This window comes from Anser cygnoides, chromosome 5 (assembly GCF_040182565.1).
Source record: "Anser cygnoides isolate HZ-2024a breed goose chromosome 5, Taihu_goose_T2T_genome, whole genome shotgun sequence".
Taxonomy (NCBI): domain Eukaryota; kingdom Metazoa; phylum Chordata; class Aves; order Anseriformes; family Anatidae; genus Anser; species Anser cygnoides.
In genome coordinates, this window is record NC_089877.1 from 54723672 (window position 1) to 54783954 (window position 60283).

Below are 60283 nucleotides of genomic sequence, written 5' to 3' on the forward strand. Positions count from 1 at the left end.
TAAATTAGATCAAAGGAGATTTAGGATAGACATTAAGGAAAACTCTCTAACAGTGGTGATAATTAACCACTGAAATAGCTTATCTTGAGAGAACATGGACTCCCCATGGTTACAGCTTTTTAAGGACAGATTGAAAAAGCATCTATGAGGAGTGGATTAGGTTTCCTCTTTCCAAGCTTATTGCAGGATAATAGATTAAATGACTTCCTGAGATCCTGCCTGGATCTGTACCAACCATTGGTCTGTGAACTCTGAATGAGATTATAAATTGATCAATGTGATTTTATAATGAATTAGATAAAGTATTAGTGATTCAGATACATTTATATACTGCAAATGATTTTACCAAATGGGTTTTTGAGCAAGGCTTGTATTGCTTATGTATCTGCTTAGGGCATATTGCATAGAAACAAATGCACATGCTGTTCTTCATTAAGACAGAACTTCTGTATTTTCAGGGGCACTAATAATCTAAAATAATAGGTGGGAAGGCTGAAAGCATATGTTTAGTCACCGACAATGAAAAAAAAAATAAAATCTCTTTTACAGAGATGTATCTAAGTGTTTGGACAGAAGTATTGAGTGTGGTCTAGTCAGTTATATTGAGGAATATTCAGACCGGTCATTAGCTTCCACACAAAAAGCTTAGTAAGTTGTTTTAACTGCCAGAGTACTCTGGGATTTGGCTAAAGTAGATTGGCTCTTTCATAGATATTACGACATTTTTTCCTGTTTATCTTTATAATTCTGTGGGGGATCTGTTGCACCTGCTCCCACTCACAAATAAAGCTTTTAACATTTTGCTGGTAAAATTACATATTTGTTGAATGGGAAAAAGAGCTTTTATTACAGAAAAATGTTAACTTCTGCAGAGGACAATGTATTTTCTGCCAGTAGGGCCTTTATGGCTTTGCAAAAGCAAAATGAAGTCAGAAATAGAATGAGCTACTTTGGGGATCAGCAGTTATTATACAAGGTATGCGAGTGTGCGTGTCTAAATAATTCATTTGCAAAAAGATTGTTTAAGAGCTTTATGGAGCTGTACTTTCAAAACAAAAAAATAAAAATAAAAAAACTCAGCTGGAGTGCAGGAGAAAGGATCCTCAGGGGTGTGTAAAACTTCAAAGGAAAAGTGAAGACAAGTGGGCAGGCAGAGGAGGGAACAGTTGGCAGAAGGAAGTAGAAGGAAGAGAGTAGATGTATGTGAAAGTAGAAATGTAAGTGAAAAGCAGCTCCTAAGAATTCTTGAATGAACAGATGCTCAAATTTGATGCCAAGGGTGAATGCAAGTCAGGAAAAAGTAATCCAGTAAGAATCAAGTGATTCTAAGACACAAAAACACAAAGCTAAATAGCTTCAAGAGCCAAGCCTTGAGAATGCCATTCTTTCTGGATATTTTTACAGTAGTTCTAGAAACCCTCTCCATTCAACATGTTTAACTCCAACAGGGCCATGACTTGGGTCACTTGCAAGTGCACGATGATAATTGCCTATAGCCATGAGAATGATTCCGTTATGGTGAACTCAACTCAAGGGAATTCCTGGCCATAGTAAGGTGTTTTTCTAGCAAGCTTTGTGAGGAAACTATTTTATTTTAAGGCAGCTAGAGAGTCCAATACTGAAGTCTAAGAGCTGTTTGTTGATCCTAGATATATCATTTCTATCCAAAGGCTGCATAAAATGTTAATGAGAATGTCTCTTATTTTCTCTGTAGACTAGGAAGCAGGGATTTAGGCAGCTAATTTATTATTGCTTACTGCAGCATGCAAATGATTCCATCATTGTAAAAGCCTAAATTAAGAAATATCCATTAGAACAAAAAGGAGAATCAGAAAGAGACATGAAATAAACCATTCCTATTTATTTCTCTGATTTCCCTCCAGGGAGTTTTTTAATTTTAAAAGATGTTTTGTGCACATAGTTTCAGGCATGTTGATGTGTTTCCTTCTTTCTGTCCCTCTGGCTGGGAAAGGTGTGAGCAGGAGAAGGCAAATGTAAGGATCAGGAAGAGTTGTTGGTGCTGGGCCAGAAAGGAGTATCACAGGCTGTGTTATCTGCCATAACTATAGTGTGCGTACTGAAAAATCTAACACAGAAGTAGTGTCAAACACAGTGACTGTCTGAGACCAAATAAGGGATCCAAAGTGATGTAAATACGAGGTCTCTTTGAATTATGATTTATATTGTAAAAAACCTGCTCTTAAAAATAGTCAAGCACATGAGCATCAAACCCAGTAAATCTCTTGAATTGTTCTGCATCTTTTATCACTGCTCTTTTGGCCCACTGTGGCCTAGGTTTTGTAAATCCCACGTCAGAATGGACTCTCAAGCAGGCTAATGGGAGAGAAAGGGAAGGAGATACTTGTATCAGTGGATTTTTGAAGAGGCTATGATACGTCCTAAACTACAATTAAAACATTATGTTGCCTCATCTGTCTTACAGATGCCTGGTCTTTATCTAATCCAAGTTGTAGGAGTTGACTCTGGGGAAATTTTGTGTGAACAGTAATGATGTTCAAGGTTATCCAGGCCTTGCATAAACTATGGCACAGGTTTCTCTTTTTTCATAACCCAGCCAAACAATTACGGATGTTCTTTCTTCACTTAACTGTATGTTAGGTCATAGGCTAAAGAAGGAATGAAATGTGTCCATCGGGTACTTCTGTTCCCTCCCTTCCTGCCATTAGTTGTCCCCACTAGGACTCTTTTCCTCCCTTAGTCTTTGTATAGCTCAAAGAAGCTCCAGGTCATAGGGGAGGGCAACAGGAAATCCTGAAATAAGTTGCATACATGCATAACCCTATGCCTGCATTAAACACAAGACTATAGGGAGATATAGTAGGAAGTCTTCTAATTTTCTGTGTGGACCTGATTTTAAGACATCTGTTTTTCTGCAAAGCAAATAAATTGTTAAGCATAAAGTAATTCAACTTTTCCACCCTCAATATCCCCCACTAAGAATGTGTGGAATTAATAGTTCAGTTGTTAACTATCAAATGTATTTACAGTGTTTTCTAGTTTAGGACCATCAACAGGATATACAGTTTCATGACTTGTGTGTGGTGATGTAGTATTAATTTCTTTTGGCTCTCCAAAACACTTTTACAAAACTAGTTTGTAGCCAGGTTCATTATTCCTATCTTTATATTTACTTAGAATCATAGAATATCCCGAGTTGGAAAGGACCCATAAGGATCATCAAGTCCAGCTCCTGGAACTGCACAGGTCTGCCCAAACGTTTAGACCATGTGACTAAGTGCACAGTCCAATCTCTTAAATTCAGACAGGCTTGGTGCAGTGACTACGTCCCTGGGGAGCCTGTTCCAGTGTGCGACCACCCTTTCGGTGAAGAACCTCTTCCTGATGTCTAGCCTAAACTTCCTGTGCCTCAGCTTCACACCGTTCCCACGGGTCCTGTCACTGGTGATAATGGAGAATAGGTCACCTACCTCTCTACTCCCCCTCGCGAGGAAGTTGTAGACCACGATGAGGTCCCCCCTCAGCCTCCTCTTCTCTAGGCTGAACAGGCTAAGCGACCTCAGCTGCTCCTCGTATGTCTTCCCCTCTAGGCCCTTCACCATCTTTGTCGCCCTCCTCTGGACACTCTCCAACAGTTTAATGTCCTTTTTGTACTGTGGTGCCCAGAACTGCACGCAGTACTCAACGTGAGGCCGCACCAGCACAAAGTAGAGCGGAACAATCACTTCCCTCGACCGACTAGCAATGCCGTGCTTGGTGCACCCCAGGATACGGTTGGCCCTCCTGGCTGCCAGGGCACACTGCTGGCTCATATTCAACTTGCTGTCAACCACAACCCCCAGTTCCCTCTCTGCAGGGCTGCTCTCCAGCGTCTCGTCGCCCAGTCTGTACGTATAGCCAGGGTTGCCCTATCCCAGGTGCAGGACCTGGCACTTGCTTTTGTTAAACTTCATGCAGAAGGTGATTGCCCAGCTCTCCAATCTGTCCAGATCTCTCTGCAAGGCCTTTCCACCCTCATCCGAGTCCACAACTCCTCCAAGTTTGGTGTCATCAGCAAATTTGCTCAAAACACCTTCTAGTCCTACATCCAAATAATTTATAAAAACATTGAAGAGAACTGGCCCTAAAATGGAGCCTTGAGGCAACCTACTAGTGACCATCCGCCAGCCAGATGTGGCCCCATTTACCACAACCCTTTGAGCCCTGCCTGTCAGCCAATTGCTCACCATCATATGATGTTTTTGTTTAGTTGTATGCTGGACATTTTGTCCAGTAAGATCCTATGGGAAACTGTGTCAAAAGCTTTGCTGAAGTCCAAAAAGATCACATCAGCTGGTTTCCCTTGATCGACTGCATGGGTGATCTTATCATAAAGGGAAATCAAATTTGTTAGGCAGGACCTACCCCTCATGAACCCATGTTGGCTGGGACCAATGACTGCATTGTCCCCCAGGTGCGCTTCAATAACTTCAAGGATCATCCTCTCCATAATTTTACCAGGCACTGACGTGAGACTGACAGGCCTGTAATTGCTAGGGTCTTCTTTCTTACCCTTCTTGAAAATTGGTACATTTGCCAGCTTCCAGTCTACCGGGACCTCTCCAGATTCCCAAGATCGTTGAAAAATAATTGAGAGAGGTCCCGCGATGATGTCAGCCAGCTCTTTAAGCACCCTGGGATGAATCCCATCCATACCCATGGACTTGTATGGATCCAGGTGGAGCAGCAATTCCCACACACGTTCAGGGTTGGTTGGGAGTTTGTCATTCCCACTGTCATGGTCCTCCAGCTCAGGGTACCCTGGGTCCCGAAGCCCATCATCAGTGTTGAAGACAGAGGCGAAGAAGGCGTTAAACGTCTCTGCTTTGCCTATGTCATTGTCTGTGAGGAGACCCTCCCCATCTAGTAGCGGACCTGTGTTTTCTTTGGTTCTCCTTTTTCTGTTCACTTTTATTTCTTTATCCTAGATAGATAGCTGAAAGTTAAATAACTGAGGGTTATATTTTAGAGAAAAGATGGTAATGAGGTCAGAAACGTTTGCCTTTGCTAACTCTTCAACAAATCTTTCAGTCAGTGCTCAGCCCAAAAACTAGCATTTTAAGTGTTCTGTTCTTGGACAAGATAATGGACTAGCTTAGACTAAAACATAAGTCTTTTAGCAGCCTTCTCTCTGGCTTGTTTGCTCACCCCTTTTCTGGTGCTTCTGCATGGACCTCCTCAAACCAAATGCCAGTATAAATCCCTACAAGCCTTCAAGACAGACTAACAAGGATAACAGCTTAGGTACCATAGTGAATTTGCATAGAGTGACTCTTTCTGCTGTGTTATTTATCTTGTTAAACCTAGCTTCATGTATCTTTACATGCTACTGCATCTTGTATTATATACAGTAAAAGGCTTAAATTTATAGTGGAGGAAACTAGTTTTTGTAGCAGGATCTTAACATGTTTTTGAACTTACCTTAAGGGCTTGTGGTTATAACAGTCCACACAATTCAGTGAGATTTAATGAAACCTGTAACATTATTTTATGTTGTCCTGAGGGTTCTTTTTGTTTTGCCTTGTTTTGTTTTTATTCTACAATTTGTATAATTGTTTTAGAGAACAGGGTTGAATAAATCATAATAGGAAATTTTACTGAAGCTATTATCCCAGCAGTAACCCAAGCACATTGCATTTTTAAACACCAGGGAATCCCATTTAGAGCATGTGCATGTGTTAAGAAGGGTAAGAATGAATTTATAATAAGAGGTTATAATTGTCTCATACTCCTCCTAAACTCTTTTTTGTTGCAGGTGTGAGATAATAGCACCTCGGACTTGGATGCCACAAATTATTTGTTGTCATAATGAACTGAAATCATTGACTTCTATAGAATGACTGAAATTGCTTTCTTACTTTATAAGAAGTGTCTTGCTTAAAGTATTGTAAAGTTGAAAAATTGAAGAGTTATTGCAAAACACTTAGATCTTCTATTAATATAAACACATGAATACTAACAAGTATTTCAAATCTTGGAAAAAAAATAACTTTGGGCCATTTTAAGGTTTATAAAGGAAATAGAAAGTTTCTGAGAAAGCAGATATTTTTGCTTTGTAGAAACTGATCTTTTTCCACCAAAAATATTTCAACTGAAACTTTTAGCCATCCATAAGAGAGCTGGTTTCAAAGGTTACTAATTTACCCATCTATATGTATAGAGAGAAGTATATTACGTTTTTTTGGCCATGCAGTTTTGATGTCTGCCTGCCAGTGCACAGGAATTATTATTATAAGCATGATGGATTTCCTCAGGAAAGAGAGCCTATATCCTCAACAGTTTGGTGTATTTTTTGAAAGATTGTACTGAGAATTGAGTTTCTGCATCATCCAAGCTTTACTGTTGTAAAGGTTCCTCTTTTTTTTTTTTCTTTTTCAGAAGAATAAGTCATTAGCTATTTATGTTTCTGCTCTTCATTTCTGCACCTTATTGTGCTCATCTACAAATCAGCACAGAATATAGGAATGCATTGCTATATCAGTTACCTGGAGAGGAGCATACAGTTGCCCTAAATCAGTCTTTTGAAATTGTCTGTAGGTGCAAGAGAATCTTTGGGGAAAAAAATATATATATATATCTGTAAAAAAAAAAAAAAAAAAATTAAATCTGTAAAAAGTATCTGTATCTTTCCCTCCCTTCACCCCATGCCTGGATATGACATTTGGTGGTTGCTCTCACTTCCGACCCAAACTTCCACAGTCTTTCTGGTAAGATATCTCTCAGTCTTTTGTCACACCTGGGAATGAGAGGAGCAGAGCAATGGAGGGCACGAAACAGGAAATGCACACTAGTGACGCCAGTGCTCCCCCATTAGCTGATGTCATGAAGACAAATCCTTCTCCTCTCACCAAAGCACATTGTCACATAAAGAAAACCCATCCCTGCCATCCATAGTGGCCTCCCCAAGGCAGCACTGATCTTTTTTTCCTCTCTCTCCTATCTAGGTGCATGCTTCTCACAGCAGAGCCCGGTTGCTTTCTTGAGCCTTTGAAGATCCACCCTTGGGTAATGATGGGGGAACAATGGGGCTGAAAGGGATAGGTCTGGCTTACTCAGAGCTGCCTAAGGCAGTGAAATGATGCCTAGATAAGTTTTGGTAGTGGCAATGCTGTAGCCAAGCTGGCCCCTTGCTCTCCTTGCTAACAAGGAAAGCAGACATCTGGCATGGTGTTGGTCTCTGCATCCGCCTGCAGCAGCAGAGCTAAGGCAGAACTTTCTGCCAGCCAGAAAACAGCCTGCAGCACACTGCAATTATAGCTTTTCCCTTTATTTGCTCACGTTATCTGTATGCTCATCTATGTGTACCTCAGGAAAGCTGGCTGATATCAAAAGTTCACTATTTCTTCCTCCAGCCACAGTGCGTCAGTTGATCAAATTAAAGGACAAACCTGCTGTGAAATAGAAAGTGTTCCCCAACTTATGGAGATTTCTCATAAAAGTACTGTACCAATCAGTTCGATACCTGTGGTTTCCTACTAAAAGCGAATAATATTTCACAGCAGCTACCTGAGTGCACAGGCATGTATAAATTAAGCAAAAAGCTTTTTATTCACCTTTTGCTTTTAAGTGATCACTTAGTGTGCACAGAAATGCAAAGGGATTCTTTTTTTTTTTTTCCTTTTTAAAGATAGTCAATGAAAATACCTAGGTTTTAGCGCCAGTGTATGTGAATCCTTCCAGTAATAAAACAGGGTTAGTTTTGTACTTAACATTCAGTTTTCTATTTGAAATGAAATTTTGTTTTGTACCAAAATCTCTCCTTGGTAGCTAGTAAAGAAGTGTTCCCAGTGTGAAATCATAAGCCCACTAACATCACCACCAAGAGAAATATTTAGTAAAAATTATCTAAATTTCTAGAGAAAAATCGGATATTAAGTCATTTGTACTTCAAGAATTCTTATATCCTACTCTTTGAAAAATATAAATTCATGAACTGCTAAGTTAGATGGGAATTATCATTTCTGAGTCCCTCCAAGGGAATTTATTTTTACAACATGTGAAGGTATCTTTTCCACCAGGCAGCAACTGCTTGTACATTGGACTTGTCCAGGAACTTCCTTACAAATTTCATTGCATTGCAGTAGAAGTCCCAGAAAAATATCTATGCCCTTGCCTTCTCTAAAATAAAAGTCGAGCTGCTAAATGATTTGAAAAACTTTGTCTTACGTCTTGAGTTGACCTTATCATCAGAGAAGGCAAAAAACTTATATATGAGCCACACTGAGTAGTGTGCTGCTAAAATGTACTTGGATGCTACATTAGAAAGAGCTGCCTGTCTGATGTTCTGGTAAAGGTCAGGAGGCTGCTCTATTTCTGCAGACCTTTTATAGGATACATACGAACATTTTTCCTAAATTATGCTTTCCAGCTGAATGACCAGAAGTATCCTTTGTATATTTCTGTTTATAAAAAGTACATATTTATCCTTATAATTATTCTTATTGGAATATATTTCTCTCTACTTCGTTAGGGTGTCTTGTATTAGAACAGAAGTATGATAACAATTTTAGTGTACTCTTATGCTGTAATCAAGAGTGGCTGTTTACTTTTCCTGAACTTTCTTCAAGACTTTAATGAATATACCTCTGCATTTGATGAACTCCATTTCCTCCAGTATTTCCTGTAAATATCTCAAGTTCTTCATTTTTTTTTCTACATTACAGGTTAAGATTATCCTGTGTTTCTAGTTGATATATGTCTCTGGAGCAGCCCATCACCAAATTCCAAAGAACATAAGCCAAACCCTCATGTTGTATAAATTGGCTTATCTCTATCATCTCTGAAGGAGATGATTTACATTACCTTAAGACTCATCTCACACTTCTTTGAATATATAAGGTAAAAGAGAGAGAGAGAATAGAGAGAGATTTTTCACATAAATAGTGTATTAAGAAAACAGCAACAATAAAAACCTAAATGTCATAATATTTATAAACATATATAGCTTGATTTCAGCTCTGGCCAAAATATCAACAGAAGAATGTTGATAAAGTTATGTTTTACTCCAATACACCTCACCCAGTTTGTTAGCTTTTTTTCTTTTTTTGGTCTCCTAATGTCTTAAAGTCATGCCTCTAAGCTCCACACAGCAGCAATCAGGTGAAAGAGTCTTCTGTGGCATGTGGAAAACCTGGTGAACTACACCTCTGTCTTATGGTCTATACTGCACAGATATACCACTTAAGAAATCCCTCTAAGCTACTCATTGCTGAAAGATAAGAGGGGATGTGTCACCACATGATATTGCCTATCCCATTTCTTATACTATCAGATACCGTGAATCTCTAGGCTGATCCAACATAGCTATTTTTAACTTAAACTCACTACTGGATTGGGAATTCACTCATTTTTAACATTAAAACACCTGAGAACATCTACGATCACCAACAGTTTTTAGACAAAGCTAAAACTGCAAAATAAAATCTGCAAAACAATGAAAGACAGTTCTATTTTCTCCCACAGGGAAGCAAAAGAACAAACAAGTTTGAGCCCCACAATACCTGATACACTGAAGGCTCTGATGAGACTAGTGTGAATTTAAGAAATAAATTATGAAAATCAGTATGCTTTAACAATGCAGTGTATCAATGGACTGCAAGAGAATAGCTGCAAACATCTGAAGTAGGGAGATGATTAGAAAAGCTGTGCTGAGAAATGAAGGTACTATATATCAATATGGCTAGTGTCATATAAACTCAGCTAACTGTAAACTGTCAGAAAGCCAAAGTGTCTAAATGAGCCATAAAATCTGGTAGATTCCCTTTGAAGATAAAAAGTGCTGGATTCTTTGTCACTACGAGATCTGCTCCATAGGGGGAGCCCAACTGAAATTCCCAAATTCTGAAGCTGCCCAGCCTTGAATGTTAGAAAAAAACTAACAGATTCATTTATTTGTGGATGCCTAATCCCTAGAAGTGTTTAAGACTGGGTTGGCTGGGGATTTGAGCAACCTGGTCTAGTGGAAGATGTCCCTGCCTGTGGCAGGGGGTTTGGAACTAGATGATCTTCAAGGTCCCTTCCAACCCAAACCTTTCTATGATTCTGTGATAATTGAAGAACACTCTTCAGCTGCTGATCAGTGTGTCCCTCTATTGTCTCCCAGAATATATCACATTGCCTCATTCCCTGTTTTCCTAACATAACATCTGTTATGCCAAGATGTTTTATAGTAGTTTGTGGCTGTAAGCCCACTAAGAACGTTTCCATTTGAGAGGTGGCAGCAGGTGTTTCCAGACCTTTTCTGCTAATTAGGTTACTTGTCAGTGGGGATAGCTGTGATGGACACACCCATAGCTGTGACAGACATCAGCCATTGCTGTGACGGACAAGCTCTATTTTAGCTGCCTGTTTCTGTTGTATCTTATGCTCCTTGATGGAGCTAACTGGATGAGGTAGACCCTCCCAGATGTTTGCTCATGGAAATTGAGTTTGTGCAGCACAGAATGTGCACCAGAGAGTTGAGAGTTTCAGCTCAGAGCAGGGAGCCTACAGCTCATGCACAGAAATAAATAAATAAATAAATATATAAATAAATGAAATCAGAGGAGCAGAGGTGAAATCTGGGACTCTAATGTGATGAAAATATATACCCTGGGGCAAGAAAGAATTATTTTGGGTTAGCTGCAACTCAGAAGTGTGCTCTGTTGTCTGAAACCAGTCCCGGGAGCAACAGTGTACTTGCAAGGACACAGTGGGCTGGAGTTATCTTGACTACGACACAAGAACTTTAATATAGCCATATTAAGCCAAAGGTTCATTCTGCTCTGTATTTTGTCTTTGTCAGTGAGCTTTCCACGGCTTAGATCCAAAGCTGGAGTAAAAATCTTTGGTGAGAGACTGTCAAAATTATTCTGAATCTCTGAGAAAAATTTATCAATTGATCATTCTTATCCACATTTTTATTAATCTCTCAAGAGAACTGTATAAAAGATTTTTAATGAAGAGCTTCCCTTTAAAAACAACAAAAAAGACATACTAACTTCACACACCCAACACCCACACACAAAACAACAGCAACTAAACAGGTTGACTTTTGCCAGTTAAATTCATTGCACTAGATGTCTATTAGTTCCATTCTTTATTACAGTTTCTACTCATTTCCTCTATATAGTTATTAGGCTTTATATACAGGCTTGTTGATTCTCCCTAACTGCTCTGGAACCATTTTTTAAAAATTGACATCTTAATGTCCCCCCTGAGTCCTCAGGTACAAATGAAATTTAAGTGAGAGGTCATACACCATGATTAGTAATTTAGCTATTTCATCCTTGGCTTCTTTTGGATTTCATGAGTGAATACACTCAGGTCCTGATGATATGTGACTGTTCATTTCTTCAGCCTGTTCTAGCATCACTTCAGTTTTGGATGAGTCTCCCATTAAGAATGATTTTTCAATATGAATATCCCTCACTTCCTCTGCAGTGAACACTATTGCATCATAATTCTCAGCCACCTCTGGAACTGCTTTGTCATCTCTGAGTGTGCCTTCCATATCCTAATCATCAGTGGACCCTACAAATTTTCTGTCAGGCTTTTTGTTTCCAATGAGTATTAATAAATACTTCTTAGTAGTTTTGATTACTTTGCTGGTTGCTTTTCAATGTATTCTTTTTTTTTTCTTTCTTTTTCCTTTATTTTTCTTTTTTTTTTTTTCTACTTTTGTTTCTAGGCATACAAGGGTGTGTGCATGTATCTATTCCTGTTCTTTTCTACCCAATCATTTCCAGGTTTCTTTCTTTTAAAGCTAATACTTTAGTCAATGTTCTAATAAAATCTAGTTTATTAGAGTTTAAAATCATTTCAATCTTTGGAAGATTGCTCCAGAAGAAACATCCACAGAGTTCTGTCCAATTTTGGTCCCTTCTTAATGCTGTTCTTCCCATACATCCTATTAAAGGCTCTAATCTGATTTTTTACTTCTCCCAAGCAGGAGTAACCCACAGACAATCATCTGCACAGACCAGAAGGAAAGATATGTTTTAAAGGTGCTTCAGGGATGTGTTTCACTTCAGTAGTTCCTGGGCAATAGAGAACATTTCCAGAATGACTCTGACACAATTTATTTTTAGTTAGTCATTACCATTTGTTTCCAAATTTGCAAGTGAATATTTATTTAACGTTTTTAAGTACCTGTTCTTTTTCAGATACTGTATATTTCTTGTCATTGATTCTTTCACCCACCAGCTTAAATCTCAGTATAGAACACTTGTTACTCAGTTTTCTGCATGTGAGCCCTGGACTTTCAGTTGAAGAAAGTTAGAAAATTAGAAAGAAAACACAGAAATTTAGACTCTACTTTCTATGTTGATTTTCATATGTAACATTAAAAATAAATAAAATGAAAATAAGTTCTCACAGCTAAAGAAGAATACCTCAAAATTGCATCACATCTGAGACTGAAAGCTTACTTCATGGAATGGCTAAATTAGCATATGTTATTAACAGGAGACAGCACAAGTTCCAGACTCCATCCACTTCAGAGCTAGTGGATCTAATATTATAGCAGGGCAAACCCTCTGTGAGAAGAAGTCTAAAAATCAGGTGGATCATCTTTATTCCACAGTGACCTCTCATGATGGCTGTCGTATGAAACTGAAAAAGTGTAGGATCATGAGTGTGTGAGCTCAAATGAGATGATGTTTTTGAAGCAGTTCTTGGAAATAAAATTAACCGTGAGTCTTATAATTTTCACGTCCAAATGTAACACTCACTTAAATTATTTTGTTTCCTTTCAGTCATGTATTTATACATACACAATCCACCCTCTCTCACCCTATGCATGCAGACATAAACAAATTAATTAATTGTTTACTCCAACAGCTTTTAAAAGAAAGAGTGATACAGATTTTCTGTTTTTGAATATTTTGAAGCTACTACTATAGGATAATTACCAGAATGACAAGAAAGAAGTCAATCTTAAAATGGGAACAAAAAGCATCATATTTTCTTGAATCCAATTGTAGGATCTGCAATAGAAATTTAATCATTCTTCACATGACAAGGCTATCAGGAGAAAGATTTATAACTGTAAGACAAATCATATGCTAAGGATAGAGGGTAAGCACTAACAATTTTCAAAACTGTGGCTTTTTAAATGAAAACCAGTAGATGTCACTGATATCTAGATGCATTTCTGGACAAATTAAAGGTGTGTTGGTACTAATTATATTAGGGAAGTCCAGAGACCATCTAGAGGTTAAATTTAGATGGCAGTACTAGGAAAAAGAAATGTAGAAAGACTGACCTGGAAAATCAGTTCTGGGCCACTGAGTCCCACCACCTTCACAAACTGCACCACAAGATCTCATTATAAATACGTCAAGATGTGAAGATCCCCCTTCACAGTAAGTGTGCCTTTGGTACACCTTCTAAAAAGCTGTTCACTACTCCACTATAAACATTCTTCTGATTACCCAGTAAATTTAGCATTGTTTGTTTTTGTTTTTTTTTAATTTTTATTTTTATTTTTTCCTGCACATATGACTCTTTTCTGTCTTTGGTGTTGTGTTTATCAACAACAGCTGTTCTCAGCCTAGACTGAGCTTGACAGTCTCTGATCATATCGGTTACTCTCCAGGGCTCTCCATTCTCTTTCCTCTGTATCTGCTCCAGTTCAATTCCATCCCTCTAGGTGACTCACACTGCACACCACACAAATGAATCATTGGGATTAGGGGGGCATTGCAATTTAACAAGGTCTTGCAGCACCCATTCATGGATTGTTTTTGAAGCAACTGTGCCTCACAGATACCAGTAATCTGTTACAGATCCACTGTTACCCTGTGGTCAAGTCCTTCTCCTCAGTTATGTATCATTCATGAGCTCCTGACTTTTAAAAGAGTTTCTTCATCTGAGTCCTCAACTGCACAAATCTGACATTTAATTGAACTACATCTCATTTCTCTTCCTATTAATCTATTCACTTCCTGATGTTCTAACTTCTTTTAAGAAGAACTTATGAGATCCTGACCATTTGCAACATGAGGGATTTCCTCAACACATTTTTATTTTTTGTGTCAAGACCATTGCTGAAAATATTAAACAAGGTTAATCTGGGAAAATACCCAAGAGGAGCTCCAGTAATCTCCCTCCCTCTATCCAGATACTTTCCCTTTCTACTATTCCTATCACTCTCCTTTAACCAATTTCTTATCCAATTACAATTCTTGCACTTTAATTCCTGACTTTTCCACTTAACTAAATTCCCATGTGACATTGCTTTGTTGATATCAAGATAGATGGTCTCACTCTGCTTTTGGATTTCTAGAAAATCAGTTATATGAAAGAAAAATGTCCATTTTTTCTAATATCATCAATTTTTGGTAAACACCTCTTATCACTTTCCATTTACCATGATATTCAAAATAGAAAATCCCTTTAATATAGAATTCTCTTAAAAACGTGGTAAGAAGTTCTGCATTCCTGTAGAGCAAATCAAAACTGGTGAGCAAAAATGGTGATGCAGACTAGGAAGAAACCTGCATGCAAGTCTTCATCATTTCATCTCTTGTATGAGTGAATTGTTCTGAGTTGAATGTGTGCACAATAAATTTATTTGACATTGTTTTAGAGTCACTTTAGGCAGAAATCCCAAGCAGAGCCATACTTGTTCAGTTAACAGCACATACACAGAGGGAAGGGAGAGATCCACTCCAAGAGGGAAATCGCCTGTTGCTAAGAGCTGCTCTTGTCAAGGGTACAGAGATTTGAAAAGCAAATCCCTCCCTATGACAAGAACAGATACATGTCTCCACATCTCTTGAGGAATAGGAACAAATTACATCTGGTCTAGGGGGACACGTTATATACTTGCTGCTCATTGACATAAGTTCAGGAAGAAATTAGTATGGAAATATATATAAGAGCAGGCAAGTAGATACAGAACCAGGTAAGTTAAAGCAAGATTCTTGATTTTAATTCCTAAGTTCTACAGCAATACAAATTATTATTCTCATCATTAATAATAATAGCAATAATAATAGTATCATAAACTTCTATAGCAAAGCTTCTTTGTCTTGTAGCAAGCTGCAAAGACTCAATAAAGCCCTTCAAGGCATGTATCTTGGGTGATCTGAATTTGAGAAGCCAATTCTTCTTTAAAGGAATAAAGCCAACTTATCTCTGGGGATAATAAGCTAGTGATGAAGTATTTTTCTTACTGCACCAGCATAGGTAGTTCCTCACGGTAGGCAGAACAAGCACTGCCTACCCTCGTCTCTGTTAGATACAGAACAGTCTTTATCCATTTTTTTAAGTCAGATCTCAGACATATCTTTGCATGTTTCTTATGCATGCTGACAGATGCATACTTCAGCAGCTTCCACTCCAGAGAAAATGTTTTTATTTCTGCCACAATGTGAATGTAGGTCTGCCCCTATGACTATAAGACACCATTGACTTTCTGTATGCCCTGTGTTTGCATTATTACAGTAGCATCAGAATTTAAATGATCCCTCTTCTCTAATTTCTAATTTCTATTTCTATTTCTAATAAATAACTAAATACTCATCTATTTCATCCAATCTCTCTTAAAAAAAAAAAAAAAAAAGGAAAGAGAAAGGAAGGAAAGGAAGGAAGGAAAGGAAGGAAGGAAAGGAAGGAAAGGAAAGGAATGAAGGAAGGAGGGAAGGAAGGAAGGAGGGAAGGAGGGAAGGAGGGAAGGAAGGAGGGAAGGAAGGAGGGAAGGAAGGAAGGAAGGAAGGAAGGAAGGAAGGAAGGAAGGAAGGAAGGAAGGAAGGAAGGAAGGAAGGAAGGAAGGAAGGAAGGAAGGAAGGAAGGAAGGAAGGAAGGAAGGAAGGAAGGGAGGGAGGGAGGGAGGGAGGGAGGAAGGGAGGAAGGGAGGAAGGGAGGGAGGGAGGGAGGAAGGGAGGAAGGGAGTAAGGAAGGAAACTATTTTCAAAGAAACACAATGCTTGGAGCAGCAGACCTCTGTCATTTTAGATGAGTTGCCCCTTTCACCTCGCAGAGGTCAAAGTGATGCAGTGTAATGACAATGGACAACTCCCTTACATTATGTTTTTTTAGAGTACCGTCAGCCCACAGTAGCCAAGCAGCAAAGCTGCATGGAGCAATGTTCTGCAGTCGGTAACACATTGTCATGGCAACCGAACAAATGGATCATCCCACTCCTGCTCAATTTCATTGTTGCATAGTGTGTAAGAGAAATCACAGCACAAGCATGAATGTGTCTTTGAGCTTCTGCGAGACTGAGCCAAGTTCCTTTCCAGATCTGCCCTTGGGCGCGGTACCTCTCAGGGTGGCTCTTGGCCTGCATGCCTGCTTGGGGACATGCAGATGCTCAGGTCCTTGAGCTCAGAGGGTGAAGACCAGGGCTTTGGAGTGAAAACAATTTGCCAGAAGCCAGTGGTGGTCCTCTTTTCAACAAATTGTTGGGGAGTAGTGGGAAACAGTCTATTAAAACAAAGGCAACAAAGGCAACAAAGCAGGAATGGCTGAGGCAAGTACTGGTGTCAGAATAATTGGGAAATGTGGGGATGTAGTGTGATAAGTGAGTGAGCGAGTCCTTTGAGAAGTGTGGTCTGTCTGCTGAGCACTGATTCCTTCTGACTTCTTCTGTCCTGTACTTTCCTTATTGTTCCAATCTCATTCTCCTTCTTCATGGTTTTTCTCATTCACATTCTTTCCTCTTTTCCTCCTTCCCATTATGTTCTGTATTCTGTAACATTCCTTCTAGTGTTTCCACTTACTCCCATGCTCCTATTAGCCTGCATCCACCCTCCCACTCTCCAAGACTACTGGTAGGACAGTTTCATCTTCACCTATCCTTAAAATTGCAAGATACTTTCAATCAAGACGCCTTGGTTTTGGACAAACTGGAGCTTAATCTAGTTTATAGCTATTCCAGCAGGAATTTTATGTGTGAGACATCTTCATCAAAAAGGTATTTTCCTGAAATTTGTGAAATTATTGTCAGCCAAAATTCATAAACCATTTCCAAGTTTCAGGAAAGGGATGGCATGGAGCTGGGCCGAAATTACAGTAATCTTAAAAAGAAAAGAAAAAAAAATCAAACGAATTTCCCACACTTTTCCCTATCCCCATGCTACAGAGCAGGAATCTGCAGTTTAGCAAGATATGCTGAATTTTCCTTCAGGGAATTCTTCCTTTTTTCTTTATAAACATTTGCTCTTTTCCATTTGAGATATAAGCCCTTATTTTTTTTTTATTTTTTTTTAATTTGTACATGTTCAACAGAGAATTTTTGATGTTTACCAGGTAAAACCCCAACAGGTTTTGTTTTACTTGTGCATGCTACAGGCCAGGGACTGGCCAAGGGGAGGATGAGACTGAAGTCTGGAAAAGATAAGTGGGCTCTGAGATGGAATCTGGAACAACATGAAGACCAAGACTATTAGACAAGAAGATTAATTTCAGATGATGATAAGAAGATGACTTAAAAGCCAGTGATTAGTTGTATTCAAAGACCAGATCTGTGAGCAAATGAAAAGAGAGAGGAAGGGTTCTGGCTTTTATGATAATCCAAGATACTGGAGAAAACCTGGGCCTGGATGGGCAGGCAGATAGTGTAGAGGGAGCATGTAATGACTACCAGTGTATGAAAATGCACTGGGTGCAGCTTTTCAGATGAGGAACCACTGAGGCGAGGCACAGGAAGAAGCCATAGGGAGGAGACTCAGGAGATGGCTCAGCTCCTCAGAAAGAAGTGGTACAGCTAGAGGAAAAGAAGGAGGAGGAGTGATTGCATGAGGACTAGGAAAGGAGAAAATGGGACCAATTGCCAAAGGAGACTAGTGTGAGAAACCCAAGAAAGGGTAACAGAGCCTGAGACAGGACCAAATACTCTAATGAGGAAACTTGAGGCTGAAGGAATTACCGTATGGAGAAATGGTTGGAACTGCACCTGGGATGGATTTAAAAAGCTATAAATCTCAACATTCCTCTGCTGTCAGCAAATATAGCTAAAACTCCTCTACAAAAGGTCTCATTACCCCACAAAGAACTTGCCTTGGCCAGCAGTTTCTTCACTAACTCAAGCTGATGAGTTCTGTGCAGTGCCTCTAGATGTTGCTACTTCACAGGTGAACCATTGAGATGCCATAAAGATGATGCTATGTTATGGGATATTCTTCTCCTGTTTCTGATTTAAAAACAAAAAAACCACCACCACCCCCCCACACAATATATATATATATATATATATATGTAAAATATTACCCCCACACTGCTTTTAAAAGAGCATGAAACTTGCAAAGCATCAGAAATACACTTATCTGTGCAATCGTTCCATCAGTCTGCTTATATGACTTTATTATGATGTAAGGTTTACTTAGAGGTCATGTAATGTTATTGCCACTAGAACCAGGGCTAAGCTTTTATGGAACTGACCTGTTGTGAAGATGAGCTATGGCTGAGAAAGGTGCATGGTCTACAGGACCACAGGTCAGAAGGTGTGCACAGAGGCAAGCAGGAAGAGAAAGTCTGATTTCTGCATTATGCTTCTGCAGAATTATCCTCTACTTTGCCTCTCTCCATAATGTTGTTTACAATGCTAGGCAAGTCACCAGAGCCAAGCTATTCATGTGTGGTGATTAATTATGTTTTACTCATCATCTGGGTCTCTCACTTGAGCCTGAATTGAAAAGGTGTTGAGCTTTCACTATTACCTTTCACATCTATGAGAGCTGTGCTTTGAATATCTGATGTGCTAATGTGCACTGAAAAAATGTCTTCCATTGGCAACTAAAAATGAGCAGAAAATGTTTCTTTTAATTTCTTTTGTTCCCCAGTACTCCAGATATAAAATGTATATACAAGTACTGCCTTTTGTTACAGAGAATTCTGAAAATGTGTTCATTTATGTTTGTGTACTTATTGGGTGTTAATATGAACAGCATGAAAAGTCTGAGAGAAAATTCAGTAACAGTCTTTAGAAGAGGTTTTGAGAATTGCAGGAGATAAGGCAGAGGAAGTACATGAATAAACAAAATACTGAAAAGCTATTTAGAAGGTGTACTCAGTCAGGCAGATGTACCTTGAAAAAACATTATGTAATGATGAGATTGTTGGTGGAATTGGAAAGCATAATCACAAAGAGTCAAATTAAGTTTGCATACAGACCTTGATTCTTGCTTTTCAGTCTCAATAATAATATAATAATTGTGCAGGTTTTGTAGATACTCATACATTCCTCAACAACGACAACAAAACAACAAAAAATATTGAAACAATAAGAGAATGCCATTCTTCTGAGGCATGGGGATAGTGCACTTTTTCTAAATCAGTGTGATGTTGTTATTTGGATGTTGCTGTATCCTAGTCTGTTGTTCTGCCTTGATTTTTGTGTTCTTTCACATTCTGAGTAAGAGTGTACCAGTTCTGACAGCAGCTTCCAGATGTTTAATGCAACACAAATATTAAATTATCTTTGTATTGTCAAAATGACTAGGAGCCCATCAGGGAGACTGGTATTATAGAAATGCAAAGTAAAAAGGCAGTCCTTGACCTAAGGAATTTATAAATTTAAAATAAAGCACAGCTACATTAATAAGTCAAAAGCAGACTACATAATAATAAAAAGGAGTTGCCATATCTACAAAAAAAAAAAAAAAGTAGATTTACTGTTGCTTAGTTGTTTTATGCATTTATGCAAATGTAATTGAGAGCACTGTTGTATGTTTCATATTTGGCATGCTCACCGCTGCTTTCCAGAGCTGAAGTTAAAGAGACACCTAGTTATTCTCCATGTCATTAGAGGCTTTTACCTGTAGTAAGCAAGATGCAAACCAGTGATCAGCTAACAAGTAACGGATATTTTGTTTCCATTTCCCAAATCCCTGTTGTGTCCACTGTATATCAACATCAAAAAAATAAATAATTTTCTTAAGGTATCAGAAAATGAGAGAATAAAACAATATCTATATGACAGTAATGGTGTACAACTGAATCAGACAATGAAGTTATTCAGGGTTACTGCATTATGCAAGAGAGTAGGATGCAAAAGGCATGACAAATTTCTGTTTGAAGATGGGAAGACTTTAGTGGGAAAATCATACAAAATTCCTAAAGATTATTGCACTTGGAAGAGAAATAGCACATTTGTACATGTGTTCAACATTCACAAACAATATGTAGATAAAAAAAATAATTTATAAAAGTCCTGCAAGTGTGAACAATTTATAGCTAGCATAATTCATGGTAGCAGTGAAAAAAAGGATGTTGAAAGACAAACACACAAAATGACTATTTCAAGAATGTAAAAGCACCCTATAACAGAATATCCATATCTCATCTTAGTTTGGAAAACAGAAAATGTACCCACTTCTGGCACAAAGAACCAATATCTCCCATGCAAATAGCCACCAGGACAGCAAATTCAGATTGCAGGACTCTGTACTCAGTTGCAGTTTTTAACATGATCTGATGGAGCACCATCTCCTTTTTTCCTCTTTAATTTCTTTCTTCCTCTTTCCAAGGCTGTGTTTCATTCCAAAGGTGTCAATATAGTAAGAAGAAACAAGGATGAAGGAGACCTGACCATGCATACATGACTTTGCCACAAGTGTGCTGTGTGAGTTTGATCTAGTTACTTTCCTTCTCTGTGCCTCAGCTTTTCTCTCTGTGAAATGAAGTCAACAACAAACTCCTGGGCAAAAGTAGGATCTCAGTGTACTCTACAGTGAATAAAAATACTTGTTCTTGCATGTCAAGCTGTTTGTCTTTATTTGATTTGCAAAACCTCATCAGTTAGATCTGATTCAGGGAAAAACAAATCACAGCTAATTCAGTCTGGCCTCGGCCATTGTCTTAATCTTCACCAGAAAAGGAATAGAGGTGTTTCAGTCAACAATGACAACAGTGAGATTCCTGCTTAATCCATTTATAATTTAGACCTCAAACCATGCTTTATAAAACCATTCATATTAGTGTGCATTCTATATTATCTGTTAAGTAAAGAATCACTGGAAATCTATCCCTGAAAACTGTCTTTCTAAAGTTATAAAATATCTCAGGGCTGATATAGGAACTACAGGGTAAAGAATGTGCCTTTTGTTGTGTGAGAACTCAGGCTTCTTGACTGCACATTTTTTTCCAGATTTAACAATTTTAAATATATTATTGTGGTAACATTATTGAACGCTTGTCCTTCACTTGTAAATTCTTTCACTTTAAGCTGAGACTAGAAAGAAGAAAGATTTCCTGGAAAATTTAGAGCTCAGACATAAATGAAACTAAAGGAAATAGGTTGCATATCTTTGGGAGGATATTACATTTATAAAGGGTTGATATTTTGCCAATCTCTATTTCTCTTGTCCTCGGTACTAGACTGAGGAAAAGGACTTCTGACTATGGAAAATAAGACTGCTTCTGGCATATACTGGTTTATTACTCCCACTATATGTTCCTTCTGTTTTGTGTTCTTTTTATTTCTCAAATAATTATTTTATGGCACCAATTGTTACAAAACGTTAGCCTTACATTTACAACTGGAGAAATACTCTCGAGGCAGTTTCTTTATGTGTCCCTTACACAGAAGATAACAATGCGCTGATAGAGAACAGCAGAAATTTTATCAAAACTGATCATTTCTTTTGGTTATAGAATATTCTGTAACAAAGTAAAAATTAAATAAACCTAGACAAAATGCAGAGTAAATACAGTAAAGCAAATAGAACTTATATGATGTTTCATTTTATAGATAGCATTATCATTAAAAAGGGCAATGAAAAACATTATTAAAAAATTTATAAAAAAGTAGCATGAGAGAAACCAATTAGAAACAGTACAGAAAAAGAAAGAATTTTAAAACTTAGCAATGTTTATAATGCTGGAGGGGGGAACCAAACAAAGAACTGTGAATTGACACTATCTATGTATAAAACAGACAGAAATTCAGACAAATAAACATATATTAAATTTAAAAAAAAAAAAAAAGTGACCAGAGAAAGGGGTTCTGGTTTCTTTGTCAGAAGACAAACAAAGTAAAAATACCGGAAAGTTTTTGCATGTGACAGGAAACCGATAGCAGACAATAAATACCCATATGTGGATGTGTATAAATAAAAGCAACAGAACTGTTAGTTATCAGTCATATACAAGAGAAGTAAACATGATATCTTTCCATTAAAATGGCATAAAACAAGAGAAAGTACTAAGACTGAAAATAAGAGCTTGCTTCTGCAGTTAGGAAAAAAAAAATCAGCTTGCTGAGATTAAAACAAAATCAAAGATCAAACAGCAGGTAGATTTCTAACCACAGTAATGAGTCTAGAAGGCATGTGGATTGTTTTTTATTTGTTATTTTGACAACCACCAACTTCTCCCTCGGTTATTGCAAGCACCTAAAGCTTCCATCAAGACCAGTTCAAAGCTTTAAAAACAGCAGGCACCTCTAAGTATCAGAGCTCAGTCTGAAACTGTTAGTAGCAAAAGACGCTAAAAATTTTATACTATAAAGTTTTTTAGTTATCAGAGTACCTCTTTTTTTATACTGATGTATATGTTTTTGTACTGATATAAGGTTTTTATACTTGCTCATGCGTTTATTGCATGTATTTCCCTTGTATCTGTCCGTTTTCCTGTTCACTATTCATATCTAGATGCCACGTGTAGAGATATATAGATATCAAATATAGAGATCATATGTAGGTAGATTCTACACACACTCAGAAACATATGGAACTGTTTTCTCTTTCTGGATCATCCATACGTGAACAATTCTCAAAAAGACTTGGTTGGTGGTTCAATTTTGAATTCCCCAATCACAGGCATTTAATCTTCAACGTCTCACCATCATTTCAAACTCACTGTTGTTAAAAAATAAGTTGTTCATTTTGATATATATCCATCTCACAGCAAACTGTCTGTTTTTCTTAATAAATATCCCTTTCAGCCAGAAGATAGAATAATTTATTTCATCCATTCAGATAACCATAAGAACGTACTGCCTTAATACACAGGCTGTTTCTCCCTTTCTTGTTTTCTTTCCTGTATACACAGGCAGCCCCTTCCCTGAAATGAACTCTCAGATCTAGCTAGGATTCGTACAGGAAGTAAAATTACTTTACTAGCCTCAGGAAAGTCTTTAAAAATACATTTTAAAGTGTAATATCACTAACATGATAGCAAAATATTCTGTTTACTCACTGACTATTAAGAATCTATGTGCGTTTTCACTGCACCAAACGTTTCACACTGCAGTAAAAGAAAACATAATGAGGTGGTGTAAATTACCAACTGAACATTGTCTTCATGTCAAAACAGGTAAAGAATGTTGGACGTATTATGATACAAACTTCCTGGCTATATTGAAATCTGTCAGACTGTTAGGCATCTTTTAAAAATTGGAAGGATTCAGGCTTTTTTAACAGCAGTTTGAGGGGAACATTTTCTAGATTGAAAGATATTATTTCAGGACCAAAAATGATGGCTTTTGAAAGGGACATCTTGGATAATCCAATGCAAACAACTGCTTCAAGCAGTGATGGCTTTATATTGAACTTGCCACAACTGTAGTTAGCCATTCCTTAAAGACATCTAATTATTTCTCCTCTAATCTGTTTGGCAAACTGTCATGCTGTCTGATGAACCTCAGTATTAAAGAAGATGCTGGTGAAATTAATCTTTCTTCCAATTAAAGTTCTGGCCATTACATCTGCCCACTACAAATATTTGCTCCTTTCTTTGTTGATTTCACACATTATGATGGCTATATATTGTTTTGCTCTCTTTAAGCTAAAAAGGTCCTTCTACAATTCTCTCACTTCCTTTCAATGAATCTATTTACACCATGCTATACTTAAGTTACAGACAGACCAGTACAATATAAAATGACAGTGATACCTTCCTAGCTCTTTGAAAAATGCTTTTGTTTAAATTTAAGTATATATTGTATTTTTTGTAACACCATCAGATAAGATCTCAGTTTTTGTTTGCATTGAGTACAGAATCATCCTCCCTGAATATATTTTATTTTGCTGTATGCAAAATAGATTTCTCCTCCGTATTCTCACCTTTTGTGCTGTTGATAGCAGAACAGAAAACCGTCTTGTTTTGTGTTTTATGTAGTAGTTTCTCAACTCTGTATTTTAGTTGCTGGGTGTATACACCTGTCACTGGAACAACTTCAAATGTAGAGTCTTATTGAATATTTCAAATTCGTACATATGGGGCATTTTCTTTACAATATCAAAGAAGGGCTACACTATGATCTTGGGGAAGGCAAAATCTCTGACCTTCCTAACACTGGGAAAGAAAGAAATTGTATTCATTTCTTGATCAAGACTTTTACATTCAGTGGAAAGCTGTCCCAGTGATGAAAGTTTTGCCTCAATCTTCAGAGTGTCCAAGATTTCATGTAATGTATGTTCTAAAACAGCTGACAGAATTCTCTGTGCTATAGTAATTGGGTGATGGACAACACTGAGCCAGTACTTTGTCAATAGAGAGTGAGGTTATGAGGATTTTGAGCGTTAAGCAAGGGAATAGGCTTGGCTTTAACTCTTGTAAATTACTGCTGTATATTTTAGCTCTGCACACTCTGGCTACTGTTCCAATGGGAAAAAAATCACCACAGTTAAAAAATAAATATTTTGGCAGTTTCTAGCTAATTGTTGACTGCTGCTACTTCTGTGTGTAGTAAAATTTGTTCTGTGGAGAAAACCTTTCTGGTTTATGTGCCCTGGTACAGAAGGTGCTGGACAAGATGCCTGTCTCCACAGAGAAGTCTACATATGTTCACCTGCTGACTTGAAGGCAGAAATGCATACTTGAAGTGCACATGAAGAGAGTAAAAATAATTTCATCTTTTTCTTGTCAGTCTTGTGCCAGCTCAGTGTGCTATCAGCTCACTGAAGAGCAGAGGTAGCAATAGTAAAGGTGGTATGAGGGGAGAACTGCAGATAGCTGTGTAGTTGAGACACGACAACAAAACAACTAGATTAGGAGAAAAGGAGAAAAGGATTGCAATCTCAGTTCCAACAAGCTCCTAGGCTGGCTCAGCCCATCCTGTCCAGCCACACACGAGGATGGGATAGACTAACATAAAGAGTGTGAAATAGATGAAAAGCTCCATCTGCACTAATGAAGTCTGATGAGCTTATTTTTCTAAGGGATAAAGCTAACCACAGAGTACAATATGGAGTACAAACTTGTAAAACCAGCTAATATACCTTAAAACTTTGTGCCTGTGTATGTCCATGGCTGATGAGATCCTTTCGAGGGATAAAGGATGCACCTCTGCAAGGATGAAGTTAGTTTCTGATACTCTTATTCTATTGACAAAATATTTTTGCTCTGCCAAGGAGATTGCACTGCCCTGTAACTGTTTTGTTTTGTTTTATTTTGTTTTGTTTTGTTTTCTTTCTCTCTAAGATATGCATAAGGGTATCCCAAACCCCAAATTAATTATTTTTATGTCTTTCTCCCATATGAGGTCTCAGATATAGTTTCTGTGTGACTCTATTTTTTACCCTCAGATTTTAGCAACCAGGAGTTCTTAGGGAACTTGAGCTGTTATACTGTTGACTTGTTCTGTGTTTCTCATCACAGAAGCAGATTCTCCAGATTCTTTCAATATTGAATCTCTCTCTGAATAAAAGGTGTTAGATTAGTACATAAACAAGCACTTGGGAGTTATGAGTACTCCTAGCCAGGACAGAACTTCAAGAATTCCTTGCTGCTTCAAGGATTTCTAGTCTTTGCAGAGCTGCTTGCAGGCTGCTAAAGGTTGAAGCACTCTGTTTCTGTGTTCAATAGACAAAAGGGGTTTCTTACCAAGCTTAAATTCTTAATCTCAGTGTGTTTTTCCCAGTAGCCCAGTCCTTGAATGTGTTCATTATTCATGTCTCAGGATCCATGATAGTTATGTGTTTTATTGGAAAAAAAAATAATATATATATATATATCATAATATCTCAAATTCTGGAAAAGGATCTATGAAGATTATTTTCCTGATTCAGTTGTTGCAGTCACTATCTTTGACGCCCTGGTTCCTGTAATGAGTCTCAAAGAAAATCTCCCAATGTCCACAAATTTCCATGAAGCAGCATGCTTCCCGAGGATGACAAATTGTTGGGACCCACATTCCTTATTCTGTACTCACCACTAAAGAATTTTTAGATGAAACAGTGAGTACAGTTGTTAACACTTTGAATGATCTTACACAGGAAACCATATGAGATTCTTTTATTTCCAATTTCCAATGCAAATACTTAAACAAAACAAGACAAAAATAAAAAGAAGATTTAGTCTCTCAGAAGAAATCACTAAGATCTGCCAAAACCCAATTGCTGTAATTTTCAGGGACTATTGTGATGCCTGTGGAGATTTGGATCAGAGTGGTTTTGGAAGCAAACAAGCTAAGTAAAAATTATTTGCAGTTTGGTTTTCTCAGGTAGAAGAAGGAGTGAGAAGACAATGAGTCTGGATTTGCACAACGATGGGGCTTCTGTTCTGAAATTACTTTTGGAATAGCATCAGGGCAGATTCTATTCCAACAGGTTCTGGTTGGATATAATGGGTAGACTTCACTCTTACAAAAAGAATTCTGACTTCTTAAAAATAAAATTTGCATCTTGCATTTAGATGACCCTTGAAGTAAGTAGAAAAGATGGGAAAATGGAGAATCATCCTAATTTCAGCCATCCAAGATGCACCTCTGAGGCACAGAAATGTGAAAAGTAGAGTTGTTCTAATAATAGATTTCTTTTGTTTAACAGTGTATCCAGGCAAAAAATGTAAAAAGCATGAAAACAAGCAAGAAAAACAGAATGCAAATACTAAAATTTTTAATGGTGATTATAACACATATCACAGAATCACAGAATGGATGAGGTTGGAAGGAATCTCTGAAGATCACCTAGTCCAAACCTCCTGCCAAGCAGGATCACCTAGAGCACATTGTGCAGGATGGCTTCCAGGTGGGTTTTGAATATCTCCAGAGAAGGAGATACTCCGCAACCTCTCTGAGTTATATATAGAGAGAATTGTGAGGACAAGATTTTTCTAGTGATTTTTTTCATAAGAAATCAGTTTTGTACAATGAAGGTAGTTAACTCAGAAAATAGAACAATGTCACTGTATGTCAGACTTATATTTATAATGCAAATGAGATTAGATAATTTGACAGTGATTAGTGTACGGATAAAATCTATGAATTCTACAGACTCTCTACTCTTAAGGTCCAAAGAATAAAGAATATAAGGAGTCATTTCTGCCAGCTAAAGGAGAGGAAGCATCACAGAACTTTTGTAGCCATTTTAACTACCCAAGTTACCTCTTGGTGAAAAATATGCAAACCAAGATCTAACATAAAAAAGGTTTCTGCATCAAGCAAAGAAGTTATGATCTAAGGGAAGAATAAACAACCCTGGACCGATTACTACCAGAGTCTAAACAAATGACTAAGAAAGGCAGGATAAAAGTAAAGTGAACAAGACTGGTAAAGAACTGGAAAGAACTGCTGGTATCCTAGGAAAGCACAAGTTCATGGAATAGCAAAGGACTGACTAGCCATTGTTACTGCTCCACATTTTCACTTCTCTGATGTCTTTATGTCCTTCATGATTCCCTAGCTGTGGCTGGGCATGTGAACTACAGCAAAAGCTGTGGTGACAAAGTAACCTTTTTGATACAGTAGGTAGTGTTTCAGTAGTAAAAGGAAAGCAAGTGGAAAAGGCATGGAGGTATTCTGTGCCTGTAGAGCCAGATAGGCAGAGTGTATCTCAGATAGCCAAACTTCTGGAGAGACTTGAAGAAGCAGTGTCTGCCTCTCACCCCTTACACCTAAGCACTGTTTTGTAAACCACCCCTCATTCTCCTCTTCCTGTTTCTGTTCTTCAATTCCCCATAAAATTAAAAATCTGCATTATTAGAAGCAAACTTTTGCAACCTAAGTGACATCATTATCTTCAAGTACCAGTAAATGGGCTTTCTGAAGCTAATATGTGCTTTTCAGTTCGTATGTATTCAGGCAGATAATCTTGAATTAGCCCATTGTAATTCTAGAGAAAAAGCAGGTGGTTTTATAGTCTTCTTACCATATTATAGTGATCTCTACTTGCTTCACATAAATGTAGACAAATTGGTAAATGAGGTCTCATGGAAGTAAGCACTACACCAGAAGCAGAAGAAAATGGGTCCCTTAGGAATCCTTAAAAATAGGCATAACTTCTTTAAAAGAAGAAAACAAAGAACAAGAAATACCCAGTCTATTTCCATAAGGGACTGCTCAAAGGAATAATAAAAAAGATAGACAAGAGAAAGGAGCAGCCACAGAATAAAGCACAGAATTTAAATTGCCTAGTGGTGGAATAACTTTTTTTTTCTTCTTGATCTGTTCAGTGTATAAAAAAGAGATGTAGTTTTGGGGGCCTTTTTTTTTTTTTTAACTCTTTAGCCTCAAAAACAGAAGATGCTTTGCCTTCCTTGCTTTTGCTGGGGTCTTTCCTGAAAAAAACTTGGAGCTCTGATGTGCGCGACTAAGGAGAGAAGTCTTCAGAAACCCGAAGCCCCGAATTAGCTGTTTGTGAACTGCCGGAGTAAGTTTCAACGAGGTAAAAGGCGTGCTTCAAACCCCCCCGCTAGACCTCCCTCCTCCCGCAGCCTTCCCAAAAGCCTTCCCAAAAGCCTTCCCTCGCCGCGATCGCACAGGGTGCGCAAGGTGCCGGCTCCTCTTTCAGCCCTCGGAGCGCCAGCACTGAGCAAGGGGCTGCCCTGGGCAGCCTTCCTCTTCCTTCTCCTCCTTCTCCTTTCCTCCTCCTCCTCCTCCCGCCCCTGCAGCGCTGCGGGCGGGGGTGCCGACGCCTCCTCCTCCTCCTCCTCCTCTTCTTCCTCCCCGGCCATGGGGCTGCGCGCCGCCGGGCTCCTCGGCTGCTGCTGCTGCTGCTGCTGCCTGCTGCCCCTCGTCCTCCCCGCAGCCCCAGGTACCGGCCGGGGGGCGGCGGGGAGCGGGGTGGGAAACTTGGCGGAGTTTGTTGGGGCCGGGCTGAGGGCGGCGCGGGGAGCCCACCCGCGGCGAACCCGAATTCCCCCGGTGCTTCCCCTGAAGCTCGCTCCGGTTGAGGGTCCTGGCTGTCTGTAAGGAGCTCTTCCTCACCCCCCGTCTGGGGGGTATCTCCACTGCCCCTCGAGGAGGGTGTCAGTGGTGGCATCGTACCGCTGAATGCGCTTGGTGCTGGTAGTTGGAAACAAACGGCAAAAAAAAAAAAAAAAAAAAAAAGAGACCGAGACCTCTTCTTTGTAACTTCAGTTATTCGTGTACCATTTAATCAAAATGACGATTTCTTTTTTCATCCGACATAACGTTGAAATGAATTTAACACAAGTAAGTTGTTTTGCATGGATTTTTTTCTCTGATTAAAGGTATTTCTGAGGTTCAAGTAGTTCTAAAATAATGCAACTGGAGTCGCATGTTGTGAAATGGCAGCTATGGATCTGCTCTGAAGTTTCTATTTTCAAGTAGTGTATAGCAGTGTTTTACTTTACATATGCTACCGTGTTTTACTATGAATCCTTTTGCAGTCCATTCTCTACATCATTCCACTCATCCTATAGAAACACTCTGTAGCATGCTCCTGATTAGGTTCACTTAACATTTGGGAAACATCAAAAAGATATTTTAATACCCATAACAAAAACAATCAGAATACTATGCAGTCTGGTTTCTTCTTACTATACAGTGTGGTTTCTTTTAAAACACCAATAATATGTAGAGGACATAATATATATATATTTTTTTTTTCTGAGTGCTGATTTTTCTATTTTGATATTAAAAATCTCTTTTTCTAGGTGTGAACTGTAAAACTGGCTGCCACCCAGTGAATGGATTTTGTGAATTTCCCAGTGAATGCAGGTAAAAAATCTGTCAGACATGCTTGTTAGCTCAGGAACAGACTTCTACAGTAATTCATTGTCCTTGTAAAATAGACAGAAACTGAAATAATTTGTCCTCTGAAAATACGGTACTGTAATGAAGCAGCACTCTATTAGCATACAGTAACTGGAGCCATAGAGCTTGGACATCTAGATGCTTTTTTAGCCTAATTATTCCAGTAAGAAAAGACTTTACATTGGTTAACATTTATTAACTTTTTGTCACTGAATTAAACAGTTTTCTTCAGATGAACTGCTTCTAGTATCCTGGAAGCACTGATGGTATCTTTTTGTTCCAATGTGCTGTATAGTCCAATTTCGTATCTGAAAGTTTATTTATTTTGCCTTGAAAAGCAGAACATCCTTGTAATTATGTTTATTAAAAATAAACTATGCCTCTATCTTGTCTTTTATCTCTTTCAGGTGTCAGCCTGGTTGGCAGGGTGCTCTTTGTAATCAGTGTGTTCCTTTCCCTGGGTGTTTGCATGGCAGCTGTGCCAAACCCTGGCAGTGCATCTGTGAAGAGGGCTGGGTTGGCAGCCTCTGTGACATAGGTTTGCACATCTTTTCTTATCCTTGAGCAAGTGAGGTGAAACAGCCCCATCTGGTGCTGGAGACTTGCAAAAATCCTTCTGGATAAATATTTAAAAAAAATACTCTGGACAGCAGCATGTAAGCCTGGAACTTCTATAATTTAGACAAATTAATGCAGTGTCTTTGGTAACTGGGCATATGTGCAAGCAGCACATAACCTCATATTTTTTTAAATATTAACCATTGTGGACAATGCTAACAAAAAAAAAACCAAACTGCTCACTTGAAGTCATATAAGTCTTTTTGATAAAAAACACACATCTTTATATTAGATAATTTGAAATATTTACCTGACACAATATATATATATAGTAATTTCTGTACAGAAAGATATGAGCTTAATAATAATGCTTCTTATTAGACTAATATTTATTCGTCAACCCAGTGATGATTCAGTGGAGTAGCATTAGTATAACTGAGAAAAAGGTCTGCCCAAGCAGGCTACTGCTTTCCTCCCAGACCTGAGGGAATAAGCACAGAGTGCGCTTGCTCACCTCTTTCCTGTCAGAATGAGTCAGCTTAGCATAAGTAATTTGAAGAACTGGACTTTGCTGAGCTGGTTTGTTTTGGCTGACATGGACAGATGAGCGTTCAGCCAAGATATCCGAGGGGACAGAAGCTGCATGAGCATCCAGGAGCATGCACCAGTTCAGCCTGCATAATTGCAGCTGGAAGAGGACAAGTGTCCAGGACCTTGTTCTCTCTGCTTCAAATTCAGGCTTTTGTTGTTATACAGTTTCTAATTTGTAGAGCATGGCTGTGGTCTGTCAGTGAATACCCAAAAGAGTAGTTAATTACGATGCAGTATGAATTGGATAAAATTTTCAAGATGACTGAAAGACTCAATGTTTCTGGTAGTGCATCCTTGCAGTGGCATGGAGCTTGGTGCAAGGTGCTCAGGTAATCACTCATCTTCTCATCAGATTTTGCAGTCTGTATGCATCAGCTGCACACACAGGCATATTCCTTTGTTTAAAGCTAGTCCTGGTATGTTTGCAGGAACTGCAGTAGCACTGGTGCAGATGTGACTGTAAGCATTCAGAGATAAGTACATTAATTATGTTTTTCTAGCTTCTCTCACTGATGTCTTCATACCTGGGACAAACAACTGGATTTTCATTATAATTAGTAAAGGGGAATGGGTCCCTCTGAATGGGTCTGTGGTCTACAATCATAGATTTCTGAAATTAGACAGAAAAATGCCCAACTGCCAACTTAGGAGGCTCAGCTTTATCACTTGTCAGTGACCACAAAGAACCAGGTTTTTTAAAGGTACCATCTACACAACTAAATTAATATGAAGTTTTCTATTTGGACATACTTAAAAAAATAATAATAATAAAAATCTAAGCGCTTAGCTGAATTTCTAAGCACTTAAATATTTCTGAGCTTTGTACCTTCCTCTCTTACAACTGGTATTTAGGATGGAAAACAGTTCTTTTGGACCTATACCGCTACCTTTATGGAAAAATAATAGTTTAATACATAATCGTTATGATAGTTTTATAAGACAAAATAGATATTCCTCGTTTAAGTCCAGAAACTATTACTTTTTGCAACGCTCAGTGTTACCTCAGAGTCTTCTTTGCCAATTTGCATTTAGATCCCCATGAAGATGTACCAAGAATTCTCAGCCAAAAAGGAATAGCTATCTGTTCATGTGGAGGGACACATTATATTGAAAGTCTTACATCTCAGTGGATTTACCTATTCTAAATGCAACAAGGGATCAAGAGTCCTAGTTTCCTCACCACTGGAAGGTTGTTCTTCTGACCCATGAAAGCACTGTAACCAAAAATGGGGTTAATTGCTCAAACACTGGTCTCCACATCCTTTGCCAAAAGGTTGTGTTGGTTTTGGTTTCCTGGCTGTATAAAGTCATTACAGACTGCTATAACTCATTAACAGGTACCACTAAATGAAACTTGATCAGGTTAAGAAAAAGGACAAAAGGACAAAATGATGGTTCCTATTCATTTGGGGGCCATTGTTATATACACATAACTATCTTTTAAATATGGAAATACAAACATATCAATTTTTACCATGCAATATGAGATTCCTTGCCTCCCTCTTCTAATACTGTATTTTTGTGTGTGATGACAGGAGACCAAAACTGCCATAATTTCACATGCAAATGTCATTAACTGACATTTTGTAGCTACTGGAAACAATTTTTAGCTTCAGGCATGTAATGAGATAAGCCTTGTTAGAAAGCTACATTTATATTGTTTCTGTGGAGGTTGACAGAAGGTCATTAGTTTGGGGGTTTTCTTGTCATGCTTCCTTTTTGCTGCTATAGAAAGTGTAATATTTGCCAGGGGATTTCTGGCATAGCCACTGTTTTAATGTTGCCAGCTGTCAGCAAATACCAACTCGCCAGGATGGCAAAACCCAGATATGGGTCCAAAATTCACTTGGCCACTGCTGTTAACATCTGAAATTTCTGTAAAATATAGATACGGTCTCAGTACCTTATTTGCTTGCTAAACACCAGAGAAAAAGAGGTAACTTTGAATGGTGGTGTTCTCTTTCTCCATTTTCTAGGAAAGTTAGTGTACAATCTCCTTAGTATGGGTCATGGAACTTCCTTTCTGTAACAGTTTGAGGTTATCGAGTGATTTGCTAGTGCCTCTGATTGTGTAGCTTTTATATTTACCATAGGCTATCTGGTTTTCAGCTCAGATGAAGAATGACATACCTTATAATTTATAGGCTTGCAGATTATAGGTTGTGTTTGATCCACTGTAAATATATAGGCCAGGATTACTGGTATCATTTATGACTATTATTGCAACCACTTGGACAGGCATGGCTCTTAAAGAGAGAAATTGGTGTTGATGCTGATGATTAACCTCTTTGCCGCGGGCTGCACCACCTGCCTGCCTGAATGCCATGGTATCTTATCCTCTGGAAACATTCTTGAAATCAGGTATATGTACACCTGGAACCAGGATGCACAGAGCAGGATTTCCCTCATTCATGATTATTTTGGACCTTGTGAAAACTGGAGCTTACACTCATAGCACTTGCAAAGTGGATGTCTTATAATGAGAAGAGGCAAACATATTAGAAAATAGAGCTCTTTATCCAAGGAAGATTATATTCAAAAGCTAAGGCTATTGAAGTGTTTTGCTGTGGTTAAAATTTTGCAGTAGCTCATGATATCATCTACCTTTCATGTTATGCTGTGGGAACTAGAATATAAATGCCCTTAAATCCTTTTTCATCTTTTCAGAAAGTGTGTTTATGCACGGGAGTGTTAGAGGCATCATATAACTTGCAGCCAGCTCTTCAGTGCAGCTGCTTCATTAGTTGGCTAAAATATGCACTTGTTTGTTTATTTAATTTTAATTATTTTAAAAATTTGCTAATTGTTCAAGTGGGAAGTCACTCAGCAGGGAAACAGTAAAGAAAATGAGATGTGTGACTGGGTGAAAACACACCATACAGCCCTCTCTTCTGGTACAGTTACGTAAGGGTTAGATGCAGCCAAGCCAAAAGATGAAATCTTAAGAGACTTTGTAACTTGCTGATCTCTGTTGTTATGAAATGTTTGTTCATAAGCACATAATGACAGGTTGTTGGGCAGGGAGCGGGGAGAATTCCCTGTTCCGTTTTACTTTATCAGAATTCTGTTCATGGATAAGCCAAGGCTGTAAAAGGATGACTATACCCATTAGAAGTTCTTTCTCCCCTACTATTTTATTGATAATATAAATTATTTATAGACTGGAAGAATTCAAAACCATTTTGTAAGTTGGAGCTAGGAAGAGAAACAAGCTCAAAATGCTTGTAATAATTGAACAATCTGTTCTTCAATTTAACAGAGGGAGTAATAAATCAAAACTTGTAAAATGCAGGATGAATGATCATTAAAGCTACATTTTATTTAAACTATTCTTTACTACTTACAGATTCTTTCTCCTAACTTTATTTGAGCCCTGGCTCTGGTCATCTGCTGACAGTCTAGATTTCATTTTATTGAAAAGTGTTTTAATACAACTAAAAAAATATGTTTTGTTTGTTTTTAAACAGATATTCACCCATGTTCTGCAAAGCCCTGCATCAATAACTCAACATGTATAGAGACTGGTGATGGAGGATATATTTGTCTGTGTGCCCAGGGATTTACAGGAAAAAACTGCCACCTCAAAAAAGGACCTTGCATTATTAATGGGTAAATATTGATTTCTGATGTGAATTTAAAATCTACATTCCTACTGAACATTCTTCAGATTTCTTAGCTAAGTGGAAACATTTCTTGCTAAAATATGTAATTCTTCTGCTAGGACAATTATTTAGTTGCTGATATTTTTAGCAAACTTCACAAATCTGTTCTGTTATTCTGAAAATTTTACACATTAACAATATGAGTTCATGCACATAATTTGAGTACTAAACGTGATAGTTTACACACTTTGTTGTGATGAATTTATGCCTTGCCATGATTTTAATAAGTAGTAACCTGCCATCCCATGTTCTCACCTCTAGTGAGGGATAATTTTAGGTAAAATCAAGGTACAGTAATAAGAACGGTAACCAACCCACAAGCTCTCTGCACAAAATCACCTAGTTCACCAGCCTGTCATTTTCTTACCATATATATGATGGTATGTCAACGGTTTACTGAGGGAGACAATCTCAATTCCACCAGAAGAGGATGTGGGAGGGGATTTCCTTCCATTCTCTAAGAGAAGTAAGATGTTAGAACAGTGTTGGGAGCAGGTTGAAGGTGATAATTCCCCTCTGCTCAACACTGGTGAGAAACATCTGGAGTACTGGGTCCAGTTCTGTTTTCCACTACATGAGGAGGAGGTCATACTGGAGAGAGTCCAGCACAGGCCCATGAAGATGACGAAGGGACTGGAGCACCCCTCCTATGAGGAGAGGCTGAGAGAGCTGGATTATTTAGCCTGGAGAAGAGCAGGCTCTGTGGGATCTTTTCCATGTGGATAAATACCTGATGAGGGAAGCAAAGAAGATGGAGCCAGGCTCTTCTCAGAGGTGCCCAGTGACAGGGCAAAAGGCAATGGCAACAAACTGAAACGCTTACAGAAATGTAACTGGTAGGACAAAGTGGAAAGAAAAAAAAAAAAGGGGGGGGGGGATAATGTTTTAGTTTTAAAAAATTTGTGAATTGTTTTGGTTGAAATCTAGAATTATCTATTGTCTTCTGGTTCATCAAGGATCTAATCCCATAACCACACAGAATGTCCTTCTGGTGGATGCAAGCCTGATAAAGATATCACCTTAAAATGACAGTTTTCTCTTTTACCAAGATTTCCTTATTTCTCTGTAGCTCCCTATTAATACCTTCTGGTTCTCTTTTTGCTCAGCAACAGATAATTATTAATATTCAGACCTTCCTTTTGACTAAATCTTCCTGAAGTCCTGTACACTCTTTTTTAAGGAAAGTATATTGTCATTAATTCCTTTCACTGTCTCTGGCAAGAATTAATGATTCTTACAACTTTATGTCAGTGGAAGTTTTTTCCCATTTCTTTTAAGTGGGAGCTAGTAACAGTTCTGAGATTACTTTCAGCATCTAGCTGCTCTCAGTTGCCTATTTCTCTTCATTGACCAAGAGGATTTTTAAGTTGTTTACAAACATCTTGTATGACATCCAAGGTACTTGCCTAACATAGGTGTTGTGAATAGCTTGGTTTCTCCACTTTTTGTCTGTTGAGCAAATATTTCAGTAATTCAGTGCGGGTGTATAGTAACTATCACAAAGGACAGGTGACATACAGTATCAATGGAATAACACAGGTTAGTTCCATGTAAAATTCTCATGTTTTTAAACTGATGAAACTATACTTTTGTGATAATACTCTCAGTTCAAACTGAATACTCATGAGCTAGTTTGGAAATCATGAAAAAAAATCATAACAAATCAACATTCTTGAAACAGCAATTCCTTTTTTCTAGGAAGTTGTGTCCTTCTGAGGATAATGAGCAGAAGACAACTGTAGTGGAACAAGAGTGTTCTCACTATAAGCAGTACATGTCTACTAATATTTTATAGTCCGCTGGAGAGTGCACCTCAAATCCTGGAAAGAGACCTTATCATAAGAGGTCACCTCACTTTCATCCCACTTCTGTATCCCACCTCTCTGTATCAGTGGCATGGTTAAAAATGTTGATATTACTAAATACTGCCACTGGTTCCTAAGTTAATATTCATAGATAGTACCAAGACAATTCACAAATCAAAGTAATTTTTCTGGTGTCTTTACAAAATCTAGCAGGTGTATCTGTGTTAGTGACATCTGTGTGATGTTTTGAAGATTTGGTCTCAAGCAGAGAACCAGAAGGTGCTTTCTGAAATGAAGGCAGAGTATCTGGAAAGCGAAGAAGTGGTAGGTCCATGTTTCCACAGTAAGTTCTTCATGCACCACCCTTGCTGAACATGCCTTAAATGCCAGAAATATAAAGTAACTGAATGTATTCAAGGAGATTACTAATATCGTATTCACTTAAGCATATTAAAACATAGGTAAATGAGATTCATTAGTAAATAATACATTTTTCAAAATTTTTCATGTTTCTTCTAAGCAGTTTTTATTTTTTTTATACTTTTGAGAAAGTGTAAAAAAAAATTTTATACAAAAATTAGGAAAAAAATCATTTTACACTTACATTCTCCAGCAATTTCTTCCAATTACCCTGGAAATTCCCTACATTTCTGCAATTTGGCCTGCACATGAGGGTTCCAATTTCTGCATATTGCCAGATCCAAAACAGTTAGTCTGATTTTCCATGAGACCTGTAAAGCCAAGAGAGGGTGCAAGACTCTCCAAGACAGATCATAACCATTCAATAACTCAAGGACTGTCCAGCTACAGGTTCCATGTTTTGCTTAAAGCATACAGAGAGGCTGGTGATTGTAGCAAAACTCCTCATTTGCACAAGCACCTCATGTTGTCACCAGACTGTCCTAATAAGTGCTATGGCAAAGTCCACCTACAACTCATTTTGCTTTCATAATACAGTTTCCAGACTTCCAGCGTGTTCTTTCGGTAACATTTTTTTCCAGATAACAATTACAGTGAAGGACAAAATGAGAGGACAGAGAGAGTTTTTGTGTGTGTGTGTGTAAGTAGTGAAAAAAACAGGCAGACGACCACTTTACCACAGTAGTCCATCTCTCCTTATGAGTGGCCACCAATTGTTTCAAACCGCAGAAAACCCAGAGTTGCTCGGGGTAGTCTGTACGATAGCTACTCCCATAGAAACAACTGGGCACTTGAGAAGCTCAGCCTTATCCCACCAGTGGTCAGGGGCCATTTGTAGTCAGGAGCTTATTTTATTTTCACTGTTGCCTCACTCAAGGCATCAACAGATTTCTTAAACCTCTGTATCCCAATATAAGAACCTGTAATGGCCACTGACAAATGTGAAATGTCAGCTTTCACAAAGCTGCAGATGTTCAGTACCTCTAGGGATTTCCCCTGGAAATGTAACATGTAAAAAATGCTTGGACTTTTCAGCTGTATCCTGGTACTGTGCTGTATGTCTTTAGAGATTTATAACTGTTAGGAAAACTAGTCAGATAGGCTTGTTGTCAGCTTTGTCAAGTGTAATGTTGCCTTTCATTGCCTCAGATCCATTTTTAAAAGGTAAGTTTTAAATGCTTTGTTCATGTACAGTGAATTGCCATGAAAGTGGCTTTGATCTTTACTTGTAAACACATGACCCCAGGCCCCTTTTCAGCCAACAAGACCAGTTAAAGGACCACATCTGCTTTGAATAGCTCCACTGAATTGACAGCTTCTGTGCCTTTCTGTCAGTAGGTGGCCCTATCTTTTGGCCATATACCTGGTAAGGCACAGTGACATTGCAAAGGTGAAAAAAATAAAGTGACTTGACATCACTTAAAACATAGTACCAGGCTATTAATAATTAAGTTCTCAAAAGGTTCGGAAACATTTGGTTTCCTCTTGTCTTGTTCTCACATTACAGCTGCTTTGCTAATGCTGACACCATCTCATTTATATTTTTATTATAGTTTTTTTTTTTTCTCAAAATTCTTTGCTCAACAACAGTTTGCAGAAAATTATCTGTTTATCTTTACATTTTTTATATGTCATGGAGCAATACAGAGGCAAAATAAAAGCAATCCGCTTCGCATCTCACTGCTATTGCAGTGTTTTGCTCTGCCAATACCATACAGAGACTATTTTATGAATAATCAAGTGGAAAAAAAATTCTTGCTGCTAATGTCATTGTTCAGTCTTGTCTAAATAGTAGCTTAGCTAAATAGCTCTAAGCTTATGAAAACATTAGGAAATATAATTTGGAAAAATATTTGAAATAACTTAAAATCACTTCATGGCTCTTCAGGTTGGATTTATATAGTGGTGTATTAATCCTGTCTGAAGGGTCAGCAGAAGATACTATAATCTGTATTAACAAAGCTGTTGAATAAATTCATTCTTGATTCAACTTGACTGATTTAGTAGATTTGCATTAGGTTTTGGCTCTTCTAAAGAAAACCATTTCCTTTTATTATACAAAGTGTTTCCTAATAGCTTCTTTCCTTGGACTGTGATTCAGTTCTGTGTATGTATGTGTTTGTTCTCTATTCTAGCTCTCCCTGCCAGAATGGAGGAACATGCATCGATGACAATGGTTTTGCACCCCATGCTTCCTGTCTGTGCCCTTCTGGTTTTGCTGGCAACTTCTGTGAAATAGATAGAGATGACTGTGAATCCAACCCATGTGAAAATGGAGGAACGTGTACAGATATTGGTGCGGGTTTCAGCTGTTTTTGTCCCCATGGCTATACGGGAAAGCTCTGCAGCAGCCGTGTCATATTCTGTGCAAGTGGCCCATGTGAGAATGGAGGGACATGCAGCGAACACCCACAGGGAGGATTTGAATGCATCTGTAAGCCAGAATTTGTTGGTGCAACCTGCAAACATCCCAGCAAAAACACAAGTCTCTTTGGAGTGAATACAGGCACAAAGCGTATGCAGAATTACAAGCAACCCCCAAAAGCTCATCACAGATCAGTGCATCATCAAGAACAGGAAATCCTGAAAATAACAGTGAAAGAAACAATCCAAAATGCAGATCCCTTGCTCAGTAAAAGCCAAGTGATATGTTTTGTTGTACTGGGCTTACTTACATGTCTTGTTGTCTTGGGTACAACTGGGATAGTATTTTTTTCAAAATGTGAAATGTGGCTTGCTAATGCCAAATATAGTCATCTTCTACGCAAGAAAAAGAACTTTTTTCTGAAGTCTAGCAATGGGGAAAACCTCTCTGTTAATATTATCTTCCCAGAGAAGATCAAATTGACTAATTACACTAAGAACTACACTGCCATCTAGGTCCTTGAAAGCTTACAAGCAACTTGCAACTTTTCATAGCAATATGAAAAATGGATTGAACTTGTTACCTGTGGTTGGCCTCAATATTTGTGGGTACATTTGGTGTAGCTTGTGCTGAGTGATAATGAAGAAAATTTTAATGTATATGTATTGCTAATGATTTTTTCATTCCCCCAAATAAATGTAAAAAATAATAATTAAAAAAGAAAAAAAAAAGACAAAAAAAAAAGACTAAAGATCAGGGAATGTTAATCTGATTTACTTTCAAGGCAGCTATTTTTTGTAAAATAAAATGTGATTTACCACTGGAACTGTTTTGCAGCTTTCTTGTCTTGTGCTTAGTTTATTTGGTAAATATAGTACCTGTAAATTAATCAATTATGCTTTATTATTTTATTTTATTTTGAATAAACAGCAGATAAGGGCTATACTGGTTTAATTATTGATTTGTAAATGCTATACTTCAGAAAACTTGTCATAACTGTCCCTGTCTAATTCTTCTTCCATCTATGATAAATAAAAACATTAGCAATTGGGATCAACAGGAGCAAACTTGCACTGGTATCTCACCTATCCAATCAGTTTTGCTAATTTTGCACACCTATAAGGTAAGTTACTCTTCCTATAGAATCTAATAAGTCTTTGTGATATTAATTTCAGGTTACAGGTCTCTATTGCTTTGGATGGTGCCTCCATAAATTGTTAATCTACCAACATATTAAAAAGATGTTTAATATCTTAGGTCAAACTTTCTGTATAGAGACCTGGTCAAGATTTAAAAGGGCCTGATTCTGATTTTTCCATACATACTTCTCAAAGAACTCTGCCAAGAGAAGTATCTTTCATGCTGGTGTTGTGAGGAGAAATGAAAAGATAGATGTCACCTGAAAGAGGATGTTGCTTTAATTCTTCATTTTTGCTTTTTCTCTATCATATTTCATGGAGTGGACATGATTTTCAAGAATGAAAAGCATCCCTGAGAACAGGCAAAAGACACATTTTCATGGGCCTGAGGGCACTAATAGGTCTTAACATCCCTGACCACTCCCACCTGGGGCCTCCACCCACTCCCTGCACATGGTCCTTTTTCAACTCAGCCCAGGGCTATTGGTCCTGGTTTGAGCTTTGTTGCAGGAGTGGGGGTCTCCACCTCTATCAGTGTTCCTGGATGAACCTCAGACCTGCCCTGTAGGTAGCCAGCCCATCTGTGGGATGGACCCCTTGTGCTTGTGTTGCAGATTGTCTCCAGGTTTGCTTTCAGACCTGTCCCCTGAATGGACCTTGGATCTTTGCTCCTCTCATGTCTCCTTTTGTTGTGTCTGGGACTGTCAATAGATTACAAGGACCAGTTCTGTCTATGTGTTTAGCACCAGTGGGACTGCACTGTTTGGACCTCTAAAAATAAAAAATCATTTTGAATAGTGATACCTTAATATGTCTGGAGGTGCCCTTAAGAAATAATTTACTTCCTCAGCCACCCCAGATAAGAAGCTTCTTAGAAGCTTCTAAGCTGTCTGGTGAGAAAGAAATTCTCAAATCCATTATTGCTGGTCAAACAGCTTGCCTTTGTGTTTTTTTTTTTCCCTCCCTCTTTTCTCTCTCTCTCTCTCTTTTTTTTTTTTTTTTTAATAAATAAATGCACTATTGAAGAACATAATACAGGACATTACCATGGGATATTTTTTTGTTGACACATCCCTTAATTGTTATGAATAATAGAGCAAGTTTGCATCATTGCTGATAATATTTGCTTCTATCATATCTTTACAATGTTGTGCAAAGAAGAAAGCTAGCAGGGAAAATGATATTGACATGCTTTTTTGGAAAGTGCTGGCTTATAAATAACAAGATGAAAAATTTTTAAGTAAACAGGTGGTCTCCCTCTCGTTGAGAAGACGAATGTTCATCAAAACCAGGAACTTTTCAACCAATGGTAGCAAAGATAACTTAGAAATCCAGATGAAAGGGAAACCAGGTATGCAGTATTGAATTTGAAGCCATAATACTTGAGCTAGTAGAATTTACATATTTCTTTTAAAGAAATATATTTTAAACATGTATTTCAGAGTTTTATTGTTTTTTTGTTTGTTTCGTTTGTTTGTTTTCTTGTGATCTATTTTGTGGTAGAACTATTTTAGTATCAATTTGGATATAATCAGAAAAGTGGAATAACTCCACCGGGTAACTCGAACCTCACAGCTTTGATTCAAAACCAGTCAAAACACTAGATATCCACTAGGAATAAGTGATCAAATTCCAGACTCATGTCAAAAAAGCAAAACTCTCAGTTTTATGCGCCTCTTGAAAGGAACCCAGCTGCCCGGTCTAATGAGGCAGTAGCAGAAGTGTGGCTGAAGTATAGCTGTCCTTTCCACCCTTAAACTTCTGTTGAGTAATTGAAGCATATTTTTTGTCTGTCTTCTCTGTCCTGCAGTGCACCTACAGTTTGTCACTCTACTGTCTTTTCCTGTTATTTTTGATGCCAGAGCCATCTGTTAAGGCACTCAGAAGTGTTGTTGTGTTGTGTTTTTTCATTCGTTTGTTTGTTTAGTCCATTCAAGTTTTGTTAAAAATTATTTAAAAGTTCTCTTCACTCCAAATGGCAAGCTCTCTGGGAGAAGGTAAAGAAAGTGTTCAAAGCATTTCACAGTTTGCATTGCAATATTCACGTTTTTGTTGTTCAGCAGACTGACATGTTTTGTTCAGGATCCACTAGGGTGTTAGACTAAGAGCAAAGGCAAAGAGCAGACTAGTCTTTGGTTATCTACGATAAAAAAATGGAATATGAAAATATTTTGGTAGATCTGTGATACCTGAAGATTATCAACAACTGAAATTGAATCAGGAAATTTGGTTTAAGTGTAGCAAGTCCTTAACTCAGTCATAAGTCAATATTGTTTTTACACTTATTCTTAAATCTTGAGCTATTTCTTTGAAAGCAAATGAGGGAAAGACAAAGCAAAGCAAAAGTAAACGTAGCATTTTGTTTGTTAGTTTTTCCTACTATTCTACATGGGGAAAGAAAGTGTAGAGGCAATAATAGTGCAAACGTAACTATTCTTGCAGAGGTGCTGACTTGGTCACCTATGCCATCCTTTGGAAACTCTGCCCAGTCATTTCCTGTGGAGTAGCTAGATAGCCCGCTAACACCAGTTGAGATCCTCTGAACTCATCAGTTAATGAATAGCATTAGCTACTAAGTTTAGCAAAAGTACGGGTACGCTTGATGGAGTTGACAACATTCTCACTGAAAACACACTGTACAAGAAAGTACATCAGATACAAATGAATTACTAAAACAAAAAGATACCATAATACTTAATAACTGTAATTAGAAGTTCTGATGTACCAAAACTGAACTGTATTGCAAATATTCAGAATTGCAAATTACATCTGAGCAAATACCAGCTCTGGTGGTATGTTCTTACTGAAGCTATTTGATCGTGGAATATTTTCTCATTTTCATGTCAATTCACTGATATTCTTACCTTTAAACTTTCTTCATCTAGCAATTTAGCATCTGTGATTAATTCTGCCCTATATATTACTTACCAGAATTCAGTAAAAAGAAAGAACTTAATGGTGTGAAGTGAAAACTTCATTAGTGCAAAAATAGTGATGGAAATTACTGTGCTTCAAAAATAAGTTTCTCTCCCTTAAGTCTAAGTGTGGCTTTCACATTAAGAAACCTAAATTTTGGAGTTTGCCAGCTAAATACCTAGGCTCCCATTACAGTCCATAGAGAGCTAGTAACTGGTGTCTGTTGCAGGCTGGAGAACTATTCTGCTGAACAGAGAGTAATTTGTGATTCAGTGTATAGGTACCCAGTAGCCCATACTTGCACACCTATAGGTATCTAGTGTTATTTGAAGCATTTTCAGGCTAGACACCCGACCTAACTGGGCAATGCACCCAGCAGAAAGACCTTGTCATATCTGTCAGACTGGTCTGGATGCCTTAATGCACAACAGTTTATTGAATGTCTCTATACACCTAAGGGCTCAGTGAGCCAAGCAATTCTCTGTACTCTGTGTCAGCTCTGTGTACCATGCCTATAATGGGAGCTTAAACCCCTAGTACACATGTAAAATCCAGTCTTGTGTGTCTGCTTGCTCCGGAGGTGACCCATGAACCTAGAAAGCTCACAGAGCCAAACTTGTGGAAGGGAGTGAAGCTAGTGCCCATTTCAGTAAACAACTACCAAGGCACAGTTACATGCTGGGGAAGCATGCCAGAGTCCAAGGAAAAAGATGGCTCAGGCTGCAGGGGGCTCCTGGGCAGAGGTACCCGAGGGGACAGGATCTAAGCAGGGCAGATTTGTGCATATTTGTATGAAGTTATGCCAATGCATTGTGAGAATAACTCAAACTGTGAAGGGAAAACCTTATTTTCTCATTTAGCCCATTCAGCCTGGGTTTAGCTTTACCTTAGGGATTAATGGGGTTCTCATGTCACCCTTGCTGTGAGCAGCTTTGCCATGGTTGTCACCCATGCAGCTGTGCACCTTTCCACTCCCTGTCAACAGAGGCTACATCAGCCCCTTAACAACTCACTCTGCTTAAGGCTACAGCAAGGCTTCAAGTAACTAGGCTTGCGTTTAAATACAGGATGCAGGAAATTATAATAATTCATATTTATGAACTGCCACATGATGTTTGGCCATGGTAACCTAGTTGGCAGCTCCCCAAGCACAGTATATATCCTCATTTATGTACAGGAGATCCTCTTTGAAGAGGTCAGTAGCTCACCATGTTAAAAACAGATTTCAGCTCCTGGCATCCTTTTTATCACTGGTAGTGAAGCAGTAAAAGAGGCTGCTCTTGTCCTGCTATATTCTCTGAAGTAGGAAAGTCTTATCTAAAACATGAAAGGCTGGAAAAAATAATAGCTGTCTTTAATTCTTTTCTGGAACGGAGAAGATAAACATATGTATGGTAATCTGTCACTTGTGTAGTGAATAGCTCCAAAGCCTACTCACCACGAAGGTGACAGAGAACTGGAGTGATAAGGGAAATTTAAGTTTAAGAAAGCTACAGTACTTGCAACAATAGCCTGCAGGTCTCTAAAGAAAGAATTTTAAAATAAACTTTCCTCAGAAACACTGATATAGAGACAAAGAGCACTGATATCACTTCAATGTTATGTTTACTCTACAGATTTGTCATTAATGAGACAGAGAACAATGTATCTATGAGGCCTGTTGCCAGAGGCACCAACCTGTATTGCTGTGTCTCACCCTTGTGATTTCTTAATGCTCTGCCTTAGTCAAGTAATGATGTCTATGAGCCTCATACCCCACTTCTGCCTTATTGCCTATAAATAAATAAATAAGGAAAACTAGGCTGAGGGACAGGATGGGAGAGTTTGCACTCATCAGTTAAGGACAGTGGCTTCCTCTTCTCCCCAGCCTATAGCTGAATACAGTAAAAAGTATTTTTATTTTGTCTATCTCCTTTTAAACAATCTTAGCCTTTGTTCCTAATAAATTAACAAAAAAGCCCCATAGATGCTCCACAAAGATAAGGCTTTTAGAGCCAGGGCAGGAGCGTTTGTTTGTTTTTTGTTTGTTTTGTGGTTTGTTGGTTGGTTGGTTTCTCTCTTTTTTTTTTTTTTTTTTTTTTTTGTGGCCATAGAGTGGGAGAAATCTTGCTGCTGTATAAGTAGAATTTATGAAGTAGCAACCACCAAACTCTGGACCAGGTTGTCTGACAGATAATACATACATGGCTTGTCTTTTTACTGCTGTTCTTGATATGTGTTCATGAACCAATAACGTATGCATTGCTTTTGATTAATGAGTATTCTATTTGCAAGTACTAAACCATTTGCTGATGATATCTCCACAACAGCACAGTTGGTCTTTTCTTGGCTGATAATCTGAGCTCTGTTTTCAAATAAATATTTAGATCCAGATGGACCATGGTATTCAGATCTTCAGATTTTGAAGGTGAAGTGTTAATGACCTGGCTGTAGGAATGTATACAAACCATCACGGAAGACAGTGATTCATATTGCACTGCTTGAATAAGATAGTTTTCATAATTATGTCCTTCCCTCCTTCCCTCTCCAAGTTCTTAAATTTGTCTGTGCCTTGGCAAAATTTATTTACCATTGCAGCCTTAAGGGCAAAACAATTTGCTGCAGATATAGGGCTCCTTCCCCCCTCTCTCCCTCCCAGGGCTTTCCTGGCAGAACTATGTGTATATGCATCCAGAGCACACTAAATTATTGCACACGTACTATGCATGCACTGTTGATTTTCCAAAACACATCTCATTTGCTACGCATTTCTTGTGAATGAGCCATGGACAAATCTTGCATTCCTGAATGTCACACAGCCTAGGAAAATATCCAGTTCTGCCTGGCTTAGGTGAAAGAAGAGGAGTCTTGAGAGAAGACTTTTGTGGTTGCTCAACCCAGATTGGAGCCAACACTTGAGGCTCATGAAGACAATCCAGCTTTGCTGCATCTCTGTAGCCATAATTGAGACCAAGCCCAGAATTCGTACTGTATATTGGATTTTACTCTTATAACATCAAGAAATATTTTGATTTTTTTCCTAAATTTCTTGTAGAAAATGAGGATATGGTTGTTTAAAAGCTTTGCAAGAGGAAAAACAAGACTATATAGAGAGGAGTATTTCACTTTCAAATACAAACTGAACTGTTGCTCTGGGATTTGAAGAAAAATATTAATCAATTTTGGGCACAATCTCTAAATCTCAAAATGAAAGACTTTTTCCTGCTGCCTTACCCATTTTCTAAATCTCACATCTGAGTCAGGATTTCCAACAAATTCATGGGAATACAATGCAATTTCTAGTCCTTATCCTTAGCAAGCCAGACAAATTTTGCAGGCACAGGGCAACACTCTTATGTTTGTGGTCTATCACAGGCAAGTCTGAGATTCAAAGAAGCTGGAATATGAAAGTGGTATAATACAAAAAAGATGGATTAAACCAGCCTTAAACAGAAGTTTTGGTTAGACCAAAAAAGTTTTTATAATAATTTGCCTCATTAAACTTGCAAAAACTACAACAAACTGATTTAACCTTGATCTCTGTATCTACCTTCCTCTTTCAGAACAATATCCTCTCTATTAGTTGTCACCTTCTACTATGTATATCCACTTGATGGCAGCATTTGAACACAGAACCACCCAAAGCTCTTCAAGAATGTCTCCGCATTTTGCATCAGGAATTTCATAATCCAACTCCAGTGACCGGTGATGGGAAAAGGGCAGAAAAGGAAAACCCGCCCATGGTTCTTCTCTTGCAGGTAACTACTGCTCATGACCTGGTAGCAGTAGCAAAGCCAAAACCACATCTGCATTTGTAGCGGAAGCCAGCAGTGTTACCCCAGCAGGATTACTGGTCTCCATTGGAACTAAATTGGAGAGTAGAGACCTGACATCTACAAAGCTATAGGGATAATGGTACTTCTGGAAAGGCTCTGTCAATAAGAATATCCAGTCTCAATCTTCATCCGTCATATATGAACATATACATATCTACATTTTCGTATGTAATGCTGGGTTTTGGTGCCCTTCCTGTAGTAAGTAAAATTCATACATTCTTCTAAAATGCGCATGGATTTTGATAGACTGAACACAAACAGTATGCACTTTTAAATCAAAACTGCATGAGTGAAGATAGCCTAAATGTATGGACACTGAGATGAGATAAACGATGAAAGAAAAACAAAATATTTTATACTAATTCAGGTATACGAAAAGCTTTTTGTACACTATACAGTCCTAGCCTCTCGCATTTTACTAGTTTGTTTGGGCTTTTTTTCAAACCAAAAGGATGTGCACAGAAACTTTGTAATGTCATATTCATTCCCATACTACCCATGCCATGTAGTAAAATTTTGATTTGTCTGCCTCTGCCTTACTAATGTTGAAAGGTGTTCAAACTAGAAGGGGAAAAACACATTTTAATTTTATACAATCTTTTTGTTTGTTTGTTTGTTTGTTTTTGTAACAAATTCAAGACAGAATTTCACCCAGTCTTCCAGATCAGTAGCAGACATCTCACAACTTTCTGAGAGTTGTACTTCTCAAATATTTCCAGCAAGGAATGGTTAATATTTTGGCAGGCTGGATAAATGTGGAGTTCTTTGGACTTATTCCATTCTACCTTCCAGTGTTTAAATTACTGGAATTGTTTTAAGAGTCCTGCATCTTATCATGGGGCAAGTGCAAGTTTTTAAGGGATTTGAGTCTCAACTCTCACCTGTGCCTGGTTTTCTTCCTAAATAATGGGATTTGGAGGACTGAGGAGATCTGACTGATCTGATGGCTGGGAGCCTGGATTGCTGAGAGATATAAGAGGCAGTCTGTTTGCAGGGAGTGTTAGAGCAATCCCTGTAGTTTTGGCTCTGAGGAAGAATTAGTGGTGGCTCCTTGCTGAGGAGGAACAAAGATTGCCTGAAAGCCAGAGATAAAAGCATAAGGAATTGCCTGTGGGCTTAGTGGTGAGAGAGACCCATAAGGGGACAAAGTCTGATGTTGAGCCCTGTCTGGCAGAGTTTCTCTTTAGACAACTGCAGAGTTGCTGTGCTATTAATGAGATGAGCTTGTCAGAGAAGACCTTAATTTGTGCTTTAGTACAGAACATGTGAGAAGCTGAGGGACCTAAGAGGGAGAAGCTGTAGCCTGATCAGTTTTGCTCTCCACAGGTGTCTGCAGGCCCTGTGAACACCCATCTGAAGAGGAAGGAGTACCCACACTTCATGCTCTCCCCTTGGGTTGTCCAACACTTTCAATGACCAACACTTTAAATAACCATTAGCCAGGGCTGTTTTCTTCTTTTTGAATATCAGTAGCAGAATACTTTGTCTTTTTGATATTTTGTTCATTCCTACCCAGCTTCTACATTGATCTTGGCTAGACATTTTCATTTTTTTCTATCCTAAGTCACGACCTTCACACACACACACACACACACACACACACACACAAAGGTGTCTATCAGTGGAAAAGGGTGTGAAAATTTGAGGTTATCTCCTGGTTCTAAGCCTTTCTTTTTTATCCAGAGAAGCCAACAAGAAAGGTTAGAGATGGTTAGCTCTATTGGCCAAGTTCCAACATTAAGAAATGTGACATGCATGGCTTTCCAGTAGCTCCCTCCAGTTTCTAAGGAGGGAGATCCAGGGTCATCACATCTACTGATACCGTTTGCAGCAGTATTATATTAGGAGTAAGGGGGCTTATTTTGTGCTATATATACTAGTGTCTCAAATCCATCTGTCACTGAAACTAGTAACATGCCCATGTATATTAAGCATCAATAGAGCTTAATCAATCAGCAAGCAAATAGAACAGTGATAGAGCACTTGGGAAGGGAAGAACATGCCCCAGATCAACTCAGCCGTAATCAAGTAACAACTTTAGGAAGGGACTTCATATGTCCTATTTTGCAGAGACGCAAAAAGGGAGAAGAAAAAGGAGAAATAGCCTAGTTTAAAGAGACAATGGAATGGTGAGTCCAACCATTTGCTTTGAGGATGTGAAGTAAAACACTGTGGCGGGACAGTCTCCACAGAGCCTCAGGACAGAAGAGGAATGAAGGCCACCCAGTTAACCTGGAAACAATGGACCTCAAAGGCCTTGTCACTCTAGCAGGCGCGACTAGCTTGAGGCAGGGGAGGAAATCTAAGTAGGTGGCATAGCTAGAAGAAGCAGGGAATTCAGGCTTTTTTCTTCTCTTCTGCTCCCCCCCCCCCCCCCCCAATATGTGCAGCTTAGATCTGTGATACTCTGTCCAATTGCTTACATGTAGTAGGGTATGTGTGATCACAATGAGATGAGGGGAAATTGTCTATCCCATTGCTGATGAGTGTCTACAGTTCATCTCATACTTTAAAGACAGGTAAGAAGTAAAGAGGTTGAAATGGGGTTGATGGAAGTTCATGTTAGTTCAGCAAAGATGCACCTAAGTGCTTGGGGTGTTGGTGGGCAGTCTGTAGCATGATGATGCCTATAGTTAAGCAAACAAAGCGTTGGTCCACTGAATAGGACTGTGATGTAATTCTTTCAAAAAAGCAATTGTAGCTTAAAAGGATTCCTCACTGTTCATTTTTCCCTCCAGTCTTTGGAAGAACTTGATATAGAAAAGGACAAAATGTTATTAAATCCTGTGGTACAAATGTTGGAGCTTTAAACTATCAGCCTAACTAGGTCTTCAGATGGAGTCATGTAATAAACACTTACATATGTTCTGTCTCTTGTGGGCAGTGCTGAGTTTGCAACTGAGCTAGTTTCCACAGAAAAAGTTCCAGCTAAGGCTGCCCAGAAAGCTCTGCCCAACCAACATTCGTGTTTCCTCTACAGAACCACATTTGCCATAAAGCTCCAGTGAACCCAGCAGATTGTGTGCAAGACCTGTCTCTCATTGCCTCCAGAACTCCACATTTTGTCTAGGTATAAAAGATCAGCTTGAAACATGGATAGTATGTGCTAGAATGTTTGTAAGGTGTTTTAGCAGGCCATGGCTATGTCAGTGAGCAATGCTGTGACTAGATGGTGCACTTGCCATGTGGTATATAGAAACTGCAAATTGAGCGGTAATAGTTGTTCCTCACACAGGTACTTGTGAAAGCTCAGGTAGTGATTATTATGTGCGTGTCTGTCTTCATCTTCAGGAAAGGATTATTTCAGCTGTGGGATAAGTGGAAACTCTGGGGTTTGAGCACTCAAGCCATTAATAACATAAATTCAGTACAACAACAATAAAAAAAAAAAGGCAGTATTCCTGTCCATATATCCAGAAAGCCTTTTTCACTATTATTTATATTGCCTGGGTTGTAATTATACTGTACTTAAACTTGTCTGACAATCCTCTTTCTAGGAGCCCGTGCTGGGGTTGCAATAGCAATGCCTGATGCAAATCATCTACGCTCAGGTTTCCCATGCTCAGTGTCTGGCTCAGGCTAACGTTGTTTTAAGTCTCAGCAAAAAAACAACTTGGTTTCCAAAGATGAGAATAGATCATCTCTTCTGCTTTTTATTTTAAAAGTAATAATCTGACAGTCATGTTGAAGCTTAGCAGTACTATTCTGAAGGTTGTTCAGACAAACTTCATGACCTTTTAACATGAGTTTTATTGGGGTGCCATGAATTTCTAGATATTAATGCAACAGTTAAAGCAAGTGTGAGGGGAGAAAATGCCAGATTTGTTGGAAAAAACTGATCCAGATAAAAGTCAAGCCTTTTAAAAGTAGTACACTTCCTGTGGGCCAGAGATCAACCCTCTCAAAGCCTCAGAGCTTCTGGCTAAAATTTATTCTCTCATAGATAACAAGTTACTGCGCCTTAACTGGCCCTGGTTACAGACTGTATGAAGCTGCCCATCCTGACACAAATAAAAAAGTAATTTGACTTGTTTTGTCTTTGAGTCTCAGTGAACTCACAATGCTTTGAGTTTGCTGTGAGCTGACAGTTGCACACCATTACAGGATGCAGCTGGCCACGGTGATCTGTTATCCTGCAGAAGTGTATAAGTCTCTGTGTTTGGAGTGTGATGGACCTGGGGTTCTTGCTCTGAATTCCTTCCAGTGGCAGAGATGGGCGTTTTAGGACTGTTAGACTGAAGAAGTTAATGTTTATTCAAAGCCTGTCTGAAATCCTTCCTCATGAAAAGGGCAAGTGGGAAAAAAGTACAATTGCAGTGTGATTCAATTTTATTTATTTATTTATTTGTGTGTGTGTGTGTGTGTATCTAAGTAAAGACTTCAGGATAAAGATCCTAGTCTGAAATTAGAACTGAAACTGGAGCCATAGAGGGCCTTAGGGTTGCATTCTCATTTGACATGACTGCATTTTTCTCAAAGTTCAGTGAGAATATTTTGTGATTTCTGGGATTGTAAGATTAGTGCCTCAACAAAGCAGCATGCATCACACATATGGCAAACTTGTTTTGCCTTGGCACAGATCTATTGGTGCAGCTTGAAAGGTTCGGCTGACATAAGAATCCTGCAGTTCATTCCTTCTTCCAGAACGGTCAGAGTTGTGTTTGTGTGTTTGTTTTTAACAAGTGTATTCTGGGAATCAATTTCTACTTGTAGTGTAGCATTTTGATACAAAGGAACATGAGGAGCAGCGAATTACACTCTTTCATTAATGTTGAAATGTGTAACTGATCTGTTTAAAATATAAAAATTGAAAGTACCAACTTTTCTTTAAAACAGCATTAATGGCAAGTTAGGCTTACTGTATTTTATTATACCAGGTCCTCTCCGGAACATCTAAGTCACTGAGACTTGACAATGGTGGGGAGATGAAGGTTTTCCTTTGGTGCAAGTATTTCAGAAGAATATATCACCAATATCAGTGCAAATGCTGGATGATATGATGCGTTTATGCTTTGAATTGTGTTTTCCTGTGAAAAACACAGACGTAAATACTTTTTTCATTTGTACCAAACAGACTCATGTCTGGTCTAAACTTGCGACTGACTTATGTAAATCCCACATTAGTATGCAATGGTTTTGACTCTCATTCCAAATTCTGGTCCAAGTTTCTTTTTAATGAGTAGCATTGAAATACTTATGGAATAAGCTCTTCTATTAATGACTGTTACCTCATTCTTTTGGCACTCCTGTGACAGGTAAGTATTATTTTCCTTAAAGTTAAGGAACTGCTGCTTTGCTGGGGTTCAGAACTCTGTCTCTATTTTCTGCAGCCAGACCCCTAGATTACTAGGTCCTCAGCCCTGGGACATATTTTTCCATGGGCTTTGTTCACTCCATGCAGTTGTAAGGGAACTACTTACTGTCTGTCCTCTGTGGAAAAAAATCCATCTTGATCACTCTTGATCTACTGCCTTTAAGCTGCTTCTTTAGTCAGCACTTCTCGACTGTTGAAAGATATTTGTTCCAAAGTGAAGATTTGAAATTTCAGAAGTATAATTCCTGTTTTTCCCCTTTGTGTACTAGTTTTGTGTCTGTGGTCTGATGGTAAAATACAGTACGCAACAACCAGCAGTATTGCTTGCAGCTGAGTAAACCCTCTTCAAACTTACCAAACCAAACGAAATGGCGTTATGTTTTCCAGCAGGAGTATAGACTCTGTTAGCATAAAACAGTCAAAGGGTAGCTGATGATGTGTATTTACCAATGCAGGAGTGAATTTGAGCTGGTAAAGCATATGTGCTGAGGAGGCTGAAGAAGGAGAAGGTTTCATAGGGGCAGGGAGGTTACTTTAACTGGCATGTTATGACAGCCATGCGTTCATTACTTTTCTGGGCACGGCCCTTTGTTCTAATGCCTCACTGTATGTGTTAAATCCTACGTAGTGCTGGAGCTCTGCAGACTCAGAGTACATTTAAAAAAAAAAAAATCCACCCCGTAGCATCAAGCTGAATGTTAACCCGCGTGCTCAGAAGCGCATAGAGCAAGCACTTTACTGGATGGTGAGAGCAGCATAGCTGTGATTGTCCCGCAATTCCTCTGAGGCTGTGAACTCCTTCCCTTGCTTAGGTCAGGGCAGCAACACAATGATGGACCTGTGCTAGTTCTGCTTCCAGAGCATGCATAGCCAGCACCAGCAGTCCCCCATGCCACCTGGTACTGTGGGTTTACACAGACCTGCATAACTAGGGATCCTGAGTCACTGGGCTTTCACAAAAATCCTACTCTAAAAACTGTCCTACTGAGCCGCAGCAGGGTGAACCAGAGAAAGACCAGGAAAAATAAATAAATAAATAAAAATAAAATAAAATAAAAACAGTTCTTTCTCATGTTTGGTTTCAAATTCCCCTCCCTTCTTTTTTCACAACTTTATCATTTAAAGTAAACCAAGCCAGTAGTAATTAAATCTGAAAATCTGTGAAGAAATCTGTTCACAGGTACTGGTATCATGAAAAATGCAACGTAAGACATATCAGTTTTGACTGCCAGTAGACTGCCTTTACCTACGTGATAAGACTTAAATTGTGCAAGCTGGGAGGAAAGTGTATTCCTCATTGTGTGTGAAGCAGAAAACACTGGTGGAAGAGAGCACTCTTGAAGAAAAAGAACTCTCCATTGCTTAACAGTTTTGCAGATGACTGGGAGGAAAAAAAGTGGAGGTGAACTTGGATACAGTGCCTATATGAAAGCATGTCATGGTTTTGAATAGTAAATTGATGCACGTGAAGTAGGAATACTATTGCATGTCTGCATGTTCATATGAACATTGCACAGTCAGAACTCAGTTCTGCCTCATTCTTTAGTCCAAGAACTCACTCATTTCAGCTCCTTTAGGACATAGGATAAAGCTCTATGTTAGCGTTTGCTTTCTGCTACAATTAATCTTTATAATTACATACAAAAATAAATTTATTTTACTAACAGAGAAAATTTTTAAAGATGATAAAAACAAAGGAAGGTCAGTAATGACATTGCATTCATTCAGATGAGAGTGGAATATCAATTACCCCCATTCTTTGTGGACCAGGTCTTGCAAACCTTTTTACTGGTATTGCAGAAAAGGTCATGAAAGACACCAGTTGCATTCACCACCTGTAGGGAGAGGATGCCAGTTTGGACATCCACAAACTGTACTGAACCTTTCTTTGAACTCAGATTGGCTTTTGGTTTTCTTTGGTCACTACATTTTCTTTTGGTGCCAAGAGCAAGAGATACTGCAGAAGAAAATTAAAAACACAAACAGCTTTTTGTAGATCTCTATCCTGCTCTTGTAGTCCAGAGATTTGGCTGAGTGTCCAAACATCTGGATGCTTCCTAAAAGCATCTTCACAGTTTTTAAAGTCTGTTCTTTTACAAGACAGTCTCTAATGGATTGTGCACCATTCTATAAATAATAGCAGCATGTGTGTATATATATGCACACATACCAGTTACACTGAATCTACCTGAAAACAAGGGTCACCGATCCAAAGAAAGTGATTTCTCTAGTTCTTTTTTTCATTTGCGAAAAGTCTCAGATTGGCAGTGTTCCCACAGAATAACTTATTTTGCCTTCTAAAAAGCTAGAAATTTTCTTCTGCTGTAACTTCAGGCTTGACAGGCATGTTTGGAGAAAGGGGCAAGAAAATACTGGGAATTGTATTCAAAAAGCGTACATGGACAAAATGAACAAAAATAATATAATAATATACAACTTCATAAGAAGAACTTGAAGAAAAAGTGGCTGTTTCAGCACTCCCCATCTCTCATTCTATTTAAAACTCTTTAGCAATATGTTCATTCTCTGGACAGAGGGAGAAGACAGACATTATTTAGGGAATGGGTGGTTATCTGATTTCACTGACATTTATTGAACATCAGAATCACAACAGAGTTTGGACAAGAACTCTTGGCAGTAACTGCAGACATACAAATTCAGTGCCTAATACTGATGACATGGAACAGATTTCCATGTCGGTGTTGCTGAAACTTCAAAACGGACTCAGAGCTTAGCCTCTTTCCATTGGTACATATCTGGTGAACAAGCAGGACAATCTTAGTAAGAGCAAAAAGGGGATCTTGCGCAAGTCTCCAGACTACAGACTTTATTTCAAGAGTCCTCATATCAGTTTGCCTTCATATGAAGGGCAGTTTCTGGTTCCACATTACCACCAAACAGTATATATGGTCTATTTACTACCGTCTTGTTCTGCAGGAAAAGTTCTGTCTTGCAGGAACATATTTTTTTACTCTGGCTTACTACATATTTAGAAGTACAGGCAGAAACTCCCAGAAAGGAAGAGGTATGAGGAAAAGCTACCTTCCCCTTTACACTAGTGGTTCTTCACCCATAGATGGTCACCAAAGTCTTCAGCCTTGACTCTCTCATCCTTCATTTAAGACTAATGGAAAGTAAGAATATAGATGTGTAGTTTGTTAAGGTCTTGGCTTAAATATTCCTATTTGTCTCCTGAATCTGTCTGAGTGGAAAGCACCTAAACTGACAGCAAGGTAGAAACAAAAAACAACCTGTGTCCTTTCCTGGAACCCTATTAATTTCTATTCCACAGCACTTGCAGACCAGCATCCTACTCACCAGGGCTGCTGTAGGTGATCTCAGGAATTCAGGCCAGTGTGTAAAGAATAAGTGAAGGAATGACAGACCTTAAATCCTGATCAACACCAACACTTTCTGAAGGGGGGCTGTGAGAAGGAATGGAGGAGCTGTGAGAAAGGACTAGACAGTAATATTATGGCATTCTGGATGCACTAAAGCAAGTGATTGATTTACAGCTGATGGCCAGAAACCCCAATGATAAGGAATATTCCAGAGGAAACCTTGTTCAATCACCCCAGTTCTTGCAATAGGAAATTCTAGGTGTAACTTCTGAAGGCTGAGCTCCTGCAAAACTGCAAATCTTCTGTCATAAACTTAGACTAGAAATGTACTTGGTAATGTGGAGCTATTTGTGCCATCTGGCAGCTGTCAGCTTTCTCTATTCACTTCCCCCCTACTAATGCAAAACACAGAAACTGGACATTTTACATTTCGCTACGTGAAAAGGTTGGTGTCTAGAGGCTTTTTAAGGCCAAACCATTGCACTCTTCTGGTGCCTGCTATCTGGGCATCCATTGCAAACATTAATAATGACTTACCCTGCTCAGCAACAACCCTCCTTCCTCTAATATTTCTTTATGGTAGTGCATCTTCCAAGAACATTGCATATGTCCTTTTAAATACCTGAAATTCACCTCGTACACTGCTTCAGAGGATTTAAAAAACAGCTGGTGTTTATCTCTAAGCTATCTCCATTTTTAGCTGCAGTTAATTGACCTCTATCTTTTTTTAATCAAAGATAAAATTTTCTTCTTTTTTATTCTTTTTTGCCAGAACATTTACAGCTATTCTCAAATCTTTTTTAGTCAGTGCTGACACTTTGCTATAAGCCACCTGTGACACAAAATGATTAATTTGCTTCTTCTCCATTTCTGTTATGTTCTGTGAAGAGAAGCACTGGGTCAGGCAGGACCTTCAGGTGTTCGAGGAGAGGTGCCTTCCCCAGAGGGCAGTGCAAGGGCAGAATCTTGGGGACAAAAGGGTATGGTCAAGAGGCAGGCAGGGATAGTCACAGCAAGTAGCCAGGGAGTTGCCCTGCAAACAGGCTGTGAGAATGCCAAGGAGGCAGTGTGTAGTCAGCAGCCAGACCTTCATGGTGAGTAAAAGAAACAATCAGAAGAGACCAAAGGGGTCTGTGCAGAGGTTGAACTGATGGAAACTAAGGCTGGAAACAAAGTTGTTCCAAAAAAGAGACAGATAGCAAAGGCATATTGGTTTATAAATGCCTTTAATCTGTCTAGATTTCTTTATGTCTAAAAGTTGAACATTAAAAACATGGCTTTTTCAGATTAAAGTCTTTTTATCTTTTGCCTTTGTGGGGGTGCAAGCTATAGGGAAATAGTCTAGATACACCCATCTTCAAGCTCTGGTTGTTGTGGGCATGGTTCTGTTTTGCACTGCAAGAATAAACAACAGCGCGATTTCTCTGGTGGCATTGACTATTGCAGGCTGGATGTCAGATCTGTGAAACATGCCAGCATTTTGATACAACAATAAAAAATAAAGCATGAGGAGCTGTGCAGAACAACATGCTCTGAAATGACATTTCATTCCTGGGATCATCTCTGCCTACTCTGGTTCTGCTCTCTGGAGACAGCTGTAAAGTCAAAGGCTTTTGATGTTCATAACGGGAATTCAAGTCTCGTGTATTTCATAAATAAAGTGGCCTTACAGCACCTTCCTTTGCCCCGAGGTCCTCGACTACCTGGAGAGTGCAGCTCAACGCAAAACCAAGCTTGCTCTACTGACAGAAAAGGAGAAATCTCACTGTAATTCTCTGCAGCTACACATTCCAGATGGGAAAAGAGTAGGGCAAACAGTAGCAAATAAATCTATACTGCTTTTCAACAGAAAGGTAAGATGGTGCGCAGACTTTACTTTTTTGAGTTTTGTGCCTTTAGATTGGAACTAGTGTTCGTGGAGTGCTCCAGACTGGTGAGATTTTCTGCATCGGGATGTCACAGTGCTGTGAGCACGCATCGTAGGCAAGTGGTTGCCAACCCTCACAACAGTGCCAGCTTCAGAAATGAAAGATGTTGGTGGGGGTGCTGCTAACCACACATCTTACGTTCCAAAAAAATAACATATTACCTGGGCGAAGTCCATCTGCTGAAGCTGTAAAAATTCTGAGCTCTCAAAGGCCATAACAAACCTCACTGTGGAAACTTGATTCTCCACTTTTCAAAGAAATTTTCCCTGTTCAGCACATTGCCAAATGTACAAGGTTCTGGCTTTACAAATTTCTGTAGGTTCTTTCTTGGTTCCATTGTACTGCTATCCTATTCCTCAAAGACATCAAGTCACCTCTGCTTGTAACATTTGCCACTTTGCCATTTTTATTTGATTTCTGAGTAGCCGTTCTCCAAATATTGCTGTGTGATTGTAATGTAGCATTACCTATATCATGCAACCAAGAGCAGGATCCAGCTGCAACATAATGTACGGAAGCAGAGCAGGAGGCAAATCACTGTCCCAAAAGCTTATGAAGAGTGAAGGGTAAGAAAATGGGAAGATCTCTACAAGGGGAATTAGATTTGGTTAAAAAAAATCACCATTCAGGAAAAAAAAACATCGCTGGATAATAAGGGCTATTGTCTTATACATAGAGTCTGGTGGCATAACCTCAACCTTATCTGCTAGTGTGACATGGTAGGCTTGTAAGCATCCCCAGGGTTGGCTGCATGTAACATTATTTGACCCAAGACTGTGAACATGCCAGCACTGAGTCCAGGACTCCCCTACAACACTCTGTGATTGTTTCCTCAAAAGCAACACTAAAAGAATTCAGTTTGATAGAAACTTTTTTATTCTGTTTCATATGTTTGCAGCTCCTACCTCCCAAGAATCTGTTCAGCTTGCTAAAAAATGAAATTGCTACAGATGGATATTTCTTTCAATTACTGTAAAAACATGTAACAAAGCTTCTGGCATGCCAAGAACCAGGCATCAAAGCTCAAGAGCTTACATATTCTATTAAGTGTTTTAATATTGTAGAGAAAAACAGAAAAAATACAGTGTTTTGTCCCTTATGGCCTTCTTTAGGAGACCTCAGGGAACCAAAAGGTTGTAGTTTTCCTGGTCTTCCTGCTCTAATATTAAACCACTTAATAGAATATGTAAGCACTTGAGCTTTGATGCCTGGTTCTTGGCATAGCAAGTACAGTTCATACTGTTTTGATGATTTGGGGTGGTCTGTGGGAGATTATTTTCCCCTCCTGTTGAGAAACCACAGGAAACACAGGCTTGGCACATAGACTTTTCCTTTTTGTCTTGGGGTATAACTTGTTGGTACTTTCCCTTGTACTACTACTTGTTACCTCAAAAAACTTCATTCAAAGGAGATAGATGCAGCAAAGATATGCAGATGAGATCAGAGCTCTAACTCTGCAACAGAGATTTTCTATTATGTGGACCCATCTGGGGCTGTAGTGTGAGCCACACATAACACCAGCAATGTGAAGAAAGCTGAACATTACCACAGACCTGAGATGTTCTGGGACTCAGTGCAAAATTCAAAATAGGCCATCACACATATGGCAGTTTGAGTTGACCAAGAGGCTGTTTCATCATGTTGCCATCTATTGACACGCTCCTGTGCTTGCTCTAAGTGCTCTAAAACTAAATCAGGGAAAAGGCACCCAGAAAACTATATTCTATTCATTTATTTTTCCAGGAATAGATGTATCCAAATTGGAACTAAGCAAGAGTAAGAGGTTCTGCTCCATCGGAAACTGTCTCAACCTTTATTGGAAAAGCTGAGATGAAAATAATACTATACTTAATTTGGAAATGTTCACCTTTTACTTTTTTTTTTTTTTTTTTTTTCGGGTTTTGTACATTTACATTCATTTAAACATCAATTTGTGTTTAGCAAATTATTTTGTTGGCTTGAAGGTCTGGGACCTAGTGCCCAGATTCCCCAGGACAGATCTCCAGCCATGTGACTCCCATATTATGCCACATGGCTCAGAAGTAAATCAGTATATTGCCAAAGGAAAAAAAGTCTTCTAACTTCGAATGAATAACATAGAAAAAGAGAAGGCTGAACAGTAGGTCCAAACTGCACTGCAGTGCAGGCAATCATGTTGTAGCAAATCACTTGATTAATATGACAGAAAGGGGAAACAGCGTGTTATCTTTATGGGGCAATGGACAGGATGGAAATGAAATGTAGAATTTTATTGGACTTAAAAATTGTAGGCCAGTTTGAAGGGGGACAGGAGGAGAGTGGGGAAAAAAAAAAAAAAAGTTTGGTTTAAGTAAATAATATATTTTGTCTTCAATATTTTGAGGCAACATCAAATGTTCTTACAAAATCATCAACCTTACAGAAATTTCAGCTCACTTGCACAGAAAATTGTTTTACCTAACTTTTTTTTTTCCAAAACTAACCTTTATAATAAAATAAATAAAGTTTTATAAATAAATAAATAATAACATTTTGATAATGATTTCAGTATTGTCTTTGGTCCATC

General features: G+C 38.5%; 1 protein-coding gene and 1 long non-coding RNA gene across 2 annotated transcripts; both read left to right on the plus strand.

Moving 5' to 3' along the window:
* Positions 1-28494: 28494 nt before the first annotated feature.
* Positions 28495-40111, plus strand: DLK1 (delta like non-canonical Notch ligand 1). Its single transcript, XM_013199472.3, has 5 exons — positions 28495-28919; positions 29785-29848; positions 30292-30422; positions 34501-34642; positions 39056-40111. The coding sequence occupies exons 1-5, from the start codon at positions 28838-28840 to the stop codon at positions 39798-39800; spliced, it is 1164 nt and encodes a 387-aa protein (XP_013054926.1). The 5' UTR covers positions 28495-28837; the 3' UTR covers positions 39801-40111.
* Positions 40112-40894: 783 nt separating this feature from the next.
* On the plus strand, positions 40895-47011 carry LOC106047809 (uncharacterized). Its single transcript, XR_001213974.3, has 3 exons — positions 40895-40988; positions 41666-41775; positions 46883-47011. It is a non-coding gene; the product is annotated as an uncharacterized lncRNA (long non-coding RNA).
* Positions 47012-60283: the final 13272 nt, after the last annotated feature.

Bases quoted from the DNA above. Each gene is read 5' to 3' on its own strand.
- DLK1 (XM_013199472.3), top strand. From the start codon at position 28,838: ATGGGGCTGCGCGCCGCCGGGCTCCTCGGCTGCTGCTGCTGCTGCTGC. The intron at 28,920-29,784 runs GTACCGGCCGGG...CTCTTTTTCTAG, and splicing joins CGTCCTCCCCGCAGCCCCAG to GTGTGAACTGTAAAACTGGC. The intron at 29,849-30,291 runs GTAAAAAATCTG...TATCTCTTTCAG, and splicing joins GAATTTCCCAGTGAATGCAG to GTGTCAGCCTGGTTGGCAGG.